At 34.0% G+C, this 72,089-nt stretch overlaps 1 pseudogene; it reads left to right on the top strand.

Annotated features, from left to right (window-relative positions):
• The first annotated feature begins 51,773 nt into the window (after window positions 1-51,773).
• LOC127557065 (isocitrate dehydrogenase [NAD] subunit alpha, mitochondrial-like) lies at window positions 51,774-55,651 on the top strand (annotated as a pseudogene).
• Window positions 55,652-72,089: the final 16,438 nt, after the last annotated feature.

The following is a 72,089-nucleotide window of genomic DNA, read 5'->3' as shown; positions in this document are numbered from 1 at the left end:
AGATGTGGAATCACCTAATTCCTCCTTCTGTGAAGTATTATACTCAGAATTGTAATTAACTCCATTCTCATCTGATTTGTCCTCCTTTTCACCTAGTAAAGTTGGCACTTCCTCCTGTGCTTTCCTTTTCATCATTCTATCACTTAAATAACTTCTTATAGCCAATTGTATTACATTATATGTATTAATTATTGAGTTAGGCCCATTTTTATCATAGAATTGACAAAGATCCTCTCCAACCAATTTCCATTCATTTAGATCTAATTCCTTATCAAGAGAGAAACAAGGACACATGTCCTTTACAGTTTGTAAAAATTCAGTGATTTGCTGTAAACTTATAATTAAACCTTGGCTTTTCATAATTTTGACAATGCTCTCTAAACATTTTCCTTGAACAGAAACAGGCTGTTTTCTAAATATCTGTCCCATCTTAGATGAAATTCTACTTTAACTCTTTTAACAAAATTTCTTTGTTGTACTCACTCTAATTTCTGGGTTGAAGAGTCTTTTCCACTGGATCAGGATCAGAGGCTTTTCCACTTGAATCAGGATCGTAGCTTTTCCACTGAAATCCACTGAGGGGTCTGTTTGTCCCTGTTCGGGCGCCAAAATGTCGTGATCTTCTTCCCAAATGCAGCCAGGTGATAAAAGTTCAGATCTTTTATTGTTTCCAATATAGCCCGGTTAGCTTAGAGGCCTATCTCTCTGCTTGGTTCCAAGAGCTCTCTCCAAATGTCTTTAAATCCAAAGGTCTGGTCCTTCAGCCTCTGCCTCTGCTTTCTTCAGCCTCCCCAGCTCCAGTCTTCATGTCATTCCGGTGAAATCTCGACTTGTAGCGTCTTCCTCTCTAGAGAGCTCTCCGACTGGCCCATTGGCCTATTTATGCTCCTTCCAGAGAGAGGGATTATGGGTAGCTCTACTTAGTACCTTGTTTCAGGTTCTGCCCAAAACATCTTCTTGTAAGATTAGATCAACTCTAATTACTTAGCAGTTAGTAAGGATTCCAACATGTATGTATATATATACATATATTTATGTATATATGTGTGTAGGTATATATGCTGAAATACAGAACTATTGACTTTTTTCTGATTTTCTACCTATTATATCCATACCCTTTTGATAATTTAGCCTATAAAGTCAATGCCTGAAAATCTTGTTATTACTTTCCTTTTCTTAGACTATATCTAAATGTATATGCATGTATATTTATGTGTATATGTTTAAATATATATATATATATATATATATATATATATATATACATTTATACACAGACATACAAACACAGTCATAGCTAGCTAGGTATATTTATCTATCTATATACATGTGTGTATCTATGACCCATAGTAACACAACAGCTTTCCAGTCATACTGATCATTTAATATTTATTATTTACTTATTATTTTTATTGAATATTATTCTAGTCTTGCCCTTTGAGTAAACATAAATATAGGAATGCTTGTTTTATAATTTTATGTATGCATGTGCAAGTATATAGTATAAATGTGTATTTGTAAGCATTTCTTTCCCCTATATCCTTCTGATATCACATTTCAGTATCTGAATGTCATACTACCAACTTCAAAACATTATTTACCCTGAAACGTTCCCACTTTGGATGTTTTGAATAAGAATTCTATTGTGTGAATATTTCAAAAGCTCTAATTGTCTCTCTCCATTAGAAAATTCTGTGAATAGTTAGAAATATGATTCAAGCATTTTTCCAAAGTGGTCCCTATATCATTCAATAAGCTGAGGGTAGCAGAGATCTAATAGGATCACAGAGTCTGGACAGAGCCTTTTTAGTCTCTGAAAAAAATCTAGGAAATGAAAATACAACCAGTTAAGTGTGAAAAAAGATAAATTGCATATTTCAGAGTTAATCATTTGGCCCAGGTTAGAAGTCTGTAAGCTCAGTCTATGAATGTCCCTTTGATTGTGCTTCCATAAAGAGATGAATAGATTCCCCTTTTCAAATGTTAACATGTACTTGGTATTTAGCAATTGGTCTTAATGCGATATACAATAAAATTGCCATGATTTGCATAATCTGTTTGTTACCATTAATAGTCAATTTTACGTGAAGTGGAAACATTTTATTTCTAATGCTTGTCATATCTATTTAAGAATACTTACTAAGAGGAATAAAATTGATTCCTTACAATTCTAAAGAGGAAGCAAACTAATCCCACTTTTATTCTGTTGAGGCCCACTGCTCACTGGGTACTTCCACGAAGCCAGTGAGAGGGAATACTTTCTTCACAATCACTCATTCACAAAAATGCACCTGTATTGTAAATACTTAGCTTATACAAAACTCTGGTCTAATCTTGGGTGGTCTCTTTACTCAGGTTTGATTAAATATGTCTTTTCACAACAGGTGACTTTTTAATTGTTTTCTTATGGCAACCCATTTATTCCTCAACCTTTGTTTGGCTTGCATTAGTTTTCAAAGTTAATGACCATGTGTGAGAACATGCTGAGTACAGGTGGCCAATGGCAGGGCTAAGAATGTGGGTATTATAGCCCATGCAGGAGGCTATTGATTTAAGTTTGCCAATTAATACATACAGTGGTTGAATCGTTCCATAACCCTGAAGGCCTTTCAAATGAGGGAAAAAGCCAAACAGGCATTTGTAATACGAGTATGAAATTAAAAAGAAAGCAGCTTGTTCTTCACATTCAATGGGTATTCTTTCATTTAGAAGGCTGGGGTTTTTTCCTTTGCACAGCTTGATAGCTACAGAGCATCAAAGTGGACTGGTTTCTTTTCTGTGTAGCAAGATCAGAGATCCACATCCCCTAGCAAAATACCTTCTTCTAACTAATTCAGAAATTGAGTTTTAGAAAAGTTAACTGGCCTTCCCAAAGTCTTTTGAGTATTTCAAAACTTCATATTTTTCCTCATCTATGTTTTAGATGACATGATCAGACTTCAGCAGATGTTTTCAAAGGTGGCTTGTCTGGGTTTCTTTCAAGCAATACACATGGGAAATTATTGTGATGACCAACATTGTGTTCTCTAAAATCCAATAGATATTGAATCACTTCTAATTATCAGACTTTTCTTAAAGTCAAGCCCTTTTATTCTCCACATGATGAATACAAAGATAGAAACTAAGGTACTTATAAGATAATTAAGTCTATGCAGCATTAAGTTAGGTGTGCCAAAGGATTTAAAAGTGTTTGGGCATTAACTAGAACATAAATACCTGGAAGTGAAGCACTTAAGAAAGAAGGAAAAATTAGTTATCCCATTGGGTTTCATTTTGATTTCTTTCCCATTCTGTCAAAGCCACATTTGGTTACAATTAGCTTATGTAAAGGAAATAGCATCTGAAATCCTATTTTCCAATTGGGATAACCCTTCTGACCTAGCATGAAGACACTTGGAAGCATTTTTGCAGTCTTAGTTAAGTATGTATAGGGTGGGGGCAATTTGAACAAGTACAAATTAATTTGCCAAGTATGTTCAAGTTACAAAACTATGTGGTACCAGCATCATGACTAACATAGCCTCTAGCAAAATATGTGGAGAGAATGTGCTGTATTTAGCTGTCTATGTTGTTGTTATGTCAGACATATAAGATCCTAAAATTTAGAGCTACAAGGGACTTATAATCAATCCACTGAATCCAACTCCCTGATTTTTACAAAAGAGGAAATGAAGTTCCAAAGAAATTACGTGATTTACCCAGTATCAAACAGCTAGGAATGTCTAAGTAGGACTTAAATTCAGATCTTCCAGCTCTTAAATTCAGCATTATATCTACTCTACCATCTTGTTGCCTAATAATTTGGATTAATTTTAAACTAGGGCATATGTGAAATAAAATAGATTATCTTGAGTCTCAAAGTAACGACCGGGATGGCAAGTGTTGTTCTGTCATGGCCAATTCTTTCTGACTCCACTTGGAGTTTTCTTGGCAAAGATACTAGTGATTTGCCATTTCCTTTTACAGATGAATAAACTGAGGCAAATAGGATTAAGAGATTTGCCCAGGGTCATAAACATACATAATAAGTGTCTGAGGTCAGATTTGAACTCAGGAAGATAACTCTTCCCAATTCCAGGGCCAGTACTCTAACCAGTACACCACCTAACTTCCTTGTGGTAGTAAGTAGCTAACTCTAAATTTCTGGTAGGTAAGAAAGGTCTTTCTCCCTCTCCTCCCATTCCCACTCCCATTCTACAGTGATCACCACCAGTGCCTTGCACATAATAAACACTTATATTTGATTTGAATTCTATGAGGATAAATTAAATTGGAAATGTGTTAAGTTTGTAAAACCTTTCTTGAAAGTTATTTTTCCCATGGCTTCTGTTCAACACATCCACTAAAGCTGGTATTTGTCATTTATTAAAGAAAAAAGAAAAGGATAAGGGATTTGACTAGACTTATTTTACAAATACATAGAATCTAAATAATCTCAAAATGTACGTGGTCAAATCATGTTCTCCAGTATTGTGATTGGCGATGAAATGAACAATGCATAGTAAGATTTTTTTTTGCTTTTTTAAAAGTTCATTTGCCCTCATCTTATCGTTGAATCACATGTTCACTGAATTTCATGGATTTAGTTAAAAACAAATTGATACCATGGAATGTAAATAAGTAGTCAACAGTCCTACAATTTGGAAGAGAACCAACTCTCAATTCTTCTACCCCTTCACATTTTGTTTTAGTCAATTTTCCCCAAATCCCAGTTTTTCAGTTCAGAGACCATAGAATAATATATGGTGATAATATGTTGAACCCAGGAACTGCAGGTCAGGTGAGGGAAGCTCAGATTATCTCCAGAAGCAACACATACCTAACTACCCTTGGAGATTCATTGAATTGAAATTTCAGACATACTTTAGGAAAAAAAAAAAAAACAATTGCTAAGAAAGGGCTTTCCTTGTGATAAAAAAGAATTTTTAAAAATTCCATCAAAAGGTAGATGATAGGGGGCCCATGGACTATAACACAGAGAGGTAAAATTATTGTAGCTATAATTCCCCTTAGCTTTATCCTTTCTTTTAACTTACTAACATGAAAACTCCATTGCCACCTCTTGAAACATACAAATTGAGAAAGACAAAGTGAAAGAACCATTCTCCTTCCCATTTGGAAAATTGCAAAGGTATCATTCTTGCAACATTTCCACAATCTCTTCTCCCTTCAGGGGTGAAGAGGGACAGGGAAGAATCTAATACAATAAGAAGAATAAGAATAGGGCTTTTTGTTCTCACTGAATGTACCAATACTGAGTACCAATACCTTCCTGTACTTAGAGATGAGAGGTGATAGAGGGAATACAGGAGACTGGAATTCCTTTTTTTTTTTTTTTCCCAGGGTTGGGACTGGGGAGGAAGGTGGAGAAAAAGCACAGATAAAAATGAAGACTAATTATCTAGTATATCATATTTGTAAGCTGCATGACAATCACTTAAACCTCAACTTCCTGAGCTTCATATTTCAGTTGCAGATAAAATCAATGTGTTCACACATTAAGTGGAGTGGAGAATTGAGACAATTGTCTGTTGGCAATTGCAGTCCCGAATCCAAATGGAAGCCAGACATAGAGGCCTGAGGCCTGCCGGGAATAAAACTTCCACTCTCTGGGAACCACCCAGATATTAGCAACACTGAACAAAAGACTATAGAAAAAAAAAGAAAGAGAAGATTCTTTGGTATAAATCATTTTGTTTCTCCTATGTGAACATATGGACATTTCCCTGTTCTAAACTGACCAAATCTATCAGGCTCATATAACACAATCCTTTGTGGCAAGTAATAGCCACAAATAATTGAAAATCTGAGGTCTTTAAGGTAATGAAGGACATATTTTCAGAGGTTATTATATCTTTCAAGTCTAAAAAGAGTCTCTCTTGGGGCTCTTTAGGATCAATAAATGATCCCAAGGCTTCAAAGAAGAATATTATAAGGCTACTACTAAAACAAAAAAGGGACAGATAATCATACCTTTAGAGAAGGTAGGAATCAAGCCAATGAAACTCCTTAGAAGCAAGAAAAACACATTCACAGTACACTCTAGCTTTCCTGAAAGCTATACACTCATTTTTATAAACAAAAATTATTTTAAAATATTTGATAGGATCATAAATTTAAGGATCTTATGATCATGTCAATAAACATTTATTGAGTATTACTCTGTGCAAAACACTGTACAAAGTGCTAGAAATAGAACTTTACCTTCAAAGAACTTGAATTCTAATAGTATAAGACAATACAAAAAAGTGTTGAAAGAGAGTGGGAGAGATGATGGTACCTGCTGGAGGATGAAGGGAGAGTAGAAGAAGAAGACAGAATGATAGAGAAAGTCCAGGAAAAAGTCAGAAGTGTAACCTGAAATAGAATAAAGATATAGCTGGTCTGGGTCTTCTCCTTGGACTGTACATTCTGGGAGGAAGCAGTCAATCAATCTAATCAAATCTAATCTAATGCTCTTTCCATAGTAGCTTTTTGGGTATATATACAAAAGGACACTACGGTTCTCTTTCTTACACACACACACACACACACACACACACACACACACACATACACACACACATTTTAAGTTATAGACAATAATACCATTTTTTTCTTAAAACAAATAATAGCCATATCATTCTATCTAATCTTTACCTGAAATATTGGCAAAATACCACAAAAAAAATAGAAAACAATTGTTTGAGAAACTGTGGGAGGCAGGAAAACTCATACATTATTGATAGAATTCTGAATTGGTCCATCCAATTCTCAAGAGTAATTTGGAATCAGCAGACCATTTGACCCAAAAAAATCTCTACTAGGTTTCTAGCCCAAAGAAGTAAAAAATCAAGAGACAAATTTATACAAAAATATTTATGGCAATACTTTGTATTATAGAAAAGAACTTGAAACAAAGTTGTGGTTATCAATTTGGAAATAAATCACAACAAAGGAAGTTAATGGAATATTATTGAGTCATCTAAAATGAGTAACTGATTCAGAAGGAACAAAGAAAAGATTCAAGTATTTATAAAGCATCTAGTATGGGCCAAAAGCTATGCTAAGGGATGTATATTATATATTATTAAATGAAATATATAACATATTGCAATATGTTACTATATATTATGTGTAATATGACAATACAATATTATATAAGTTTTAGCTTATTTTAGATAGATGTCAAAACTGAAAATCTGCAAAAAACTTATTTGAACTGATGCAGAGTAATGTACTTTGAATCAAGAGGAGTTTCATGGGTACTGTCTGTAAAAAAAAGAAAGATAAATTTTAAAACCTTATGAACATTAAAAATTAGGATGAAGAGAAGGAGGATAGCTAGCATTAATGATGGATTTTAAGTTAGGCTTTAAATTTGAATTACACTTTGCATTTGATCACATTGATTGAGTTAATGCAAAGATCAATCACAATTTAAGAACACTAATGGTAGTAAATCATGTTTGCCACCTCTTGCAAAAGTGGCAATGGACTAGAGGGGTACAGAAAAAGAAATGTTTTCAGACACATGATGAAGGTGTGAGATTATTTTTCTTTCCTAAGTTTATTTGTTAAAAGGGAAGTTTTTCCTATGGAATGGGAAAGTTGTAAGAATGAGAGTGATAAAAAAAAGAGGAGAGTGGAAAAATCAATGATTTTTTAAAAAATACAAACAATAGAATACAAGGAATTTCAGAATAGGACCAGACAAGAACACTTTTGTAACTATCATGTTAAATTTAAGTGCACAGTTTCATACATAATCCTTTTTGTTCATTTGCTGAAATATTCATATTTGTTGATATTTGTGGGATTCATTTTTTACCTTTAAAAGGAATATGGGCAAAATAATACATATGAATGAGGATGAGAGAGTTGAAACAACAATTATTTCCCTCTCTCAGAGCCTACTGATTTTTTCTTAAAAAAAAAAAAATCACTTAGATATATATTTGAATCCTCTAATTTATTTTATATGTGAATATATAGTTTAAGCAATTCCTAAATTCTTAGAATTACTGTTTGAGGTTTTTAAAAAGCCAATTATTAAAAAAAAAATTGATGTTTTCACCATTTATATTTTTCCCCCAAGAATGCACCACTTAGGTTGAGAAAGACTACCATAAATGAGATCACCAGTATATTGCCAAAGTATATAAATAGTACCTTATTTACTTTCTATCTGTTGAAAAAATATCTATATCTACAGTACACTAGAAAAGGGGGCATGGAGGAAAGAATCTAACCAATAGCTTAATTAAAATTATTATTATATATTTTTCTGGAAAATTTTTCTTTGAATTTCATTAAATTTAATAGCCATTTACTAAAATGGTGCTTGCCTTAATTAGATGGGGAACTTTTTAAGGATTAACTTTCACTTTTTTTTTAATCCTCATCATTTAGCACAATGTCTGGCACATAATAAGTGCTCAATAATTCCTTTATAAATGGCCTGCTTTATAGCAGACACTGTGCTAGGTCCTAGGGATAAAAATATAACAATGAAAGACCCAAAATAGATTTCCCTCATTTCAGTTCTGTTCCATAATTGTCTATAAAATGGTAGCACAAGTTAGTTTATCAACATAGGGTCAAAACTTCCTATGACCTTAAAAAGTGATAATAACCCTGACATATGATTGGCATTCATAATGAATTACCATCAGATTCATAACAATCAACTTCTCTATCTTAGAAACCAGTAGACTTGATAAACTTAGATCAACTTTTAAAAATAACTTTATTTTGGAAGGACATCAAAAGTAGAAATTGAAATCTCAATTATCAAAGGGGAATGAAGCTAGGGCAGCTAGGTGTTGTAGTGGATAGAACTCTTGACCTAGAAGACTTACCTTTCTGAGTTCAAATATGGCCTGAGACACTTGTCTATGTAACGGTGACTGGGCAAGTCACTTAATTATGTTTGCCTCAGTTCCTTCATCTATAAAATGAGCTGGAGCAGGAAATGGAAGACCATTCCAGTATGTTAGCCTAGAAAGTCCCATATGAGATCATGAAGAATTGAATATGGCTGAAACAGCTAAACAATTAAATAACAATGTTTGGAAGGAGATACCTTATGGTAGCTTCCAATTAGTTATTCCTGATAATTAATATAGATATAATAATTAGAATTAAGGACTCAGATACTGAAGGGACTGCAAAAACTGTCAGCACCATCAGAACTTCAACATCTTGAAACCAAGCCCCAAATGCCAGATACTAGTTATGACTGACTATCACCTTCTGAGATTCTCAAAACCTTTCCAGTTAGATACTTATAGCTAAGCTCTAAAAATTCTAACAATTCCTGTACTGATAGAATTTTCTCTTTCTAGCAATGTCTCTGATTTAGTTATATAGAAATGGTATAAATGTGTTCATCTCTTTGAAATTAATTTGAGTTAGTCTAAGAACATTATTTTTATTCATCAATAATTCTTTCATCTCTTAGTACTAGAATTAGTATTTTTTCCCTGATTGTTTCTTTCAAGACAGAATATAACAAGATTTACATATCCCTAAAATGATATGTTTCAAATTTTCATTTATTGTTATTTAATCTTCCCAAACTAAAGACTAATGGAGAATGGTTTTGTTTTTTGGTGGAGTGTTTGCTTTTTTGGAACCTTTTTAAGATTGGCTAGATGCCAGATGTTGATAGGCATTGGTCCTTGAGGGACTGTTGTAACTATGCAGCTGTATTGTTGGCTAAAGTTTGTAGTCCCTGAGATATTTTCTGGGTCTGTTATTGTTTTTGAGCTCAGGGAGGAGGGGAATCTTTAAGGGGAAAAAATCCAAAGTTTCTGTGTTTCCTTTTCCATCTTTCACAGTCACTGTAATGTCAACACCACTTAGGTCAAATTTCAGGCATTCAAAATGTGCAGACCAGTCCAGCTGCAAGAACTACAACTTGTTAAAGGACGATAGCCTGAGTAATAAAACATGTCGAAGGGTGTTAGCTAACAATTTACAGGTGTGTGCCATCCTAGAAAAGCTTTTAAATAACATGAAATTTATAAAATATATGATAAACTGAGAAAAAAACTACATATATGTATACATGTTTTTCACTTGTTTTTTGTTTCTTTTGTTTTTACTAACTCAGTAAAGAGTTTGAAAACTAAATTAGAGAACTATGAACTATCCAATTCTAAAAATTAAACTTAGAGATACATTTTTGTTAGTATTCATGTGGAGATTGGTGTGTTTATTACTTTTTATTACTTATTCTATTGCTTAGTATTTCAGTAGGAGTGTTAAATTCTTGGAAATATAGTACTGACAAAGATGTTTCATCTTTTTCATCTAATGGAATCCCTTTGGCATTTTGGCAAAAACTATGGACACCTTCTTGAAATGATGTCTTTAAGTGAATAAAACAAAACACAAATACTTGCAAAGGAAATTTGCATATTTAATATATTATATATGATATGATATTTATATTTATATTATGTATTATATCATTATATTGTATAATATGTTGTATATCATAAATATGATAAATAATAATATATTATGTTAATATTAATATATTGTATTATTATTATATTATATATTAACAATATCAAAACATTAGGAAAAAAGTACACAGAACCCAGGTTAAGAACCCATAGGTAGATGGAGAATCAGTATCTCCTTTTGACAAGCTCAGCATCCTGCAAACACTCATCTTAAACAGGTAAGAAAAGAGTCCTATTGACTGACAGAGCAAGTTGGTTCCACAAATGAACTGCCTCTGCCATACAACTCAAAACAGAGGTAGTTAAATCTATTGTAAAGTTAATGTGAAGGGAATTTCCTCCCAATTAAAGTTGTCAGGAATAGTTGAATTAGTCTTCAGAAAAGGGGGGGAAAAAGAGTTTTGAAAGCTGAAACTGTAACCAAAGACATGAATGAGGTGATTCTCATTCTCTACACAGCTAGTTCCTTCTCCCAGGCCACAATGTTTGTTCCTTTCCCTTCCAATGTACAGTACTGTGATACTGTAACCACTTACCCACCTTACCCCCAATACATAAATTCAAACCAGGGAGACAAATACACACACACAAAAAAAAAAAAAAAAAAAAAAAAAAAAACCAAAACTATTTTCTGCAATACTAAGGACAAAAACAAATAACAAAAACAACAAAAATCTCATTTTTATCTACACCAAAGAACTATACTGGCAAATATTTAATAATCAGTTCTCCAAAAAATATCTATACATTTTTTAAGTTTAATCTTCATTACTAATATTTTCCCATGACATTCCTAAACCTAGACAATCAACAGACCAATAATTGAAGTCCTGGTTTGTAGAATTTGATAATTTCCCAGTGATCAGTGCTCACACTGAAAATTTAATAGGGCCTTCAAAGCCTATTAGAACTGCTTGGAGCATATATAACCAATATATCCAGACTAGCTACCCCATCCTAATTTTCACTGTTTTAGACATTTAGTTGAGATCAGATCCCTTAGATATCAAAGAGATTGAAAATTATAAAGGCAAAAAAACTAAAAAGCATCCATTTTAATTTAACTATGGGTGGTTAATCATAGCTACATTAGCCTTTGAAATTAGCCGATGTAATGGGCTGAGGCTTGAGTTGATGCACTGAGGTCCCAAGCACATGAGGCTAAATAGTAATTGGACCATACTCTATTAATATATAAGCTTGGAGAAAGAATGGCCCCCACCCACTCTTTGTGGAAGTCCTGATGTGTTGTATAGGAAATGACGATTTTGGTGGGTGGAGGCAGGGGAGTGGAAAAGGAAGGGGAGGAGAGACTTTTGGGATTTGCCATTGCCACGGTTGGCTCAGCTCACGTCTCTCTCTGTTAGCTGGCTTCCTGTCGCAACTGCCTATATTTGCTATCGCAATCTTTCTTGCCTATATTTGCTATCGCAATCTTTATTCACCTCTTCACTTCAATAAATATTGAAGATTTTCCCCTTAACCTGAATTCCTGACTCCGGCTGATTTTAAATATGCGGTCATTACAGCCATAGTTGTAGTTAGTTGTAGTGGTACTAGTAGTAGTAGTAGTAGTGGTGGTGGTGGTGATGGTGGTGGTGGTTATTTTATGTGAATCCATATATTTCCTTGGTATAAAAAATGCTCAGGGAGGAAATTCATACTACTATTGAAGATCTATCACCACTTATTATGTAACTTACACAGTTTCAAAGTTGCCTGGGTCACTAAGATTTCTCTTAAAATTTGAGCAGCTAGGTGATAATAGATAGTGTGTTGACATAACTCCAATAATACATAGTAAATAAGCAATTATTAAGTAATTACTATGTGCCAAGGATGACATGGACCTCAACTTGTTCCCAAATGATTTTGATTTTTTTTTTCTGTTAGGTATATATATTTTGAAAGCTTTTTATTCTATGTAATTTAGAAATTGTGTAAGATTTCTCACAGGCATTCTTAAATTGTTATATATGAGAAATTATATGTGATAATAAGCTATTTCTAGTTATTAGCTTTACTTGATGGTTAAATATAACCTCCAAATAGAATTTTAATGATATTAGTCTATTTTATATTATTTTTTATTTATAGTTTTAAAATGACAGTTTTTATATCATTGGAGAAAGACTCTTGGAGAATCAGGCCTTCATGAAAAGTCCCCTACATCCAGCCAAAAACTGAGGATTAGGGAGAATTACTATAACTGTATGTTATCCATCTGCATAAAATACTAAGAAGTTTTGGTTCGACCGCTTTTTTAATTATAGGTAATATTGTGAGGGGAGAGCAAAAATAAGATGACAAAGAAAAGACAGCAATTTGCCTGGGCTCTTCCCAACATCTTGAAATAATGCCATAATACAATTCCTGGAATGGCAAAACCCATAAAAGAATTAAGTGAAATAATTTTCTAGACAGAGACAACTTAGAAGGTCAGAAGAAAACTTCTGTTACAGTAGAAGTGAGGGTAGAGCACAGTCTAGCACACCAGGGCCAACAAATGAAGAGTAAGCTCTGGAACCACTGAATCAACTATGTTAGCAGCTGCTTCTAAAACTCTCAGATCACAAATGGTAAAAAGATTGAACAACTTATCACAAGAAAATTACAGGGATCTCTTGGTTGGCATTGATGGCAGGACTCTGTTGCTTTGCCCATACTCAGATCCAGGTGGTAGTTCTTTGTGGCAATCCCAGTGTGAAGAGGAGTATTAGCACACAAGAGCTTCAGGCTATGGAAGAATAATAACTCTGGTCATAGTTCCAGGACAGAAAGCAATGTTTGTAGTTGCTTACAGATTAGAGCAAAAGTTAAGAAAGCAATAAAGTCCTTAGAACCTGTCATATGGGAAGAACTGAAAACTTATAGATCCCTAGAAGCATCTCTGACAACAGTGGCACAGAACCCTTGAAGTTAACAGGATGCCCTCCACCTTGGAAGCAAAGCCTCATTTCAACAAAGAGTTAAAAAGTGAAGAAATGGACTTAAAAAATGAACAAACAACAGAAAAAAATGTGACCATAGAAAATTACTATGATGACAAGAAAGATCAAAATGCAGATTAAGAACATGTTTTAAAATAATATAAAGTAAAAGCTTAAATATTCAAAGCCTCCCCCAAAAAACATGAATTGGTCCCAGATCAGGAAAGAGCTAAAAAAAATTTGAAAATCAAGTAAAAGAGGTAAAAGACAAAATTGGAAGAGAAATGAGAGTGATAAAAGAAAATCACGAAAAAAGGTAAAGGAGACCCACCAAAAATATTGAAAAGAAAACCCACTATTTGAAACAAACAAACAACACATAACAGGCTCAATAATAAACAAGGTACAGAAACTTTGATTCTCAAATACAAGACTCAATAGAAGTTTGAAAAGGAAAAGGGAAATCATCATGGTCTTAATAAAGCTAAAATATTTATATTCCTACATATGAAGATGATATTTGTAACTCAAGAACTTTTTCATTATTAGGGCAGTAAGAAGACAGAGAGAAGATGTGTAAGTTGAATATGAAGGGTATATCTAAAAAATAAATAAAATTAAGAAGAAAGAGGAATTCAGTGCAAGAAAGGGAAAGGAAGACTTAGAAATAAAAAGGCAAGGGAAAAACTTTACAGTGGAAGAGAAAATGGGAGAGCTATGGTGGTAGTGAGTAAATGAACCTTACCCTCATCAAATTAGCTGAGAGAGAAAATATCATACACATTAAATTAAGTATAAAAATATCTTCTACTCTACAGAAAAAAATATGAGGGAAAGGAGGAAAGAGAGGACAGGAAGTGATAGTCAGGAGGAAAACAATTTTTAAGTTCCAAACAATATTGTCTCATCTCTTTGTGACAGCTGCCTGCAATACTGTCTCTAATCTTTGAATTTGAATGACAAAACACGATAGATTTTTTTCTTCTTCTTCTTCCTCCTCCTCTTTTTCCTCCTCCTCCTCATCCTCCATTTTGTCCTCCTCCTCCTTTCTCTGTGTCTCTGTCTCTGTCTCTCCTTCTATCTCTGTCTCTCTCTCTCCTCCTTCTCTTTGCCTTTCAAATATCCCTTTCCTTATTTTATTTATGGAAATTAAAACCAAACTTGTCCTTATCTCCACTGATCTTACAAACCCCACAAGTCCATGAAATCGGGTCTCAGAGTCATTTCCTTCCTTGATGTTTGAGATTATATACATAATTATTTGTACTTCAAGAAGGCAAATAAACATTTATTAATCATCAATATTATAATCATATTATGTGTCAAGCAATGAGGTAAGTGCTTTACAAATATGATATTTGACCTACACAACAATCCTGGAAGTTAAGTGGTATTGTTATCTCTATTTTACAATTCAAGATATTGAAACAAATACAGGATAAATGCCTTACCCAGAGTCAGTGTCTGAGTCTGAATTTGAAATCAATATTCCTGATTCTAAGATCCACTGTATTCCTTAGATGTCTCTTGAATAAACAAATGAATGACTATCATTGCAATTTAAATGTAAACTTCAGAAAGTCCTGTGTGCCCAAGAAGAATATGGATTGTGGCCAAGATATTTAAAGCACCCTCATGTCATAATGGCCGAAGTTAGAATCACATATATGCACATAAAGTATATTGTAAGTATATAATGAATGTATAACACTGTTTCATTCTGACCCCACATAAAACACCTTTCTGGAAAGCAAGAATATCCAAAGACATGCTAGAGTTAGAGCACAGAGAACTGATTTGCAGAAGTCCTAGTTTTCATCATTTTTTTTTTGGTCAATATCCCATTCACATGGTTGTTACTATACCTCCATTCCAAAATTGTATTAACAAAGATTTAATTTTGAATTCTGAAATTCTTTGGTGTAACCTTGGGCTATCTGGTCCTTAACTTCCTCATGTGTAGATGAAGGAGTTAAAATAGATGAAGTATTAAATTTCTTTTCAATTTCATATCATTTTAACCTATGATTATGTACAACACAAACAGTCACCAATGGGAGAATTGATGTAAGAAAGTATGTCCTGAATGTTGGAGGGAGTGAGGGAAAACTGGGACACTTATACATTATTGGTGGAGTTGTGAATGGATCCAACCATTCTGGAGAGCAATTTGAAACTATACTTAAAGGACTAGCAAACTGTGCATACCCTTTGACCCAGTAGTGTTTCTATTAGGTCTATATCCCAAAGAGATCTTAAAAGAAGGAAAGGAAGCAACATATGCAAAAATGTTTGTGGCAGCCCTTTTTGTAGTGGCAAGAAACTGGAAACTGAATGGATGTCCATCACTTGGAGAATGGCTGGATAAGTTAGGATATGTAAATGCTATGGAATACTATTGCTCTGTAAGAATGAGCAGAACCAGGAGATCATTATGCACAGCAACAAGAAGATTATATGATGATCAATTCTGATGAATGTGATTCTTTCCAACAATGAGATGATTGATGCCAGTTCCAATGATCTTGTGATGAAGAGAGCCATTTACACTCAGAAAGAGAACTGGGGGAACTGAATGTGGATCACAACATAACATTCTCCCTCTTTTTGATGTTATTCTCTTGCATTTTGTTTTCTTACTCATTTTTTTATCTGAATTGTATAAATATGTTTATACACATTGGATTTAACATATATTTTAACACATATTGAATTGCTTGCCATCTAGGGCAGGAAGTGGGAGGAAAGAGGAGAAAATCTGAAACACAAGGCTATGCAAGGGTCAGTGTTGTCAAATTATCTGTGCATATGTTTTGAAAATAAAAATCTTTATTAAAAAAAAAACAGTTTATAAACTACTGAAAAAAAAGAAAGTATGTCCTATCTGGTACAAAAAAAGACATGGGAACCCAGTTAACCTTCTGATGTTTTCTAGGTTCTTTATTAAAAAAAAAAAACAAAAAAAAATGTTTACTCTCCTTTTCTTTATTTAAGAAAGAGTGAAAAGTATGGAATCAGTAAAGTGTTATTGACCTCTTCCAAATAATAGAGAAAAAATTATTAAGCATAAAACCATAAGCAAAAAGGGTTGGATGAGATTCAGATAAGTGTTCAAATATGTAGAAACTTTTCTTGATCAAACTGAACACACTTGGAGTGATCTCTAACACATCAAGTTTAAAAGTGTGAGTCAGAGGAAAGTGGGGGAAGAGCAGAGGAGAACATGACTACTGAATTACATAGTTATGGATGAAAATAGCCAAACAAGGTTAAAAAAAATCAGGAAAAACAAAACCATCGCCTGTCCTTATGCTGTGCATATGCTGATACAACATTGGAATGTTTAGTGAGATGACTATCTGGGATTTCATGACCATATTATTTTAAATGTGCTCATTAAGAATAAAAATAGATGTTAGTACATCTTTTTTAAAAATTACCAGATAAAATTTATGAAAGTGAGATTCTCTTTCTGGCCCAGTTCATAAATGATCAAAAGATATGATCTGTGCTCAAAAGGCTATAAATTCATGCATATCCTTTGACCTAACAACACCACTACTAGGCATGAATATCAAAAGAGTTTTTTTTTTGGGGGGGGAAGAGAGAAAAGGAACATAACCTATATGTACAAAAATATTCATAGCAGTTCCTTTCTTAGAACAAAAAAATTGAAAATGAAGTGATGTCCTTCAATTGGGGTATAGCTCATTAAACTGTGGTATGTGTTTGTGATAGAATATTATTGTTCTCTGGGAAATGAGGAGCAGCATACTCTCTGAAAAAAAAATAAAGAAAAGAAACCTGGAAAGTCCTCCATGAACAAAGTGAAATGTACTATATAGAAAGTAATAGCAATGTTCTGGGATGACCAGCTACTTTGGTATTCTCAATAATAGTACCATCATCCACAACTATTCTGAAGCACTTATGATGAAAAATCCCACTCCATACCCAGAAAAGAAACAGAGTGTATCTGATTGAAGAACTCTCTATTTCTTTCTCCATCTTTCTTTTTAACTAAATCTTTCTTGAGGATTTTTATTTTCATTAAGGTAGAAAATCTATGTTTTTTTCCATAACTAGATTTTTATGGAAATGTTTCACATAATTTCATATGTATTTTCTTAATTGTAGATGGGGATAAGGGAGAGAACCTAGAATTCAAAAATCTTAAAAACAAATGTAAACAAAAAACTGTTTTGAATATTACTGTGTAAACAAATTAAATAAATAAATTTGAATAAAAACTAAAGCATTTGGCAAATTTAAAAAAAATAAAAATATGACTTTCTTGTGCATTTGTCCTTTACTGATACCTCCAGTCACTAAGATTTTACCTGCCCCCCAAAAAAATTATATAACCGCGATACAATAATTATATATACTTTGTATTTGTGTAATTTTTTCCCTCAGATATAACACAAATTTCTAGAAGGCAAATACATAGTAGGAACTTAAAAATGCTTTTTAAATGATAAAAAAGAATAAAATTAGGCCAAAATATTTCCGTGTATGTATGTGGGTATAAATACCCACACACATACATACACACACACACACACACACACACACACCACATACTCATATAAAGTTGTAACTTGGTAACACATACACATGCACATAATACACATACCCACACATACATACCCACAGTGGTACCTTGGTATTTATCATTAATTGGTTCCAGAAGACACAAGTGGCAAAAATGACAAATATCCAGATAATTTTTCCCATAAGGAGTACATCTCCAGTTTACAGCCTAATCATTCCTTCCCACCCAATTCCCCAAAGTAGGAAATGGGGTTTTTAGAGAAACAAGCCAGTCTAGCACAGCTCAGCAGCTTTCAGCATTCTTAATCCAACTCACATTCTGAGAGAAACTAAATCCTTTATATTCTCTACCTATCCTATACTGAGCAAGGTTCCTAAGGGACTGGAAATGAGGTGCAAGCTACCATCCAGTGCCCTCAACTGCCCAGGGCTCTGGCAATTCCAGGAGTCCTGGGTCTCCCTGTACCACCACTACTTTAGCCATCACCCTGCTCCAGCTTCTGCTCCTGCTGCTTCTAACCCAAGCCACTCTGTGTCCTTTAGAGAATTACTGCTTTGGGAGCCAGGAGATCATATGCCGCAACCACATTATCCTGCAGGAATTTCCTCACAACCTGCAGCTCATGAGCTCCAACCAGACCCTGTGCCCCACATTGTTTGCTGGGGAGTTGCTGCCCATAACCAAGGGCAATAGGAGCTAGTGATGGACAGGTCTCACATCCTAGACTCATATCCCTCTTCATCTTCATCCCTCGCACCACAATGAGCAAAATATATTTTAATAGGGACCACATTTAGCCAAAACTTAAGTGTATTGCTTTCCAGAAAATCTTCAGTGAGAAAACCATGTTGCTGTAGCTATTATGCTACACATAAACAGGCCACCCCAATTCCAACTTCCTGAAGCTTTGCACAATTCTTTAGGACTGTCTCCAGGGGGGTAAAATGAAGATGTGGTAACAGGACTGACCAGATCAGCTGTTTCTGGGTACCCAGCTTTCCAATATGCACAGTCCCTCACACTGGCTCTTCTTACTCTCTACAGGAGTAGATTAAGTGAGGAGAGCTGACTATGGGATGTGGGCATATGTTAACACTACTATTGCATATTACACCACCCAGATAGCCATTTGAGGGAGAGCTTGGCTGCTGTTCCAGAAATAGGGCCAAAATGAAGATGAACTGCTTTTTGCCAATGGTGTGTTCATTTCTGCAAGCACTTCTCAGTCTTCACTTAAGGCTCTCACACAAGGTTCTTCTCTATTAGGCATGTGATTGATCGTGTGGTAAACCATTACGGGTGAAAATGAGTCATACTGAGTGGATTATACACTTTGGCCCACTTTGTTTATGTGCCTGTCAAGCTCAATAAAATATGTATTTTGTGCCCCAGAAAAAACAAATAAAATGGTATGAAAATGGCTTCAGCAAAGATTGATTTTTGATTTTACTATCTTAGCTCATCAGGGAAAGCCTCATACATTCAGGCTTTGTGAAATATTTTTCATACAACAACCCAAAGAAATTCTGTTATTCAAAATGTATACGCCAGGTACAGATATATTAACTGTTAAAATGTGTGTTTATGCATACTGATCTACACAATTTCTCATAGAAACAGTTGGCCATCAGTTGCTTCTCTCTCATCAAAGAAGGATATCAAGTAGATAATACTGATAATATCAACTTGCTATCAAAACTAATTTGCTGTCACTGGTGCCTTACTACACAAGTCCTGAAAATATAGACATACAGATATGTATACAAAAAAGTGGAAAAAATCATTTTGTCATCATATGTTTATTGGTCCAATGGCAAGGGATATTTACAGTGAAAAATAGAATATGTCCCCTAGGAAGGTTTCATTCCCCCCAAAAAAAATTCTTTTTTAGTTTTCAGTATATTCACTCATGTATATGCATGATATGTATAGCTCTTATTCAGCAAATACTTAATAATTTGTTTCATTCTATTATTTTAATTATTTTATCCCTACATTTTCTTCCAGGCTACAATCCAGATTTCTTCATTTTTCTGAGTACCTCTCCCCTTCAGTTCCCTTTTATGTGTTCTCTTCCCCCTGTAGAATATAAACTCCTTGAAGACAAAAACTATCTTTTTACTTATATTTATATTCCTAGCACCTAATATTAGTGTCTAGCATATGTAAGCTCTTAATAAATACTGTTTAACTGCTAGATTCAAATACTGCTTATACTTAAATGTAACAACTTATATATATATATTAACATTGTAAAATGTATTTTACTGTTTACAAAGTGTTTTATGGGCACCACCTTATTTCATTTTCATCATTACACTATAGGATAGATAGTACATGTTTTCTTCTCTCCATTTTCCAAAGATGAAATCTGAAGGTTTTAGAGGATAAGTGACTAAATCAAATGCTTGATAAGCAGCAGTGTCAGTACTGAAACCTAGGATCTTTGATTTTGAATTGCATTCTATCCATCATACTTTACTCCTCTTCTGATAATAATCCGTATATGTGTGTCTTGTATGTAGGTTAGGTAAGTAGGTATGGTTTACATATCTAATGTATATTTAATATCTAATATATGTAATCTAGATGTTATATATCTATTTGGGTTGGGTTATTTAGGTTGCATGAAAGAAAGAAAAATACTGCATTATTTTGTCACAAATAAGAAATGGTTAATTCATGATACTAGAAAACAGAATGATTCGATTCAAGGCAATTTTTAAGTAGAATTAAGAAATGTTTCTTAGCTGTCAAAGAAGTTTAAGCCTTTCTGAAAATTATTGAAATATGGCTGCTTTCAAATCTCAGATTCCTTCTGCTATTATAGAGAACCCTAGATATAGGGAAGGAAGGGAAAGAAAATAATCAAAGAAGTCTTATTAACATTGTATGAAGAAAAAGAGAAAAATAAGTGTCATGTTTAAAGAAGACAGGAAAAAACAAGAGTTAAAAAATGAGGAAAGAGGGAAACAGAAAAGCCAGACAGCACCACCACCACCCTTTTTTTTTTTTTCTGGACAAGACTCCTTATCAAGGGACAAGATTCTCAGCCACACCTCTTCTGTCCCTTTGATTCCTGGAACAAACCCCCACCCTTTAAGGCCCACCCATCCTCCCTAAACAATCCTTGTTACCAGATGCACTTGCCTCCCACACCTAAAACAGCATTGCCATATCTTTGGAATTTGTTATATTTGTTCTATTTTGCACATCTCTAAAACATTTGCCTCTCAGACATGAGGACAATAACTATTCTTCCTGCCAAGTTAGGCTCCTCTAATTCTCATTTTGAAGGAAATAGAATCCAAGATAAGGGTCTTGAGAGCACTTGCATTATTTTCAGGCTATACTGTCAGAATCTATCTGAAAAATCGTGAGGAAGGACAATAAGACTGAAGATCTTTTTTAAAATAAGTCAAAAAATACAAAGTTGAACTTGAGTCAATTTACTTTTCAATGATTCAATAACCAATCCTATTCTGAACAAAAATATCTAATGTCCTAAAGAGGCAATGTTTGGAATAAAAGATATTCTTAATAGTAAACAGATTACTTTGTCTATGCAAGTTAAAGAAATGTGATTGTGCCTAGTAATTGTTTCTAACTTTGAAAGAAAATGATAATGAAATATTTTTAACTTTCATTGGTTTATATTAAAATATCTTTAAAATAATATAGGTCATCATCTTTCAGAAGCTTAAGGACACAGATGTTAATGTTAAGAAGTTCAAGAAGGATCTAAATGTCAATTCAAAACATTAATTGTATGAATAAGACCCTAAAATCTATAAAATGTGATAATTAGACCAGAAAATGAATCAAGATGAATGTGTACTCACTTTTCTAATAATGCAGTAAGTATATGACATTCCAGATAATTACTGGTTTGTTTCTGTATAAAGAGTTTTGGAAATGAAGTATGTTTTGTGTGTCCAAAGCCCTAATCTTTGTTCCTTATTTCATGACTATATGACCTTTGGTAAAACAATCTTTGTGCTTGATTTTTTTCCATTATCCAAATGAGTAGTAGTAATATTTTTAAACTCCTGATCTATTTCCCAGGTTTTTTCATTCATTCATTGTATTCTGAAAATGAATGGAATGGAGAGCCTAGTTTCTCCCATTCCTCCATAATGGAGATCAGCTTCTTATAAAAACACAGTTAGCTAGAAATAGTAATCATTACTCAGTTGCCTATAAAAATGGGAAGGGAGGGGAATGTTTAAAAAAAAAGAATAAAAGAGAGGAAAGTGGAGGGAGAGGGAGTCTTAAAGACCTGGAAGTAATTTTTTTTTCCCTCAAAGGTTTTTAAAAGCAGTTTGTGATTATTTGATGTGAATTTCATTGAGAACATAATGACCAGAAGAAGACCCAGAGTCTCACATAAAAAATTTCCAAGTATATGTAGGGAATTTCTCTAAGTATAAGGTCTTTTGTGAGTATCTTACATGTGAAATTAAATGAAATATCCATTTTTTCTTATTGTCAACTTTAAAAAGTCAGCCAATCAGATCACCAGCACCAGACTATTCTCAGAAGTTGATTGAAATAAATCTGTGGCAGTTCTTAACCATTTTTTTCATGAACCCCTTTGGCAATTTGGGGAACCTAGAGACCCCTTCTGAGAATAATGTTTTAAAATAATTAAAATACATTTCAGTAAAAAGTTAGCAAAAATAAAGCTGAAACTTTGTTGTCCTATCCAAGTTCTTGGATCTTTTGAAACCTATACACAGCCCCAAAAAGAGTCTGTGAATCTGAGTTTAAGAATTCCTTTAGGCATAATAGACAGTACAGGGCCAACTATATCAATGTGCAAGGTTGTTATGGAGCATCTGTTCTTTCCTGATTTGCCTCACAAGACAAGGTCCTGTGTCATATGGACAAATTTTATCTTTGGTGGTTTGTCATTCTCTTTCCCCCAACTTTTTCTCACCTTTTAGAACCTCTTCTCTTCCATCTTCTCTCAGATTTAGATTCTATTACTCCATTTAATTAGTTGTTTAAATAATATTATCATTCTGATAACTAAAATTATCCAGTTTGAGCTTTAAGACTACTCAGCCTCTTCTTTGCCTCAATCCTCCCAACCTCAGCCTCAAGTAAGGATTAATCCTATTTAAACTCCTTAGATTCCAACTATGATTTCCCTAATTACTGGCATGTGCCAAAATTGCCTTGGGTGGGTCATGACATAATCTTTCCTGGGGTTATTTGTATTTTTTAAAAGTATTATGTTCAATGTATGGGGATATATTTTATTTGAAGGGGGAGGCATATATTGTAATAGTAACTGATGCTAATGCAGTGCTTTATGGCTTATAAAGGTTATATAGTACATACACAACCATATTTGATCAATCAGCCAGTATATGATAAATATTTACTATGTATTGGATACTATAGTATATGTTAGGGATAATATGATAATTATAGTTAACATTTATATAACACCTTTTGGTAAATAATATTTAATTTTTTTCTAATTACATGCAAAGATAGCTTTTCATTTTTTATAAGATACTACATTTCAAATTTTTCTCCCTCCCTAACTTCTATCCTCCTTCCCCAAGATGACAAGAAATCTAATATAAGTTACACATGTACAATCATGTAAACTATTTCCATATCAGTCATGTTGTGAAAGAAGAAACAGAACAGAAAGGAAAACACACACGCATACATACAAAGTAAAAATAATATGCTTCAATCTCTCCAGAGTTCTTCTCTGGGTGTGGATATTTTCCTTCATGCATCTTTTGGAATTGTCTTGGATCACTGAATTACAGAGAAGTGCTAATCAATTGCTGAGAAGAACTAATCTCACAATTTGATTGGTATTGTATACAATGGTATGTTCACAACAATGGTTAGGTTCACTTCACTGAGCATTATTTCATGGAAGTCTTTCCAACTTTTTCTAAAATTTGTCTACTCACCATTTTTTATAAGACAATTATATTCCATTACATTTATATACAACTTGTTCAATCATTCTCCAGTTGATGGATATTCCCTTAATTTCCTTTTTTTTTAATTTAATTTTTATTTAATAATTACTTTATATTGACGCTCGTTTCTGTTCTGATTTTTTTTTCCCTCCCTCCCTTCCTCCGCCCCCTCCCCTAGATGGCAAGCAGTCCTTTATATGTTGGATATGTTGCAGTATATCCTAGATACAATATATGTTTGCAGAACTGAACAGTTCTCTTGTTGCATAGGGAGAATTGGATTCAGAAGGTATAAATAACCCGGGAAGAAAAACAAAAATGCAGATAGTTCACATTCGTTTCCCAGTGTTCTTTCTTTGGGTGTAGCTGCTTTTGTCCGTCATTTATCAATTGAAACTCAGGTCTCTTTGTCAAAGAAATCCACTTCCATCAAAATATGTCCTCATACAATATCGTTGTCGAAGTGTATAATGATCTCCTGGTTCTGCTCATTTCACTTAGCATCAGTTCATGTAAGTCTCGCCAGTCCTCTCTGTATTCATCCTGCTGGTCATTTCTTACAGAACAATAATATTCCATAACATTCATATACCACAATTTACCCAGCCATTCTCCAATTGATGGGCATCCATTCATTTTCCAGTTTCTAGCCACTACAAACAGGGCTGCTACAAACATTTTGGCACATACAGGTCCCTTTCCCTTCTTTAGTATCTCTTTGGGATATAAGCCCAATAGAAACACTTCTGGATCAAAGGGTATGCACAATTTGATAATTTTTTGGGCATAATTCCAGATTGCTCTCCAGAATGGTTGGATTCGTTCACAACTCCACCAACAATGCATTAGTGTCCCAGTTTTCCCGCATCCCCTCCAACATTCATCATTATTTTTTCCTGTCATCTTAGCCAATCTGACAGGTGTGTAGTGGTATCTCAGAGTTGTCTTAATTTGCATTTCTCTGATCAATAATGATTTGGAACACTCTTTCATATGAGTGGTAATAGTTTCAATTTCATCCTCTGAAAATTGTCTGTTCATATCCTTTGACCATTTATCAATTGGAGAATGGCTTGATTTCTTATAAATTTGAGTCAGTTCTCTATATATTTTGGAAATGAGGCCTTTATCAGAACCTTTAACTGTGAAAATGTTTTCCCAGTTTGTTGCTTCCCTTCTAATCTTGTTTGCATTTGTTTTGTTTGTACAAAGGCTTTTTAATTTGATGTAACCAAAATTTGCTATTTTGTGATCAGTAATGGTCTCTAGTTCATCTTTGGTCACAAATTTCTTTCTCCTCCACAAGTCTGAGAGATAAACTATTCTATGTTCCTCTAATTTATTTATAATCTCGTTCTTTATGCCTAGGTCATAGACCCATTTTGATCTTATCTTGGTATATGGTGTTAAGTGTGGGTCCATGCCTAATTTCTGCCATACTAATTTCCAATTATCCCAGCAGTTTTTATCAAATAATGAATTCTTTTCCCAGAAGTTAGGGCCTTTGGGTTTGTCAAACACTAGATTGCTATAGTTGACTATTCTGTCTTGTGAACCTAGCCTTTTCCACTGATCCACTAATCTATTTCTTAGCCAATACCAAATGTTTTGGTGACTGCTGCTTTATAATATAATTTTAGATCAGGTACAGCTAGGCCACCTTCATTTGATTTTTTTTTCATTAATTCCCTTGAGATTCTCGACTTTTTATTGTTCCATATGAATTTTGTTGTTATTTTTTCTAGATCAATAAAATATTTTCTTGGAAGTCTGATTGGTATAGCACTAAATAAATAGATTAGTTTAGGGAGTATTGTCATCTTTATTATGTTCGCTCGGCCGATCCAAGAGCACTTAATATTTTTCCAATTATTTAAGTCTGACTTTATTTGTGTGGAGACTTTTTTATAATTTTGCTCATATAATTCCTGACTTTCCTTTGGTAGATAGATTCCCAAATATTTTATGGTATCAACTGTTATTCTGAATGGAATTTCTCTTTGTATCTCTTGCTGTTGGGTTTTGTTGGTGATGTATAAAAATGCTGAGGATTTATGGGGATTTATTTTGTAGCCAGCTACTTTGCTAAAATTATGAATTATTTCCAATAGCTTTTTGGTAGAATCTCTGGGGTTCTCTAGGTAAACCATCATATCATCTGCAAAGAGTGATAGTTTGGTTTCCTCGTTGCCTACTCTAATTCCTTTAATATCTTTCTCGACTCTTATTGCCGAGGCTAGTGTTTCTAATACGATATTAAATAATAATGGTGATAGTGGGCAACCTTGCTTCACTCCAGATCTCACTGGGAAAGGTTCCAGTTTTTCCCCATTGCATATGATGCTTACTGATGGTTTTAAATATATGCTCCTGACTATTTTAAGGAAAAGTCCATTTATTCCTATGCTCTCAAGTGTTTTTATTAGGAATGGATGTTGGATTTTATCAAATGCTTTTTCTGCATCTATTGAGATGATCATGTGGTTTTTTGTTTGTTTGGTTATTGATATAGTCAATTATGCTAATAGTTTTCCTAATATTGAACCAGCCCTGCATTCCTGGTATAAATCCTACTTGGTCATAATGTATTATCCTAGTGACGATTTTCTGTAATCTTTTTGCTAATATTTTATTTAAGATTTTAGCATCAATATTCATTAGGGAGATTGGTCTATAATTTTCTTTCTCTGTTTTCAGCCTACCTGGTTTAGGTATCAGTACCATGTCTGTGTCATAAAAGGAGTTTGGTAGGACTCCTTCAATCCCTATTTTTTCAAATAGTTTATATAACATTGGAGTTAATTGTTCTTTAAATGTTTGGTAGAATTCACATGTAAATCCATCTGGTCCTGGGGATTTTTTCTTAGGGAGTTGATTGATAGTTTGTTCTATTTCTTTTTCTGAGATGGGACTGTTTAGGATATTTACTTCTTCCTCTGTTAGTTTGGGCAAGCTGTATTTTTGGAGGTATTTTTCTATTTCATTTAAGTTGTCGAATTTATTGGCATAAAGTTGGGCAAAGTAACTCCTAATTATTGCTCTAATTTCCTCTTCGTTAGTGGTGAGTTCTCCCTTTTCATTTTTAAGACTAACAATTTGATTTTCCTCTTTCCTTTTTTTAATCAGATTTACTAAGGGTTTGTCTATTTTGTTGGTTTTTTCATAGAACCAACTCTTAGTTTTATTAATCAATTCAATAGTTTTTTTTACTTTCAATTTTATTGATCTCACCTTTTATTTTTAGAATTTCAAGTTTAGTGTTTGACTGGGGGTTTTTAATTTGTTCCTTTTCTAGCATTTTTAATTGCAAACCCAATTCATTGACCTTCTCTTTCTCTATTTTATACAAATAGGCCTCTAGAGATATGAAATTTCCCCTTATTACCGCTTTGGCTGCATCCCATACATTTTGGTATGATGTCTCATTATTATCGTTTTCTTGGGTGAAGTTATTAATTATGTCTATGATTTGCTGTTTCACCCAATCATTCTTTAGTATGAGATTATTTATTTTCCAATTATTTTTTGGTTTACTTCCCCCTGGTTTTTTGTTGAATGTAATTTTCATTGCATCGTGGTCTGAAAAGGATGCATTTACTATTTCTGCCTTACTACATTTGAGTTTGAGGTTTTTATGTCCTAATATATGGTCAATTTTTGTATAGGTTCCATGAACTGCTGAAAAGAAAGTGTATTCCTTTCTGTCTCCATTACATTTTCTCCAGAGATCTATCATATCTAACTTTTCTAGTAATCTATTTACCTCTTTGACTTCTTTCTTATTTATTTTGTGGTTTGATTTATCTAATTCTGAGAGTGCAAGGTTAAGATTTCCCACTATTATAGTTTTATTGTCTATTTCTTCTTGCAGCTCTCTTAGTTTCTCTTTTAAGAATTTAGATGCTACCCCACTTGGTGCATATATGTTTAATATAGATAGTGCTTCATTATCCATGCTACCCTTTAGCAAGATATAGTGTCCTTCCTTATCTCTTTTAATTAGATCAATTTTTGCTTTAGCTTGATCTGAGATCAGGATGGCTACCCCTGCTTTTTTGACTTCACCTGAAGCATAGTAGATTTTGCTCCAACCTTTTACCTTTAACCTGCATGTATCTCCCCGCTTCAGGTGTGTTTCCTGTAAACAACATATTGTAGGATTCTGGGTTTTAATCCATTCTGCTAACCGCTTCCTCTTTATGGGGGAGTTTACCCCGTTCACGTTTATGGTTAGAATGACCAATTCTGTATTACTTGCCATCTTGTTAACCCCGGTTTATGCTTTTCTCCCTTCTTTCCCCTTTCCCCCCCTTCCCAGTATTAAGCTTGTGAGCACCCCTTGCTTCTCACAGCCCTCCCTTTTTAGTATCCCTCCCCCTGCCTTAGAGTTCCTCCCCCTATCTTACCCCTTTCCCTCCCAGTTCCCGTATTCCTTTCCGCTTAGCTTATTCCTTCCCTTTTCACTTTTCCCTTCTCACTTTTCAATGAGATGGGAGAAGTTTCACCATAGATTGAATATGTCTTAAGATTTTTCACTTAAAGCCAATTCTGAAGGCAGTAAGATACCCACTATATTCATCCCCCTCCCTTCTTTCTCTCAGATATAATAGGTTTCCTATGCCTCTTCATGAGATGTACTATCCCCACTTTACCCTTTTTCTGGTACAATGTCCTTTCCACATCAATTTCTAGAACAAGGCATACATGTATTCTTTATACATTTATATAGTCAAAATATAGTTCCCAAGATTAATCTTTACCTTTTTAGATTTCTCTTGAGTTCTATATTTGTAGGTCAAACTTTTTGTTAAGTTCTGGCTTTTTCATCAGAAATAGATGAAATTCGCTTACTTCGTTGAATGTCCATCTTCTTCCCTGGAAAAAGATGCTCATTCTCGCTGGGTAAGTTATTTTTGGTTGCATACCAAGTTCCTTAGCCTTTCGGAATATCATATTCCAGGCCCTTCGATCTTTTAATGTGGATGCTGCCAGATCCTGGGTGATCCTTATTGTGGCTCCTTGATACTTGAATTGGGTTTTTCTAGCCGCTTGCAATATTTTTTCTTTCATCTGAGGGTTCTGGCATTTGGCCACTATATTCCTTGGTGTTTTGATTTTAGGATCCCTTTCAGTGGGTGATCGATGAATCCTTTCAATGTTTATTTTTTCCTCTGTTCCTATGACTTCTGGGCAGTTCTCTTTGATAATTTCCTGGAAGACAGTGTCCAGGCTCTTTTTTTCATCATGTTTTTCTGGGAGTCCAATGATTCTCAGATTGTCTCTCCTGGATCTGTTTTCCAGGTCTGTTGTCTTCCCCAGAAGGTATTTCACATTTTTCTCCATTGTTTGATTTTTTTGGATTTGCTTGACTGATTCTTCTTGTCTCCTCGAGTCATTCAATTCCACTTGTTCAATTCTGATTTTCAGTGAAGTATTCTCTTCACTCACTTTTTAAAAATCTTTCTCTAATTGTCCAATTGAGTTCTTTTGTTCTGTGGAATTTTTTTCCATTTCGCCAATTTTGTTTTTTAGAGAGCTATTTTCTGTTTCCAGTTCACCAATCCTAGTTTTCAAGGATTTTACTTCTTTATCCACTCTCTCTTTAACTGACTTCTCCAGGCTCTTTTGCCAAGCCTCCCTCTCCTTTTCCCATTTTTCTTCTAGCTCCCTTGTGAGAGCCTTTTTAATCACTTCTATGAGGTTCATCTGTGCTGAGGAACAGATGATCTCCTCCTTTGGGGATTCACCTGGGGACTGTCTGTTTTTAGTCTCCTCAGGATTTAGAGTCTGCTCTCTATCTGTATAGAAGCTGTCAAGGGTTAAAGTCCTCTTCAGCTTCTTGCTCATTCTGTCTAATAATCAGAGACAAACTACCAAAGAAAAACAGAAAAAACTGGAGTCTTTCTTTGTGGGAGGGGCTGGGTATGTTATCGAGCTTCCTCTACAGACTGCAGGAGGCAGCAGTGAGGCACCAGCAGGACTGTGTGCGCGTGGGCTCTGAGATCCCAGAGCGTGCTGAGTCACTGTTGGGGGGAAAGGGGGGGGGGGGGGCGGCCAGGTCCCGAGAGACTCCAGCTGTTTGGGGTTGTATTCTTCACCCCCGGTGTTTTTAGCTTCTCTGCTGGGCTGCTGACTTGCTACTGGAGCAAAGTATCCAAACCTGTAGCGAAGCTCTCCCCGCAGAGACGGCTGCGATCACTCCCCACCCCCTCTCCAGTCTGCTCCCGTGCTCTCACTGCCGCTGCCCTCAGCCTGCGCCTGATCTAAAACCATCCCAGCCCTCCAGTAAAGACAAACCTTTCTTGGCGGATCTCAAGGATGGCTTCTCTTGGTAACTATATGTGGGTTTTTTTCAGTCAAGCATTAATTCAGAGGCTTGTAATGAAGTGGATAGTGAGAGAAAGCGTGGAGCTTATGCAGCAGTGAGCCTCCTCTCCGCCATCTTAACCGGAAGATATTCCCTTAATTTCCAATTCTTCGCCACCACAAAAAGAACTGATATCAATATTTTTGTACATGTAGGTCTCTCCCTTTTTTAGGTTCTCTTTGGAATACAGAAATTGTAGTGGTATTTCTGGTTCAAAGGGCTATTTTAGGCAAAGAACAAATTGCACTTCAGAATGGTGGGATCAGTTCACAACTTCACCAGGAATTAGTGTGCCAATATTCCCACATCTTTTTCATCATCTATCATTTTCCTTTTCTGTCAAACTAGTCAATCTGATACCTATGAAGTGGTGCTTTAGAGTTGTTTTAATTTGCATTTCTCTAATAAATGCAGATTTAATACATTTTTATATGGCTATACATAGCTTTGATTTCTTCTTCTGAAAACTTCCTGGTTAAAGAAAAATACTTTAACTTTTATCATTTATCAACTTTATCAACTGAAAAAATTATCAACTGAAAAATGATTTGTATTCTTATCTCTATATGTTTGAAAAGTGAAGCCTTTTTCAAAAACATTGACTGTAAAACTTTCATTCCCATTTTTTGCTTTACTTCAAATCTTAGTTGTTCTAGTTTTGCTTATACAATTTTTTAATTTGATGTAATTTAAATTTTTTATTTGTTTTTCCCCAATTATTTAGATCTGATTTTATCTATGTGAGAAGTGTTTTATAATTGTGTTAAATAGTTCCTGGGTTTCTTCTTGGCAAGTAGACTCTCAAATATTTTCTATTGCTAACAGTTATTTAATGCACTTTTTCTTTGTTTTTCTTGCTGCTGAGCTTTGTAGGTAATATATAGAAATGCTGGTAATTTATGAGTTGTTTTATATATGGTGACTTTGCTGAAGTTGTTATTTCCATTAGGTTCTTTTAGCTGATGCATAGGATAACCTAAATATACCATGATATCATCTACACAAAGTGATAGTTTTGTTTCCTCATTGACTAGTCTAAATCTTTCCATTTCCTTTTCTTCTCTTATTACTAAAGCTATTGTACTGGAGTATAATATTCAATAATAGAGATGATAATGTACATCCTTGTTTTACCCCTCATCTCATTGGGAAGTTTTCTAATTGATTCCCATGAAAGATTATGCTAGGTGATGATTTTAGATAGTTACTACTGATCATTTTATTCCTATGTTCCTAGTGTTTTTTTTTTTTTAATATAAATGGAAACTGTGTTTTGTCAAAAGCTTTCTCAGCATCTATTGAGACAATCATTTGATTTTTGATGCGTTTTTTTTATTGATATCATCAATTTTACTAATTTTTTCCCCTAATATTGAACAAGCCCTGCATTCTTGGTGTGAGACCCACCTGGTCATAATGCATTATACTGGTCATAAATTATTATAATATCTTTGCCAATATTTTATTTAAAATGTGTGCAACAATATCCACTAAGAAAATTGATCAGCAATTTTGTTTTGACTCTTCCTTGCTTAGGTATCAGCAGCACATTTGTGTCATAAAAGAAGTTTGGGACAACTTTTTTACTATGTCTATTTTCCTATCTATTTTATATAGTATCAGAATAAATTGTTCTTTAAATGTTTGGTAGAATTCATTTATAAATTCAAATGGATCTGGATTTTTTTCTTAGGAAGTTTATTATTAGCTTGTTCAATTTCTTTTTCTAAAATGGGGTTGAATTTTAGAGTTTTATTTCATTTTATTTTAATATGATCAATTTGTATTTTTAAAATTAATTTAAATTATATTGTTCGATTTATTGGCATGCAGTTGGGCAAAATAGCTTCTAATTGTTGCTGTAACTTTCTCTTCATTGGAGATGTTTACCCTTTTTATTTTTGATACTGGTAATTTGATTATAGTAATAGTTTTCTTTATATTGAACCAACCCTACATTCCTGGCATAAATTCCACTTGGTTGTAGTGTATTATTCTGCTAATAAATTGCTGTAATCTCTTTGCTAATATTTTATTTAAATTTTGCATCAGTATTCATTAAGGACAATGATCGGTAATTTTCTTTCTCTGTTTTGGCTCTTCTTGGTTTAGGTATCAATACCATATCCAGGTCACAGAAGGTATTTGGCTGGACTCCTTCTTAATTTATTTTTCCAAATAGTTTACATAATACTGGAATTAATTATTCCAGTTTGATAGAATAGTTTAATCTTTGATAGAATAGTCTAGTAATTTAGTAATTCTTAAACTATCTCTCCTACATATATTTTTCAGGTTAATTGTTTGTACAAAGGAGTACATCTCATTTTCTTTCATTTTTTTCATTCTATTGATTTTATTAATCAAAAATTTTATTTAAGCTTTTTATATTTCAAAACATATGCATAGATAATTCTGCAACATTAGCCCTTGCAAAATATTGTTTTCTAGTTTTTCTCCTCTTCTCTTCCTCTCCCCAAATGGCTAGTAGTTCAGTATATGTTAAACATAGTAGAAATACATGTTAAATCAAATATATCCATATATTTATATAATTATCTTGCTATATAAGAAAAATCAAATCAAACCAGAAAAGAAGCTTTGATCTATGCAGTGGATTAAAGTCTCCTGATAGTCAGCTATGATTCCCCTTTTACCCAAGTGAGGCAGACCTTTCCTTAAGTCCTCCTATATTCTCTTGCACTGGGAAATTATATCATTCCATCTTTTTGCGAGGTATTATTAGCACCATTTTTATGGAAAGTGGATAATAAAAAATGTCTGATATATGTAACTATATATTTTATTTATATACATGCATTGTCACAACAATACTCTAAGCGTGATGTTAGACTCCTAGTGATAACTCACTGGAATTGGTAGAAACAATGCTTGAGTTTGCACCTTTGAGAATTCACACATTGGCTCACACATTGGAGTTCACAAGTATGGGAGATAAACAAAACTTTGTAACTTTGTGAATTCATACCTCCCATAATCCCACTCTCAGAGGAGGAGTCAATCTTTGGCTTCACACCTTTAAGAGATCATATATAAGAAGCTTTTAGAGCTTCAGTCAGTCAGTCAGTTGAAAAAATTAAGAAGGGAGCGTCAGTTGGAGAAGAGGAGAACCAAGATTCAGATAGAGTTGGAGGTGACAAAAAACAAGCTGCAAGAGTTCTTGGAACCAAGGACAGAGAGAGACCATTGATAAAACTAATCAGGCCCAAGGAAAGAGACAAGACTTGGAAGGAGAAAATAAACATTTGGATTTTATCAGCTGTCTGTATTTGAGGTGATTAATACACGGAACCAAAACTAAAGCTGCCTCCAGAAAACCTCCCCAAGAAACCTGCTCACAGAGAGAACCATCATATATTGTACAAAAGAAGAGAATACCACAGAATTATTTTCATTTTATTGACCAAATTGTTGACACTTAAAGAGTTTAACATGAGAAGCAACTCACTGACAAGCAAAGTACTGAAATAAATGCAGATTTTTTTTAGATTGAAAAGACAAGAGTTCAGAAACTTGTTTTTTTGTTTTTTGTTTTTTGTTTTTGGTCTCTTAGTTATGTTTTGTGGACAGATCATTTATCTTTTCTGTAATATAAGTAACTAAAGCACAGTTTTGGAAACCAATACAATAAAATGAAAAGAGTCAAGCTCTCTCACATTTGAATCATATACATCAGATACTATCGAACCATATCACAAATTCAGTGTCAATCAAGAAATGCTCTATTGATCTATGATCTGCATTGGTAATATAGTTCCCATATAGAGAGGAGTTCCTAAATGGAAAAACAAAAGAAAACAACAAACAACAACAACAAAATGGACGTTATCACTATGTGTGATAAGTGCCACTTATTAGATTACAAAAATGACAGTCTTTAAGCGCAGGACCTTTGTGTTTTCCCTCTTCTTAGGACATTCCTTGCACATAATAAACTTTTAATACATTTGATCATTTGATTAAAGCCACAAAATTATATGTGGCTCCTTTTTAATTTCTTAAGTTTGTTTCTCAAAAAGTCCCACATTCTAGTTTTTACTGTTTTTTCTAAAATGGAAAATTTTATATTTTAACATTTGGAATAATAATCTTCTTGGGTATTTATGAACTTTAGCCTGATGTCCTTTTTCTCTCCACCTAGTTTGTTGTATTTTATATGGTTCATAATAATTTTAATAATTTAATTTATTTAATAATTTAATAATGTAGCCAGCAATTATTTTATTTTTAATTTTATAGAGGATTGTTGAACTTCTAGTTCCATGATTAGTCTATTTTCTCATTAAAGAGACTAATTATTTGCCTAAATAAATGCCTAAATTATTGGTTTTATTTATACATAGTATAAAAACAGAGCATTTTCCTCATTTTTTAAATAAATCATTGAGAAATATCATTATGAGAGAAACATTAGACTTAAGTTGCATATAAAAATATTCACTTTTTTCCTTGGAATTTATTCCTGTAAATAGCAATAAATTTAAAGATGTCACTAATAACACTAATAATCTTGGTTCCTTTTTATGTCATTTATTAAAAACAAATTAAAAAAAAAATATCCAAGTTAAGTCATATTTCCTGGAACAAAAATGTAATTGAATTTCACATTTCTAGTTGTGAGTCTATCCTCAGTTATGAAGTTATCTTTTCAATAGTTACACTACTAGAGATGATAATCTTCTGCAAGTCTGTCTTCCCTGTTTAGTTACCTCATTGAATCAACCCTTCTCTTTCTAGGAAATTAATATCAGTTTAATGGTATGAAACCATGATTGAAAGAGACCTGGAGGTGAAGTATGTTTTCTTTAATTTCCTCTGCAATGGCCATGGTTTTGATTGTAGAACAGAAGGTATGGATTTATAACATGATGTGTGATTGAGCAACAGCTGTCAGCAATAGAATTCTACAAAATTTTCATAATGAAAACTCAAACCATGCAAAATGTACCTGGCTTTGGGTTTCACTACAAAGCTCTAAACTAAGTCTTGATTTTTAAAAGATCTGGTCTGAGTTATATATTTTTGCCAACCTCTTACAACCATACCCCCACACCCCAACTCTCCCTCTTCTTTCCCATTTATAATCAGTTTTGAATAAGTGGAATCCACTACAATCTATCATTTGTACATTTGTAGCTCTTGGCTTTCTTAGTTGTGATGAGATGTTGTCTTGAGATGTGGAATATTGACATTTTTTTTCACTTCCCCCAATCTAAATCCAAAGGAAAAAGGATTTGATTCTTTTATCTATCAAACATAATAGGCCCTGTGAGAGTTCATTTCAAAATTCTTTTTTTTTAATCAACTTTTAAAAGAGACTGGACCTAAAAATGGGGCAAAATATGAAAGACTATAATATTTTACTAATCATTACTTTAGTGAATAGGCCACCATATCAGAAGTCAAGAAGCATGAGCTTTGTCACTCAGCTGGTAAACAGTTATTTTGACTCCTCTATGTTACTATAATAAATGGAGTAAAAATAACCACAACTTATTTGGAAGTTGAGAGAATAAATGAGCTGATATTTACAATTCATCTCATATACCAAATTAACCCCATATTCTTTTTTTTTTTGTAGTTCTACCTTTTATTTTTAGTTTGTCAGGGATAATCCCTCCCTCCCCCCCCAAAAAAAAACCAACCCCAGAAAATAAATTGTTGAAGGAGATGTAGGAAAATGGTCATAATGTACTATCTGTGGAGCTGTGAATTGGCCTAACCATTCCGGAGTGATTTAGATAAAACTAACTGTCCCACCTCCCCCACCCCATTTGATAAATTGTTTATATTCTACAACCCAGTGATACAACCAGTAGTCACAAATCCCAAGGAAATTTTTTAAGGCAAGAATCTATATCTACAAATATATTCATATCAACACATAATGGGTTTTTGTCATTTTGTTTTTCAGCAAAGAACAGGAAACTCAAGGGGTGACAATCACTTAGGGAATGGCTAAACACATTATTGTGTATGAATGAAATTCTATATTATAACTTCACAATAACAGAAAATATAGATCTATAGAAATGGAGTAAAATTGATACATAGTGAACAAAACAAAACAAAACTATATATATACAAAACTTATACAATGACTACACTGTTGTGAAGAAAAACTGCTTTGAAAGACCTAAAAATTTTCATCAAAACAATGAATTTAGAAGATCATTGATTAAAAAAAGCTTCTCAGCTCTTTTTTTTTTTAATAATTTTTTATTGATAGAACGCATGCCAGGGTAATTTTTTACAGCATTATCCCTTGCATTCATTTCTGTTCCGATTTTTCCCCTCCCTCCCTCCACCCCTTTCCCCCAGATGGCAAGAGTCCTTTACATGTTGAATGGGTTGCAGTATATCCTAGATACAATATATGTGTGCAGAACCAAACAGTTTTCTTGTTGCACAGGGAGAATTGAATTCAGAAGGTATAAATAATCCAGGGAGAAAAACAAAAATGCAAGCAGTTTATATTCATTTCCAGTGTTCTTTCTCTGGGTGTAGCTGCTTCTGTCCATCTTTGATCAATTAAGGCTCTCTTTATCAAAGAGGTCCACTTCCATCAGAATACATCCTCAAACAGTATCATTGTTGAGGTATATAATGATCTCCTGGTTCTGCTCATTTCACTCAGCATCAGTTCATGTAAGTCTCGCCAGTCCTCTCTGTATTCATCCTGCTGGTCGTTCCTTACAGAACAATAATATTCCATAATATTCATATACCACAATTTACTCAACCATTCTCCAATTGATGGGCATCCTTTCATTTTCCAGCTTCTAGCCACTACAAACAGGGCTGCCACAAACATTTTGGCACATACAGGTCCCTTTCCTTTCTTTAGTATCTCTTTGGGGTATAAGCCCAGTAGAAACACTGCTGGATCAAAGGGTATGCACAGCTTGATAACTTTTTGAGCATAGTTCCAAATTGCTCTCCAGAATGGCTGGATGTGTTCACATTTCCACCAACAATGTATCAGTGTCCCTGTTTTCCCACATCCCCTCCAACATTCCCCATTATCTTTCCCTGTCATTCTAGCCAATCTGACAAGTGTGTAGTGGTATCTCAGAGTTGTCTTAATTTGCATTTCTCTGATTAATAATGATTTGGAGCATATTTTCATATGTCTATAAATAGTTTCAATTTCTTCGTTTGAGAATTGTCTGTTCATATCCTTTGACCATTTATCAATTGGAGAATGGTTTGATTTCTTATAGATTAGGGTCAGTTCTCTATATATTTTGGAAATGAGGCCTTTATCAGAACCTTTGATTGTAAAAATGTTTTCCCAGTTTATTGTTTCCCTTCTAATCTTGTTTGCATTTGTTTTGTTTGTGCAAAAACTTTTCAATTTGATATAATCAAAATTTTCTATGTTGTGGTCAATAGTGATCTCTAGTTCTTCTTTGGTCATAAATTCCTCCCTCTTCCACAGGTCTGACAGGTAAACTATCCTATGCTCTTCCAATTTATTTATAATCTCATTCTTTATGCCTAGGTCATGAACCCATTTTGACCTTATCTTGGTGTACGGTGTTAAGTGTGGGTCAATGCCTAGTTTCTGCCATACTGATTTCCAATTTTCCCAGCAATTTTTGTCAAATAGTGCATTCTTATCCCAGAAACTGGTGTCTTTGGGTTTGTCAAACACTATATTGTTAAAGTTATTGGCTGTTTTGTCCTTTGAACCTAACTTATTCCATTGATCAACTAGTCTATTTCTTAGCCAATACCAGATGGTTTTAGTAACTGCTGCTTTATAATATAATTTTAGATCTGGTACAGCTAGGCCACCTTCATTTGATTTTTTTTTTCATTAATTCCCTTGAAATTCTTGACCTTTTGTTTTTCCATATGAACTTTGTTGTTATTTTTTCTAATTCATCAAAGTAGTTTTTTGGGAGTCTGATTGGTATAGCGCTAAATAAGTAGATTACTTTAGATAGTATTGTCATCTTTATTATATTTGCTCGCCCAATCCAAGAGCATTTAATATTTTTCCAGTTGGTTAGATCAGACTTAATTTGTGTGGAAAGTGTTTTGTAGTTTTGCTCATAAAGTTTCTGATTTTCCCTTGGCAGATAGATTCCTAAATATTTTATACAATCAGTAGTTACTTTGAATGGAATTTCTTTTTGTATCTCTAACTGTTGGATTTTGTTAGTGATATATAAGAATGCTGATGACTTATGTGGGTTTATTTTATATCCTGCAACTTTGCTAAAGGTATAGATTGTTTCTAATAACTTTTTGGTAGAATCTCTGGGGTTTTCTAAGTATACCATCATATCATCAGCAAAGAGTAATAATTTGGTTTCCTCATTGCCTATTCTTATTCCTTTAATCTCTTTCTCAACTCTTATTGCCAAAGCTAGCATTTCTAATACAATATTAAATAGTAACGGTGATAGTGGGCAACCTTGTTTTACTCCTGATCTTATTGGGAATGGTTGCAGTTTGTCCCTGTTACATATAATGCTTACTGTTGGTTTTAAATAGATGCTACTGATTATTTTAAGGAAAAGTCCATTTATTCCTATACTCTCAAGAGTTTTTAATAGGAATGGATGTTGGATTTTATCAAATGCTTTTTCTGCATCTATTGAGATGATCATATGGTTTTTGTTAATTTGATTATTGATATGGCCAATTATATTGACAGTTTTCCTAATATTGAACCAGCCCTGCATTCCTGGTATAAATCCTACTTGAGCATGATGTATTATCCTGGGGATGATTTTCTGTAGTCTTTTTGCTAATACCTTATTTAAGATTTTAGCATCAATATTCATTAGGGAGATTGGTCTATAATTTTCTTTCTCTGTTTTCAACTTACCTGGTTTAGGTATCAGTACCATGTCTGTGTCATAAAAGGAGTTTGGTAGGACTCCTTCATTCCCTATTTTTTCAAATAGTTTATAAAGCATTGGGGCTAATTGTTCTTTGAATGTTTGGTAGAATTCACATGTAAATCCATCTCGTCCCCGGGGATTTTTTTTTAGGGAGTTGATTAATAGCTTGTTCTATTTCTTTTTCTGAAATGGGACTATTTAAGCAATTTACTTCCTCCTCTGATAATCTGGGAGGCCTATATTTTTGGAAGTAGTCATCCATTTCGCTTAGGTTATCAAATTTATTGGCATAAAGTTGGGCAAAGTAACCCCTTATTATTTCTTTAATTTCCTCTTCATCAGTGGTAAGTTCTCCTTTTTCATTTTTAAGACTGCCAATTTGATTTCCCTCTCTTCTTTTTCTAATCAGATTTACCAAAGGTTTATCAATTTTATTGGTTTTTTCATAAAACCAACTCTTAGTTTTATTTATTAGTTCAATAGATTTTTTTTTACTTTCTATATTATTAATTTCTCCTTTTAATTTTAGAATTTCAAGTTTAGTAATTGATTGGGGGTTTTTAATTTGGTCTTTTTCTAACTTTTTAAGTTCCAGGCCCAATTCATTGATCTTCTCTTTTTCTATTTTATTCAAGTAAGCCTCTAAGGATATAAAATTTCCCCTTATTACTGCTTTGGCTGCATCCCATAAATTTTGATATGATGTCTCATTGTTGTCATTATCTTGAGTGAAATTATTAATTGTGTCTAAATTTGCTGTTTCACCCAATCATTCTTTAAGATGAGATTATTTAGTTTCCAATTACTTTTTGGTCTATTTACACCTAACTTTTTGTTAAATGTAGTTTTTATTGCGTTGTGATCTGAAAAAAAAGCATTTACTATTTCTGCCTTCCTGCATTTAATTTTGAGGTCTTTATATCCTAATATATGGTCAATTTTTGTGTAGATTCCATGAACTGCTGAGAAGAAAGTATACTCCTTTCTGTCACCATTCAGTTTTCTCCAGAGATCTATCATACCTAATTTTTCTAATATTCTATTTACCTCTTTAATTTCTTTCTTATTTGTTTTGTGATTTGATTTATCTAAATCTGAGAGTGCAAGATTGAGATCTCCCACTATTATAGTTTTGCTGTCTATTTCTTCTCGCAACTCTCTTAGCTTCTCTTTAAGGAAGTTAGATGCAATACCACTTGGTGCATATATGTTTAATACTGATATTGCTTCATTCTCTATAGTACCCTTAAGCAAGATATAGTTTCCTTCCTTATCTCTTTTAATTAGTTCAATCTTTGCTTTTGCTTGATCTGAGATAAGGATGGCTACCCCTGCTTTTTTGACTTCACCTGAAGCATAATAGATTCTGCTCCAGCCTTTTACCTTTAGTCTATATGTATCTCCCTGTTTTAAATGTGTTTCCTGTAAACAACAGATTGTAGGGTTCTGACTTTTGATCCAGTCTGCTATCTGCCTCCTCTTTATGGGATAGTTCATCCCATTCACATTTGCGGTTAAAATAAGCAATTCTGCATTTCCTGCCATCTTAATATCCCCAGATTATACTTTTCTTTTTCTTGCCCTCCTTCCCTTCTTCCCTATTGATCCCACTAACAGCGCACAGCTCTCCCTCTTTAGTATCCCTCCCTCCTCCCTTGGAATCCCTTCCCCTTTCTTGTACCCTTCCCTTATTACTCTTTTTCCTTCTCCCTTTTCCTCTCCCACTTTTTAATGAAGTGAGAGAAGAATCTGTGTAAAACAAATATGTCAATTGTTTCCTCTTTGAGCCATCTCTGATGAGAGTAGGATTCACACAATGTTCCTCCCCCTCTCTAAGTTCCCTCATATATGATAGGTTTCCTCTGCCTCCCTGTCACATGTAGTTTCCCTCTTTTTATCTCCCTTCTTCCCTTTTTCTGGCACTATCCCCTTTCCATTTCTACTTCCCTTTTTTATGTTATATTGGTAAAATCAAATTATACATATGATTTTTATATATATTCACAACAGAAATACAGTTCTCAAGAGTTCCTTTTACCTTTTTCTACTTCTCTTGATTCCTGTTGTTGAAGATCAAATTTTTTGTTTAAGTCTGGTTTTTTCTTTAGAAACAGATGGAATTCCTCTATTTCATTAAATATTCATCTTCTTCCGTGGAAAAAAATACTCAGCTTAGCTGGATAGTTTATTCTTGGCTGCATTCCAAGTTCTTTTGCCTTTCGGAATATCTGATTCCAGGCCCTTCGATCCTTAAATGTTGAGGCAGCCAGATCTTGCGTGACCCTTATTGTGGCATCTCAGTATTTGAACTGTTTTTTCCTGGCTGCTTGTAAAATTTTTTCTTTAGTCTGGAAATTCTGAAGTTTGGCCACAATATTCCTTGGAGTCTTTATTTTAGGGTCTTTTTCAGAAGGTGTTCGATGAATTCTTTCAACGCCTATTTTCCCTTCTGGTTCTATTACTTCTGGGCAGTTCTCTTTGATGATTTCCTGTAAAATAGTATCTAGGCTCTTTTTTTCATCATAATTTTTGGGTAGTCCGATGATCCTCAGGTTATCTCTCCTAGATCTATTTTCCAGATCTGTTGTTTTTCCCAGTAAATATTTGACATTTTTTCCCAATCTTTCATTTTTTTGGTTTTGCTTGACTGATTCTTGATGTCTCAATGAATCAGTCATTTCTATTTGTTCAGTTCTAATTTTTAGTGAGTTATTTTCTTCATTAGCTTTTTTTACTTCTTTTTGTATATGTCCAATTGAGTTGTTTTGCTCTATGGAATTTTTTTCCATTTCACTATTTTTTTTTTTTTTTAGTGATTCATTTTCTTTTTCCAATTTGCAAACTGTTTTTTACCTTTTCCAATTCACATTTCAGGAAGTTGTTTTCTTTTTCCACTTTATCAAATTTTTCTTTTAATGAGTTATGTGCCTTTTCTGTACTCTTTTGCATAGCTTCTCTTTCCTTTCCCCATTTTTCTTCTAGCTCTCTTTTAAGGTTTTGAATAGTCTCTTCTAGGAGAGCCTTTTATATTGGAGACCAACAATCGTCTGGAGACTGTCTGCTATTAGTCTCTTCAGGGTTGAAAAGCTGTTCTCTTTCTGGGTAGAAACTATCAATCTTTCTTTTGATTTTTTTACTCATTTTGTTAAAGCCTGTAAGGTCTGCCTTCAGAGCCAGGAGGTTACCAGCTTCCTCTGCAGAGCAGTGAAAGGTATATGGATGGGGTAGCTGTCCTGTTGACCGGCTACAAAAAGCAGCGAGGTACTGGAGTGCTCTGGGAAAGAGTTCCCCACCAGAAAGTAACTCAGGCCTGTAGGGCTGGGCTGGAAAAGTGCCTTTCAAAGAACCTCAGCTGTGTGAGATAATGACTGCCCTGGGCCTAGACACTTAGCAGTGAGAGTTTCACTTCCCAAGCCAAACCCTGCCCTGGGGCTGTGGGTATTAGCAGCTGAGCAGTGAATGGATTTGCAGGGACAGGAAGTGTCTGCCTGGGGAAGCACAGTCTGCTGGGGAAGTTCTATTGCCCCAGGCTGAGCCCCCCACTCTACCGATTAGAGACTGCCCAGGCTGTGCCCCACTGTCGTGCAGATTAGTAACTGCCCCTGCAAAAGCCCCGAACTGCCGGATGTGGCCACAGGGCTGTGTGAAAGTCTGCCTGAGTCACTTCTGGGTTTGAGGGGTTACCACCAGATCTCGTTAGGTTCTGGTGTTTTTTAGAGGACCCTCTGTTTTAGGCTTTAACTTCTCTGCCAGTTTACTGCTTTGTAATCAAGGAAGAGCAGTTAGCCTATAGCAGAGTGGTCCCTATAACTTCTCTAGCCACAGAGATCACCCCCAGCCCTGGTCTGCTCAGGACGCTGGCCTCTCACTGCCTGTGCTAGTCTGTTCCTGGCCCCTCAGGACAAACCTTTCCTGGTGAGCTTCCGGATCGGCTGGTAAGTTGTACTGCTTCTTATCTTCATGAATTTAAGCAGTGAAGAGTTATTTTTGAGGCTGGATTAAATATTTGGTTATGAGGGTAATGAGAGGAGCTTAGAGAGTCGTGTGTGCCTGCTCCGCCATCTAACCCTATATTCTAACCTTAATTTTTGATAAATTGAATAATGAAATCTCATTGCTTTTCATAAGGCTTTCTACATGGATTCTTCTTCTCATTTTATGTGGTGAATTCTCCATTCTTTTGATAGTCATAATAATGTTGGAAGGAACCTTACAATAGAAAATATATTCTCCCATGTTTATGTAATAATAATTAAATGACTATAAGAAAGCAATATAGAGGAATTTCCTCATTTATAAAATGAAGTAGAGAAGGAAATGGCAAATCACTCCAGTATCTTTGCCAAGAAAAATACAAATGGGATCACAAATTTGGACACAATTGAAACATGACTAAATTAGCCAAGTTGCCTCTGATTTAAAGTGAGTTCCTGAGGGCAACTGATTGTCAAACACCCATTGCTTACATTTCTACATTAAAATCTTAGCATACAAACAGATTCACAGAGTTGAATTGTTTATTTTTTAGGACTAGATTATTGTTGTTGTTATTTTTCAATTTGAGGGACAGGAGGCATGTTTGACTAGAATTTTAGAAGTATGTGAAACTCCCCATGTGCAGATTTTATCTACCAATAACTTTCTGTAACTTATAGATTTATAGAGTTGACTGGGACAACATAATTTGCCCTAAGCAACAAAACCAAAGGTGTTGTGGTCAGGTTTACACCCAGGTGTTTCTAGCTCCAGATAGGTACTCTATCTACTATTCTAGTTCTGATAAGTACATTTAATAAATCACATTTTATTGGAACTCCTTTATATATTGGAATTATATATATCAAGAACTTGCCCAACCTCTCCCCGAAACTGTTCCAAATTCCTTTAAATAATGACTCTAAACAATGTTGGAGAACATCCGAAAAGATGTATTAGAACATTTTTCAGTCAAAGGCAACTTAAAAGCACAGCAAAAAAGGTGGGAATGGGAGTCCAGTGGGAGTCCAGCATGCAGTTCTGGTACAGGGTATGCCAGTGCAGCCCTGCACTAAGCTCTAGTCCCAGTGTAAGCCCCACTTCTGAATCAGTGGCTTCCAGACCTCTCAGCCCAGAGACACCAAAGATGACCAAGGAGATCAGCAGAAAAAGTCTGTAGAATCAGAGTGGAGTCCAGATCATAATCCCTTCTGGAACACAGAATCAGCAAGGCAGGACCTCTGAATCAGCAGTGGTACTGGAGGATTCTGGACCTCTCAGCCTGGGGACACCAGGGAGGACTCAGAAGATAAACTGAGAGAGTTTGTGATAAAGAGATGGGAGTCTTTTGTGCAGTCCCGACTTTGACCAGCACACTAGATCTTACAGCCCCAGTGGGGTGGGGATATACTTAATAGCTCCAGGGCAGAAAAGCTTGCTTATGGTCAAGTTCCTAGAAGGGTCTCTGAAAACAACTGCACAACACCACTAAATTTTGGGACAGTATACCCTCCATCCTGGAAACAGAGTCCAATTTATCAGACTCGAAATCAAGTAATGACCAAACCAAAAAAAAAGAAATGTTTTTGACTATTGAAAGTTATTATAGTGACAAAGAAATGCAAAACACAAACTCAGAACATGATAACAAAATCAAAGCTCATACTTCCAAAGCCTCCAAGAAAAATAAGAATTAGACTTAGGTTATAGAAGAGCTTCAAAGGGATTTTGAAAATCAAATAAGAGAGAGGAAAAATCAGGGAAAGATTGAGAAAAGTACAACAGGAAATACAACAAGCTAATGAAGAGAAAAATGCCTTAAAAACCAAAATTGACCAGTTGGGAAAGGAGGTACAAAAGCTCACTGAGGAAAATGATTCCTTAAAAATCGAATTGAGCAAATGGAAGCTTGGAAACTAATGACTTTATGAAAAATAAAGATGTAATAAAGCAAAACAAAAAAAATTAAAGAATGTGAAATATCTCATTGGAAAAACAAGTGATCTGGAAAATAGATCCAGAATAGATTATTTAAAAATTATTGGCCTACATGAAAGTCATGATCAATAAAAGAGCCTGGACATCATCTTCCAAGAAATCATCAAGGACAACTGTCCTGATACTCTAGAACCAGAGGGAAAAGATAAATTGAATGAATCCATCAATTACCTCCTGAAAGAGATCCCAAAATGAGAACTCCCAACTTGTATTATCCTGACTGTGGCTCCACTATACTTGAAGTATTTCTTTCTGGATGCTGACAATATATTCTCCTTGACCTGGGAATTCCAGAATTTGGCTATAACAAGATTTAACAACTTCAACATTAAAGAATATAAGAGCTTGTAATATAATATTCTAAAGAGCAATGGAATAAAGAATCACCTCCCCAAAAAAACTGAGTATAATCCTTCAGAGGAAAAGGTGGTCATTTGACAAAACAGAGGATTTTCAAGCATTTGTGATGAAAAGACCACAACTGAATGGAAAATTTGCTTTTCAAATATAGGACTCTGGAGAAGCATAAGGAAGTAATTAGGAAAAATGCTATCATAAGGGACTTAATAAGGTTTATTTGTTTACCTTCCTACATGGGAGGATGTTACTTGAAATTCATTAAAACTTTCTCATTATTATGACAGTTAGAAGGAGTACATATATAGACAGAGGGCACAGATATGAGTTGAAAATAAAAGGATAATTTTTTTTTTAAATGATGAAGTTAAGAAATGAGAGAGGAATGTACTGGGAGAAAGAGAAAAAGGAGAAATGGAATGGTGCAAATTATCTGCTATAAAAAAGAAGCAAGAAAAAGCTTTTATAGTGGAGGGGAAAAGGGGGATGAAAGGGGAAGTGAACAAACCTTATTCATCAGAATTGGCTCAAATAGAAAATAACAAATACTCAATATGGATATATTAATCTATCTTAGCCTGCAGAAAAACAGGAGAGGAATGATATATGGGAAGGGAGGAGAGGGTGATAAAAGAGAAGTAAATTGGGGGAAAGAGTAGTCAGTAGAAAAATACTTTCGAAGAAGGACAGGAGGAAAGGAAAGAGAGAATAAATGGGGGAAATACAATTAGTAATAGTAAGTGTAAAAAAATTTCAAAGCAAGTTTCTCTGATAAGGCTTCATTTCTCAAACATAGAGGAAACTGAATCATATTTATAAAACATAAGAGCCATGCTCCAAATGATAATGATCAAAAGATATGATCTGTGCCCAAAGGGCTACAAATTCATTCATATCCTTTGATCCAACAATACTAATACTAGGCATAAATACCAAAATAAATTTGAAGGGAAAAAAACAGGAAAAAAATGACCTATATGTACAAAAAAATATTTATAGCAGCTCTCTTCTCGGGCAAAAAAAAAAAAAAATGGAAATTAAGGGAATGTCCATCAATTGGGCAATGGGGAATGGCTCAATAAACTGTGGTATGTGTTGTAATGGAATATCTCTAGGAAATGCTGATCAGCAAAAGTCTTCCAAGAACAAAGTGAAATTTACTATACAAAATAATAGCAATGTTCTGAAATGATCAGTTGTGAATGACTTTGCTACTCTCAGGCATACAGTCATCCACAACTACTCTGAAGTACTTATGATGAAAACCCCTATCTATATCCAGAGAAGGAACTGATTGTGTCTGAATTGAAGCACTCTCTATTTCTCTTTCTATCTCTTTCTTTTTAATTTAATTTTTCTTGAAGATTTTTGTTTTCCTTAGGATAGGGTATCTATATTTTCTTTCACAACTTGACTTTTATGGAAATGTTTTGCATATGTTTTTTTAATTGTGGGTGAGCATAAGAGAGAGCATCTAAAACTCAAAAATCTTAAAAACAAATATGAAAAATTGTTTTGAATGTAAATAAAAGAAAATATTAAATAAACAAGTACATTTTAAAAATACAAATAAAAATAACATCTATTATTCTTATTCCTTTTCATCTGATTTTTTTTGCAGAGTTTGACAAATAGGGAAATATGTTTAGAAGAATTGCACATGTATAATCTATATCAGATTCCTTGATGGCTTAGGAAAGATAGGGAGAGGGGGAGGAAATTTGGAACACAAGGTTTTACAAAGGTGAAGTTTGAAAACTACCTTTGCATGTATTTGGAAAAATGAAATACTATTTTTAAAAGAAATATTGGTACAGTAGCTACATTAGTGAGAAAGATTTAGTCTTATTTCATGGGAAAATTTCCCAAGAATTAGAGCTACCCCAAAGTGGAATGGACTGCATAGATCCTGGAGAGGTACTGGGTCCCCTAAAGTTCTTCAAGTAAAGGATTTGTGTTCACTCTTTGGGTATGATGTTTATGAATGAATTTTTTCATGAATGGACTAGGTTAGAAGATCTTGAGAGATTCCTTCCATTGAATGATCATGGGATACTTCATTTTGAATTTTCAAGAAAGAAATGTAGACAGTCCATGCATGAGATCCCCATTTTCTACCTTTCATTTCAAGTTTAACCTTGACTAAACAAAGCAATTAAGTTTTAAGGGGAGGTTACCTAATCTGACTCTGAACTGTTAATGACATACCTGGTTTGTACATTATTTTAAAATGTTCCCTTTCCTTCTTTTTATAGTGATATAGTTTTAGATTGTTATGATTCAATATGAAAGTCATGAGAAGATAAAGCACCTAAATACTGTTTTCTAATATTATTAATATTTCCAACTCATTTCCTATTTTCCTGCTGATATTACAAAACCCTTGTCAAAAGTATTCAGGCAAGTAGTAAAGTTTTAAATAATGGACGACTCAAACAAACTTTTTTGGATCATTACAAGATTAACTTGAAGGATAAGGTAATTTTTTAAAAATTACTCATAAATAGTTGACTTCTATGGATGTTTTACTAACTAGTTAGGGAGGGGATACACTGTAATAAGAGTATTCAATTCATATTTTGGACAGCCAAAACCAGCATAAAATAACCCATTTTCATTATCTATGCCTAGAATGTGTTTGTGTCTCTTTTCCTAAGAAAAAGAGAGGAGGGAAGCCAGCTGTAGAAACAGATGTTACTAAAATATCTAGCCATCACATAGCTAGCCAAATGGAACTAGATATTGCTGGTTCCTTAGAGGAAGAATTTTAAATTCTGTAGCCATTGCAGCAAAATTGACAAATGGATTAAAAATGATTTATTCAGCAGGATGAATATATCACTTCCTGCAGCTTTGAACGTAAGTAACCCACGATGTACTTGGCCTTTTCATTCAGCCCTACTGTCCTACCTCCCTGCAAAAATGCTCAGTCTGGTGCACTTGGGAAAAGGATTATCTTTCCACACCCACAAAATCAATTTCTGAAAATTGGCAGTCATTCCAGTCTAATGTTTGATTCCTTTTTTTTAGTTCGATTGAATTGCCTTCCTACTTGAGATATACTAACATTCATCAGGTGCTTGTTTTTAACCATAAGAAGAAAGCAGAAGTTATATAAAAGAAAAAAATGCTTAAGATTCATCAAAGTAAAACAAATTACATGTATCATCATTCCTAGTATCATAGATTTAGAGGTATCTGAAAGGTATCTGAGCAATCACTTTGTCCAAATCATATATTTCATTGAAATACCTAAGCCAAGACAGGTAACAAGTTAAAAATACAAGGTTTGAACCCATGTTCACTTATTTAAAGGACAATAGATCCAGAGCTGGAAGGGATCTCAAAGGTCATCTTGTCCATCATCCTCATTTTTATGGAAAAAGAAACTGAGGCCTGAATAGGTCAACTGATTTGCTCCAGATCACAAAAGTCACAAACATTAGAGCTGGGGTGTTAAGTCAGTGTCTTTGATTCCCAAGATAGATTTCTTTCTCCTACGTGACCCTCCAGAAATCAAGTTCAAAGAAGTATGTTTCAGAGGAAACATTACAGATTTTGGAGGCAAAGAATTAGTTTCAAATCTTTATTCTGCTGCTTACTACCCATATGATATTGGTCAACTAACTTGACCTCTATGAGTCTCAGTTTCCTCATTTGTAAAATGGAGCAAATGGCCTCTTATATTCCTCCCATTTCTAAGTCTGTGATTCTATAGTTCTTTAATCTTTTTTCTTCCTTGATATAAATTAAAAATTGTAACTCAGTAAGTTCAAATAACATTAAGAAATTGTTGGAAAATACTTCTATGAAATAACATAGTAGCTTAATGGGATTTTCTAGCATTCTCACTATGCTTGATATATCTTACATTTTACAGTACATGAATAAGTAATAAGAATAGAATAGTCAAAGGCTCATAATCAATAATTATGGTATTATTATCATAGTGATGCTGATTGTAGAAACAAGGGTAGTCATAGACAAAACTATAAAGTAGTCAGATTGTGGTTTCCTCCCCTAGCTTTCTATTCTGTCCCCTTTTGTCCATTCCATAGTGCCTTACATGTCCAATATATTCTTTTTCTTCAGTCTGATTTCCTATTAAAAGCTCTTATTAGGAAAGAATCTGATAAATTCTTTCACATTAAGATTGATAAGCTACAGTATCTTATTTCTCTCAAAACATTCTTTTAATTTTCTTAGAGGAGAAAGAAATAATACTTCAGTTAGAGAAACAAATGGGCAAGGGATGTTTTAAAGCTATTCTCCCCCTTCCAAAAAATCCTTCACTTGAGCTTACCTTCCATTACACAATAATATTATACATCTTGTCCTTTTCATAGACAAATTCTAGAAAAGATATATATATATATTATATATATATATATATATATATATATATATATATATATATGATTTGTTGCTTAGATTTATTCACTTCTTACTTCTAAGTTCATTGCTTTCTGGCTTTCTATTCCATAAATATACTGAAAATGCTTGCAAGGTTTTTTTTTTTGGGGGGGGAAAGGGACAAAATAGCAGAGTAAAGGCAGAGGCACTCACCTAAACTGTCATCCAAACTGTTTCAAATATCTTCAAATAATGACTCTAAATAAATACTGAAACAATTTTCCAACTGAAGATAACTTTTTTTTGGTATTCTTTTTGCCTCATGGTTTTCCCCTTTTGTTCTGTTTTTTTCTTTTGTAACATGATTACATGGAAATATTTTAAAATGATTGTACATATATAATCTACATCAGATTATTTGCTGTCTTGGGGAGGAGAGAATAGGAGTTAAGAGGAGAAAAAATTTGGAGCTCAAAATCTTACAAAAATGAATGTTGAAAATTATCTTTACATACAATTGGAAAAAATAAAATGCTATTAAGTGAAAAAAAGTTTGGTTATTTCCTAGCACTGTTAAGCCAAAATAAAAATGTCGACATGATAGTCTATCTCCCATCTTGCTTTTCCAATTTATTTCAAAATAATCTGTTTCATTAACCCTACATTTTAGCCACTGTTTCATTAGTTTTGCCCCAGGGTTGGCATTTCCATCTTCAATTTCTATATCTTTTCACAGAATGTTTCCCATATATAAAATGTATGCTTTTAAAAAAAAAAATAACTCTCACAAAATCCCTAGCATCTATCCAGGTTCTGACCAGATACTACCTCCTGTTTGAATATTTTTAAGTCTCCCCAGCTGTTGTATTCTCGTTCTTCAAACTATCTTTTCCTTTTTTGGGCACATGTTACATATCTTATTGAATGCAAAATCTTTCAGGGAAGGGACTTTGTTTCTTTCTTATATCGTTGTATTTGTCAGCACAATGCTTTACAATAAAGATTCAATACATGTTTTTAAATGAATTTAACAAAAGATTTTTCTTGTTAACGAAGAGCTTACTTCATATAGGTAACTGGTCAAAAGTGCAGCTCTAGATGAAAAAGATGAAAGATGTTGGCAGCTGAATCTAGTTAGTATCTCTAAAAGTTGAAAATAATAGCACTCACTTCTAAGAGCCATTATGAAGATAAGACAAAATATTTGTAAAGCATTTATCTGGCTCACAGGAAATATTATATAAATAAGATACAATAATGTGTGTCTTTCTCTCTATCCCTGGAATGAGGGTAGCTCAGAATGAACAGGGAGAAATGAATGGATATGTGATTTGTGGTGGAGGTAGAATTAATTAAATGAAGCAAGTGATTGGATAAATTAAATGAGGAAGAATGAGGAGTTAAGGATAATTCCAACATTACAGTCCTGGGTGAATAGAAGAATAGTGTTAGCCCTGACAGAAGCTAGAAAATGTATGAAGTTGAGGGAAGGAGAATGCTATCTCTTTAAGATATATTAATTTGAAATGCATATAGAAATCTAGTCCATCAAAAAGATTAAGGCTGTATGGAGAGATCAGAAAATTATCTGAACAAGGATGCTAATTGAATCTATGGGATCTTCTGAGCTCCCTGAGATAGAGCATGTAGAAAACAGAATTAACATTTATAAATATTTATTAAACACATAGTATGTGCTAAGTATTGTGCTTAACAAATAATATAGTGTAATAAGAAAAAGTAGAAAAAAGGTCTAGGACAAATTCTTAGGTTGTATTCACAAGTATGGGTACACTATATGAATGATGATATAGAAAAAAAATTTTAGAAAGGGGTAGAATATCAGGTAGGAGGAAATCCAAGAGAAACCATAGTTATAAAAACCTTTAATGGAGAGACCATCCAAGGGGGAGAAGGTGACCAAGTATCAAATGCTGCAAAGAAGTCCAAAATGATGAATGTAATGATAGATTCACGATTGCCATTAGCAGGTAGGTTAAAAAAGCATTTATTAAGAATTTACTATGTGGGGATAAAATACAAACAAAAAGGACAGTCCCTGGCCTCAAAGAGCTTAAATTCTAATGGGAGAAGATCATACATAAAAAGGAAGTTGGAAGGGGACATTATTGTTCACACTAATATTTTGCCAAAGTACTGAAAACCAGATTTCAAGAGTATACTCTCCTTACAAATGAGTTAGAAAAGAATTGGTAATAATGATTAATTAATAATAATCACAGTGTCTATCTACACCAGGAACCTCAGCTTTTGCATATATTTTAGTATGTACTTTTACATGAACACCTTATTTCTTTGATAGGATGTAATTGGCATGAGGGCAAGGACGGTTTAATTTTTGACTTTGTATTCTCATATATGGTACCACAAAATAAGCACTTAGATGATCATTGAATTAGATTGAGTTTAATTCAGTTAGTATATTATGCTAGACATAAGTTCTCTACTCGTCACGTGGCTTATAGGCTATTTGTTCTTATAATACATTTATTTAAACGTAATGAAATGTTCAGTGATATCTCTGTTTTGTTTTTTCCCCAAGCTCTTTATGAACAAAACAAAACAAAACAAAAACCCTAAAATGAGTTCTTTCCCCCTTTCCTGGAAAGATTCATTATCCTTCCCATAAGGATTGTCCTTGCCTAAAGTTCCCATTCAGAGGTATATTTAACAATAAAACAAATTAACACAATGAGCTACACAAATGAGTGAATATGTGAGATTTTTCACAGCTAAGGCTTGTTACTACCTATTCCAAATAGAGAGAGAAAGAGACAGACAGAGACAGAGAGACAAAGAGAGACATAGATGATAGGTAGATGGATAGATGCATGAATGCATGGATGGATGGATGGATGGATAGATGGATGGATAGATAGACAGATAGTAGGTAGATAGGTAGATAGGTAGATAGCCAGACAGACAGACAAATAGGACGTTGCTGGGTACTGTGCTAAGTGATTTTTGTAAATTTTATCTCATTTGATTCTCATAATAACCCTGGAAGTGCTATCATTATCTTTGTTTTACAGTTGAAGAAACTAAGAGAAATAGAGTTTAAGTGACTTACCTAGCTAGATCACATAGGTATTAAATTTCTGAGACAGGATTTGAACTCATGTCTTCTTACTCTAAGACTAAAAATATTTATTATTATTATTATTATTATTACATATTAATATTTATATAAAACTTACAATATTTGATTAATGTTTTATCTATATTATCTCAGCTGATCCTAACAACTAGAGGTAAATGCTATTATTATCTGAATTTCATAAATAAGAAAATGAAATTAAATCACTTGTCTGTGGTCACACAATTATTAAATATTTGAGGGCAGATTTGAACCAGTATTTCACCTATTGTGCCTTCTAGCTACTTGGTAACATAAATAAATATGTGAAAGTCTACCCAAAATAAACTTTGTTAGCTTAGAACAACTCATTTTTCTACAAAACATTTTTCTTACAATGATTGAATATTCCTCCCATATTGTTCTTGTTCTACATGTACTTATTTTGAATATTGACTGTATTAAATCTATTGAACCAAAGTCATGAAAGTATATCCCAACATATATTTATAATTATACCATGTGTAGACATTGTTATACATTTAAGCTATGAGGAAACTGAGATGTTAAGGGTTTAGAGATCCCTAAGGTAATAGATTTTAAATTGTAGGGGAATTTAGTGAGCATTCAATTCAACCCCTTCACTTTACAAATGAAGAAACAGAATAAAAGAATTTTAATGAGTTGCCCAAGGTCACACAAATAGAAAGTGACAGATTCACCTGCAATTGCAAAAAATTGGCAACATAACTATTATGGAAGCCTTATTGTTTTCCTCCCACTTCACTAAATGGCCTCCTTAACCTAAAAGGAAGAAGACACTTCAGGTACCTGTAGATAATAGCAGCAATTCTCTGCAAGACTGCTTTTGTGACTTTCATGTTTCAACTCTGTTTGAGGGCAGGATGGAGGCAAAATCATCTGACCTCACTACTAGATGTATCTGATACTCTGCCCAGTCATATATAAACTGTGCCAGGTCTCTCAGCTTCTGACTTCTCTATGCCATTTTTTTCTTTCCTCAAAGGAGTAACTGACCACAAAAGGCCACTAATTAGAGAAAAGTGATTCTCCATTCAAATCCAAGGATGCAAATGGTTTGAGCAGGAAGGCCCCAAATGTTACAAAATAAGGGATTTCTGTTCTTATAGCTCTGGAGGGCATGTTGTTATGCTCTCTGCAGTTGGTAGGGAAGAGTAGAGGTGATTAAGTGCTATATACATTGTAAATGCTCAGTAATAATAGGCTATGTTCCATAGTTGTTAGTCACACACAAGGTATGCCTTAGGAAAAATCTGTGCATGAATGATTGTAGAGCAGAGAACTGTAATAATCATCAAATGGACCATATGGAGCAAGAAGACATACAGATGATGGTACTTAACTGAATGCATTTTTTCCCTCCTGTTCTCTAGAGTACTGATTTGGAAGGACTGAGGATGCACAGTGGATCTTTGGGATTACCAGAGCATAAAACACAGAAAAACTTGCAGTTAAAGCCAGTGACTGGAATTTGACCCAAATGAGAATAGGAAAACAAATGAGGACCTCAGAATGTCTCTATTATAAGATTTGTCTTTTATTGAAAATTAATTAGCAGGAATACCTTGGCCTCCTGCCTTCCCTCCTGCAGGGCTTGAGGAGCAGATGTAATGATCCAATCCCAATATGAAGATATCTCAGCTCCTGGGGCCTTCAACAACCCAAAACAGGTGATCTGAAGTGTTGCACACACAGTGATCTTAATCCTAAAAGAACAGAAATTATTGGACCATAAATCTCAATTTCTCCTATGAAGATTTGGTTTTTTGTTTGTTTGTTTGTTTTAATCTTGCTAAAGCACCCATTCAGTGAGAAGAGAAGAATATCACTGCCATTAAAGAGCCTGTAGGAAAGTGGAGGATTCCTCCTGACACCAAAGAATCCATAAACAAAACCAAGAAAAAACTGAAAGATGCCTTAAAGACACCAATAGTAGTTTGACATCCTTCCATAAATCTACTGCTTTGTAAAACTTTTAATCTTTCCATACCTGTATATCCACATCTCCACAAAAAACTCCTCATCTATATGTGTGTGTGTGTGTGTGTGTGTGTGTGTGTGTGTGTCATAATTTGGAGAATACCAAAGGAGATTAAAATACATTGAAAATACAATTGTTGAGGTGTTATACAGAGTATCAAACTCATCACTGAAGAAGTGATGTCAAATGTGCTTTTTGAGTATGCTAGGAACAATCATCAAAGCAATGAGACTGCTGTGCACAAAGCAAATATCAGGCAAATGTCAGATGAGTTTTTTCTCCAAAAGTGCAGGAAAATTACAGAAAACTGTAAAGATAAGAAATTAAATTGATATATCTTGATACTGCATGTTTCAATATGGCACAAGATCACTCCCAGATTATGTTCTTGTGATGTCAAACTTGTATTAGGACATCCTTCATGTCACATTGAGTGGAAACATTGCTGCCAATAAGTCACAGTTTTTTGCATGGTACACAGAACTTTCACAGACATTGATGGGAAGGACACAGCCAATTCCATTGCCCTGCTTCTGAGTGTTGTGACAATGCTGTAGCACATGGAAATGTGTGACCGCATGGCAAAAATGGAGATCGCCAACTGTGCAACAATTAAAGATGGAAAGAGCTTCTCAAAAGATTGGGAGGAAACACCAAATGCTCAGACTTCACAAAGGATATTTGTCAACAAGTAAAAGATTTAGATTAAAAGGAAATTTTTGTTAGGTGCTTTGAAGTCATTAGTACTAAAGGACAGAATAGAAAAAGTTATTGGAGACTATCTACCATCCATATACACTGGGGTTGTATATGTCTTGAAAGAGCAAACATTATAAATTGGGTCTTTTCTTAATATGCTCTATGCCCAGGCTCCCTATTGATCCTCCAGGGCCTACTTTCAATAGATTTTATTTCAAAGGTTTTGTTTTATTCATTAAATGTCTCTCTGTGTTGAACATATCTTATACACTATAAAGTTGCATTTCTGTTCTATCATTTTCCATTGTTAATCACTTTACACCTCAGTTAGAATAGCTTTTTTTCCTCAACTAAAAGACTCATTATAAATATCAAGATACTGAATTGGCAGAAGAAATAGCTAACTTTTTAAAGAAAACTGCAATTTTCCTTGGAGTATATAAAGTAAAATGAAATAAAGCAGGTATTGACATAGTACAAGATGACATTCTTATAAAAATAAATGAGCACAAAAGGAATTTATTGGGAGAGTTACATCAGAAAGAACACAGATGATATGTTTTAATGTTGTGTAGTGAACTAAGAAATAAAGATTTATTCTCCAAAAGATTTATTTTATGTGTGAATGAAGATAGCAAACCCAAAGATATATATTTTTTTTGGTTTTAAACACTAGATAACTCATGAAAAATAGCATTCTAAAAATCCTACATAATATTGTATAGTTATTTTTAAGATGGTTTAATATTTCTTTTCTTCATTTTCAATGAAGAAAAAAGTATGATAGTTCCCTAAATTCAATGTTTATTGTACATTTTGAATAAAAAAGTTTTCTCCATAGTTGTAATGGAAATTCCCACCCCAGGGAATTATCACTGTATTGGATGTGTTGTGTGTCCTGTGCCTGCTGCCCTGCTAATGAAGAAGCTGTCCCAGCTGGAAAAAGTACTGCTCAAGGTCTGTTTGTCATCTAACAGGAAACAGTCAGCTCTTAAGCTGCATTTAGAAACCCATGATATTGACTCATTCCTCATTGCATATTTTAGCATCAATTCATTCTTCTGCAGAGAACACCAAGTTGTTGCCTTTTCTGAACTAATAACAACAATAACACAACTTTCTGTCTAGCTGCATAAACTGGAGTGGCTACAGATGGATTGATAGACTAACTAGCAAAGCCTTCCTTCATGTCCCTTATATTTTTAAAGGTGGTGATTAGGTTTCTTGAGGCCCCAAAATATTGTTTGTCCTCAGGTACTCCATGCTGACATCTGAGGGCTTAGATTGATAGGAGAAGTGAAGGAAGATTTTCAGTCATCCAAAATTAAACCCCCTTGTAAGATAAATTCTCCTCACCATGTCTTGTGATTCTGTTTTGGTTCTGTATGTTAGTATATTTTGAGGACTATTAATTAACATTCCTTGCATAGCTGCATGAAACTATGGGAATAAGATGGTAAATATTTCATATCATATACTTAGAATAATTATGCTTTAGTCACTCCTCAAACCCTCATGAAGAAAAGGAAATCCCTTGGGCTTATGACCAGGACTTTAGTTTGTTCAAAGTTTACTTCATTATATTTATCTTGCTAACTGCATTTTTGGTGATTTGTGCTAAGTATGAGAATACTTGTTGGATTCAAAATAAATAGTCACAGAATTAAGATTTTAGAAACTAAAAAAAATTTATTAGGATAATATCTAAATTTTTACCTTTCTTCAAAGTATAACTGTAGTACTAGCTGTTCTTGGAATAATAATAGTTGTTCAATTAAATGTTGCTTTAAGGTTTGCTATTCACAACTAAGCATATTAGATTTAATTACTGCATGATTTTATAGATAAGGAAACAGAGTTTCCTTATAGTAACTTACCCAATTAGAAATAACTCATAGGGTTTAAACCCAGGTCTTCTTGATGCTGAGTCCAGTTATAACTCACAAAATCATACTGATTATATGTACCAGATCTGTAATCTGTGGCAATGAGCATTAATAATAAAGCAAGAATTGAAGGAAATTATCCTTACTTGGCAAATAGATTGGTGGTTATATCAAGAACATATGGGAAGTATAGCTTCCAATGATTTTCTTAGCTTCAACCCTATTTTGAAGTCACATACCCTTTTGTTCTTTCTACTTACACAGGCCTGGGCAGGGTCTGTGCTGTGTGTGTGTGCTTAGGCCCTAGTGCAGTTTGATTAGATGGCCTATTAGTAGTTACAATTAAGCTGTTCTTCCTGGTTCGCCTTGAGCTTTCAATTTAGGAACAACTCATGACTTTGTACATCTTCTATAACTGCTTCTCATGAAGTCTTCCCTGATTGATCTAGGCAACGTTAATCTGTCTCTCACTTTTCCAAATTCTTCAAGAGCTGAGTTTGCTTGATTAAATGTTAAGTTACAACTAGATTTAGCCTATGCTTTGCACTGCCTTTGAGGGAATTTCTAGTCAAAATATTTAAATAATTATTTATATAACTAATTAATATGATGCTGGTTTGCATTTGGAAACCAATAGAAAATATGCAATTAATGCATATTAATAATAGATTGAAGACAAAAGTTTTGGATTAAATCCTCCTATCCGTAAATTAAGGCAGAATGAAAAAAATTTGATGCTTACAACTTAAGTAAGATATAGAAGGATGGGACAAAATATAAAGCTAGATAATGCTGCAAATATTTCATTTATATGGATGAGATTCTATTTAAGTATTCCAGGAAGAAAGATAATACTTATCAAGATACTACAGTTTAAAAAATAGGTTGACCAATGAATTCACTAGGAACAATCTCTTTATTGTTTCTTTGAATTTTCAATTCAATAGAGAGGAATGTGAACCCAAGTTTTATAGAAATCTGGTTAGAGTGGGTTTACTCTGGGACATACCAACAATGTACAAATAAGTTAATAGCCTCCACAAACAAACAAACAAAAAATTAAAGACAGCAACCAATAAGGCAGGCACTTATGTCCAAGATCACTAAAGCCCATTGCTTGAATCCACCTGCAACAGGGGATTTGGAGCAGGAAGATAGAAAGAACTCTTGTTTTACTTGTTGCATTGAAACACATAGCATATGCTTTTTTAATTGCACAGGAAGGACTCAGTTTACTCTGTTTATGAAAACTTGAAAAAGTCATCCTAAAAAGTGCAGCTACTAAGTGATTTAAAATGTTAAATCAAATATTTTTTATTAAAAAGAAAAAAATATTCAATAATAATCCTTTTTAGAATTTTTTTCATAATACAAACATATTTACAAATGTAGATTGGTTTCATGTGGGAAAGAGAAGATAATTGGCTTTGCAGTAAATAGAGCACCAGCTCTGAAGTCAGGAGAACATGAGTTCAAATTTGGTCTCAGACATTTGATATTTCCTGGTTGTATGACCCAGGGAAAGTCACTTAACCCCATTTACATCAGCAAAAAAAAAAAAAAGGTAATTGGCTTCTTTAATACTTAAAAAGGAACCTCCATAATGTATAAATTAAATTTATTATCAAGTAACACCAATTGATATTATATTTATATACTATGCGCACTTATGTGGGTAGTTTTTGTAGTTTACTTAGAATGATATTCTGCTTTTTACTATCCTCAAAATAAATTAATGTCCCTAACAAATGTCATTTTTTTCTTATCAATCAGTTATAAATAATTCAGTCAGTTACTATATGATTAATGATGAGAAAAAAACTGGTTTAACTATGATTAATATAAATATGTCATCTCATCACTTAGTTTTACTTTAAGCTTCACATGACTATCATTTTTTTTTCTTATTTTGTTACCTCTCACAACTATTCCTGTATCAGAAGGCCTGTAAGGAAAAAATGTACAACTGGAAAGAAATAAGTGTACATGTGTTTATATATATGAATGGATGGATATATGTGTGTGTATGTATATTACTGTGCCTTAAAAGTTCCATATTAATTTTGTTAATGCTATCAAACTATGCATATGTGTGCATATATCTCTATACATATGTGTACTATATGCATGTGCATGTATATGGAAAAAAAACAAGTAAATTTCTTAATCAATGTTTTTGTTTTTTCTCTATTGAGGCCAGTGGAACTTTCAAATTTGGTCTTTTATATCATAATTCTCAATGAGCTATAAGAGGCGATAATAATAGCAATACAAAAATTAGAAATTTGAACACCAGATACACTAGACCAAAGGTACAAGGAGGATGTTTATAAAGCAATGTTGAACTCATTAAGGGGTTGAATATTAAAATATCAGAAAGAGGGAAATATCAAATGCAGATGACCATATGTTGAATGCATGGTCCTAAGAATATTTCAGAGCTTCCTAAATGAGTTACATAATTTCTCAAAATATTTGTCCTACAAACACTGTTAACAGTAAGGACCAATTCTTGTCTCTGGTAGAAGACAGAATGAAATGTGCCTGCTTGCTTTACTTGGGGAGGTAGGTTTATTTTAGGGGTCAGGGAAGACAGGAAAATAGTACAGAACATTCTGTTATATTAAAAGATGTGATAACTGCATATTCCGATTTTGCTCACCTGACTCTCTTTGTCAAAAAAGAAGGTTCACCATTGTATCTCTTACATGTGGCTTCCTCTGCCTAGTTCTTAGTTTCCAGAGTTCTATCTGCCTTTTTGGTATATTGTCAATGTGCTAGTAATCTGCTAAGTTAAATAATGAGTTCCCTATTACTAGAGGTATTAAAGCAAGTGCTGAATGGCCACTTCTCTAGAATATTCAATCAACAATCAACTAATAATCGTTTATTAATTGTCTATTATGTACCAGTGTGTATACAATGTCCTAAGGATACAAAAATACAGTCCCTGCCCTCGAAAAACTCACAGTCTGATATAGAACAGTTATTACAAAGGAATATAAAGATGTTGTAAACAGAATATATGCTTCAGGCTTAGATGGTTTCTGAGGTCCAATTCTAAGTTTGTATGATTCCATTACTTTGTTCTTCCTCCCACATTTTGGCTCATGGCTCATCTTAGTTAATTGTCTTGCTATGGTCATTAAATGTTCATTTAAACACAGGTTGAAAACAGATGATAACATGAAAATTCTCAAGGTCAATTTCTTAAGTGATTTCTGTCTGTCTTCTTAAGGAGAAGGATATATTGGGGGGAGTGATGAGAGTTAAACCTGATTGCCTTGTTATCATTTTCTCTTGTGTGGTTAGTAAATACCCCTAGGCTTCTTAGTTATGAAGCAAAGGGTCTTATTTGGCAAATAGAGATAGAATGGGAAAGCTAATGACTCTCAAATTCAGAGTGGTGAAGTCCAGAATGTAAAGAAATGGATCAACTTTGCCATGGTCTTATTTCATTACATCACTTAACTTTTCTTATTTCTTTTTCCCCATTTATAAAATAAAGAATCCAAACTACATCAGAAATATCTATTTTTTTCTTAAATTGATTTAAATGAAAAATAAAATTTCTTAGTAGAGTGCTGTAATATTGCCCAATATAAGGTTTATATATAATGCAAAATATATATTTTCCATTGTAAATGAAAAATGCCAAAACAAAACATAAAAGATAATTTTCAAGCTTAAAATTTGACAAATCATGATTTCTTTGGCTGAATATAGATTTTGGGCCTTTGGCCAGGAGATCATTCTCATAGATCCAGAAAACACCACTTTGCTGACTTTTGTCTTTAACCCTTTATTCACAGAACTGCCCCTCCTCAATTTATACATCCTTCTTCCATTTACCTATTTACTTCTTATTTGTTCTTTTCAAAATGCTACTTAATCTCTTTCTTCTTCAGCAGGTGTTGGAATCCTTACAAATTGCTAACTAATTAGAGTTGATCTAATCTTACAAGAAGATTTTGGCCAGAACCTGAAACAAGGTACTAAGTAGAACTAATTAGTACAATGCTTGTGTTTACACCTTTGTGTTCACACCCCCCTTAAAGCTCTTTGGGCCAGAGAGCACTATGGGAGAAAACCCATAATCCCATTCTCTCAGAAGATTCACATATAAGGCGAGAGAGCTATTCCAGAATACACTTTTTCCACTCAGAGGAGAGTTCAGCTGGACTGGAGAGGAGCAAGTCTGGTGCAGACAGAGAGCACTTTGCGGAATTAGGCCAGAAGCCCTCTCTCCGAGGCAAGGCAGAATATATTCCACTTAGCTGGCTGGTGGCAGACAAAGAGTTTTCAAAGGATAAAGCTACGAGTGAGAGTTCAGTGGACAACCAGATTCATCTTCATCTCACACCACTGTGGTAGGTGGCTGGGCTCCTGCACGCCCTCCACTGAGACCAAGCTGGTCTGAAAGACTCACCAGAAAGCTAGCCGAGCCCCAAGAGAAGGAAACAAGAGATTCATTCCATCTCTGTGCTGGTTGGAGGCTGAAGAAAGCAGAGGCAGAGGCTAATGGACAGGACCTTTGGATTTGGAGATATTCGGAGGGCCCTAAGCTAAACCGGCTGTGTTTTTGAGAAGAACAAGAACTCCAACATTTGAACTCATAACAAGCAGGTCTCCTCAGATCACTCTAGATGTCTTTTTTTTTTTTTTTTTGCTCCAAAGAACCATTTCAGCACTTTTTCTCATAGTGGCAGGGAAGAGAACTAAACAATGAGTCACAGAACCTCAGTACAAATCCAGCTCTGTTAATTACTTCTATTACCTTAGAAAAATCATTTTATATACATGGGCTTCATTTTTTTCATAAGCAAGAGAATTGGACAAGATGAACAAGGTTTCTTTCCAGCTCTAGCTCTATGATCTACGATGTTTCATTCTATAATCTCTTGAATTATCTTAAATTGTTGTTTTTTTTATTTTTACTGACTCAGGTTGCTGTTATGTTAAATTCCCTTTTCAGTAGCATGTTAAAGTTTAGTGTACTTATCCACAATAGTGCTAACATAGATAGGATACATATTATTAGCACATTTTTTTCAGATGCAAAAACTTAGGCTTACAGTAGCAAAGAAATCTCCAAGTTCATGTCATTAGAGAGCATCAAATTCAATATTGATAAATATTTCTATATAAGTATTTCCTTATAGAAAATAAGGAAAGTAAGTGGAACAAAGATCTTGTGAACTGATGGAATATTCAGAAAAGTCAGGTATAGTAGAGTAAATTCTAATAAACTGAGGAAGAAAGCAATATGTGATAAGCTTAAAGTCCATACCATACCTTCTTCTTCCTTAGAAGATATAATATAGAAGCCTTCTTTACCTATCCAACTTCTCCCTCTGGCCTAGTGGGGAGAAAGTAAATGTTTGTGGGATAGGAGGGTTAAGAGGTTCAACACCCACCCATACTTCTTACCACTGCATTCATATCAAAGCCTGACGTATTTTGTTTAAAATTCTACTTATACTCTTTGCCATCTGAAAATACTTTCAAAGTATGACACTATTTACCATTAATTTGGTCCAATTCATTAAGTGTACAGTTTTAGATTGAGAAAGGGGATGCTAATCTAAAAAGAATCAGGTCTTTTCCTAAGGTTGGGATAAGGCGAGATTTTGATGATTAAGGAGAGAATTTTTGTAATTTTAGTAATAGTTCAGAACCTATTAATATGCTGTTTGCTTTTCACTCCAAAATGAGACAGTATAGAAATAAGTTAGTAGTAATGATCAACATAAGTTGGTATATTTGTTCAACTTTGAACACAGAAAATTACTGTCTGGATGCTTGAAAATATAATGAATTAAGTGATCAGCTATGACCAAAGTTGAATTATTATGGTAAGAAAAAAATGGCATAAGGATTTCTGCAAGTCTGCTTTCATAATTTTGATGTCTTTTACCAAATGATTTTAATGTTTAAAGTAGTTTCTGGGGCAAGGGTCAAGAGGTGAGGTAACATGTTGGATGGCTTTTTTTACACTTAATTCACTTATCTTACTGAATTTTATATATATATATATATATATATATATATATATTCACATGCATTTTTAGAAGTATCTTTAGAAGTATTGAATTCTGATCAGAACTAGTCTTCATTAATCAAATAGCAAAAATGTATGGCTAGATTTAAAAAGTAGTTTCAAGGATGTCAATAGAAACCATATTTTTTAAAAATGTATTACTAAAGAAATAAGCTGTGGGTAGGATAAGATTGGAATGTCTCCTTGGTTCAAAGGCTGCAGACTGCTTTGTTCTTCAGCTATTCATCATAATCTTAATGGATTCTTTTAAGCTCTCAGAGATGGGAGTTGTATTGGTAACCAGAGAGCATGGTTCAATGGATTTAGCAAACAAACCCTTACTCACTAACTTCTAGCAAACAATTGGTGGAAGCTCTGACTTCAAGAATTAAAATGGCCAAATATCCAGAATAGGAAAAGATGCTTCAGAGTCATTTTAATCATCAAAATTACAAAAAGAGTTCGAGTATTAAAGTATCATTCATTTTAGTAATTGTAGGAAGGTGGTAAGAGAGACTGATATTGAATTTTATTTTCTGCAAATGTTGTTTACTTGTGTGTGAATAATGATGTACATGTATTTCATCCGCAGGTAGAGAAACATTATCTGGAGTCTCTGTGATGGAATATTTAGTGAGTTTCAGTGACTGATATTTTCTACAAGTTGGAATATAATTTTTCAGACACATAAAATTCAGTATGCAATAGGGAGATAAAGGACTAAACTAATAATCAAGAAGAAAAGCTGATTTTATATTGTACTTCTGACACTAATTATGTGATCATGGGCAAACTACATTATCTCTGGGAGCCTCAATTGAGTAAATTAATAGCTGCAATTTTACCTGAGTTTTTAGTGAGGTTCAAATGAAATAATGTATGTGAAATAAATTGCAATTGTTAAAGTACTATGGAGATATCAGAGAACTATAGTTGATAAAACTGACTTGGCATCAGGAAGACATGTTCAAAATCCTCCTTTAACACCTACTAGTAGTGAATTGCTAGGAAAGTCAATTAACATAGTTTATTCTCACTTTCTTCATCTGTAATTTAGGCATAATATTTACCATATCTACCCCATTTTGGGGGGGGGAGTGGGAGCAATTTGAAGCTCAAGAGATATGTTTCTAAAGCATAGTAAAAAAAATTGATCTATGACTTTATTCTTGCTTTTATTGATTCTTAAAGGTAATAATTCCAGTGACCACCAATAAAGCCTTTTTGTGGAAAGGCATAATTTGGATCAGACCTTCTATTCCCACTTTCCAAAGTATTTGAAATGTGTTAAGTGTTTTAATACTTTATTTTGCACCTATAACTTACAGAGTTATAACACCCTTCATAGAAACTCATTGCTTAGCAATGCTGTTTTAGCTGTCTTCCCAACCCTTTGCCTTAGAGAAATGACCCCAGGGAGAAGTGCATAAACTGTTTCATAAACAAGAGAAGTTTCCAAATTTGGGTATGTGACATTTGCAGTGAGTCCAGAATTTGCCTGAACTTGTGTTGAACCATTTTTCCTCTCCTTGTCTTTGAAGGGCTTTGGAGAGGCTGGTGGAATAGTCAAAACTTCCTCACCACTGCATAATGAAGGCAGGCTGTTCCCTTGCTCCTGTAAACACTAGAAAGAAAGAAAACAGCTGGTGCATGAAAATGAAGCTTGCTCACACTTTTCAAGATAACTTCCCTTAAGATACATCTTCAGATTACTCTAACCCACAATCCCTTGGACATAAATATGAAACATATTGAACAGTGAAGGGAAGGAGATTTGTTTTTGTATGTCAAGCAGTGTGTTCGGCCTAGCAGAAAGGTTCCTTATCCCTGTAGGCTCTCACAGGCTTGTGGGATAAAAGTGAGTTGTGCATCACTGGTCTGCTGTGGTCTCCCAAACCATATCAAACAGCCTATGACATGCTCTTCATTCAACAGATGGAAAATATAGCTTTGCTGACTGGTGCCAGAAAGGGAGGCTAGTTGGGAGAAGAGAATAGGGGGCCCAGAGATACAGACAGTCAATGTACATTCCAGTGAGTGGTTAATGGTCAAGAAAAGCAGGAGTTCACTGAGGCAAGACACCAAGGAATGTCCGAGTTGTTTTTGTGATTGATGGCTAGTGGAATGCCAAGGATCAAGAGAAAATAAGCACTAAAAGACATTTCACAAGAGAACACAAAGCATTAATAGTGAATATTATGCCTAACACTGATGATGATTTATCTTTTGGCTGGGAGACAAAACCACCAATCTGGTGCCGCTAATAATATGCAAACCATAGAAAACTCTATTTTAAAATGACAAGGGTATACAGCAGCCGCAAAATTTCTCTTGGAAGTTTGCTTCCTCTTTCAAGATTTCATGTAATCATTCAATTTCCAAGGTCATCCATCTAGATAGAAATCTATGGTGCCAGTGTGGGATTGCAATTACAGATATTTCTCAACCAGCAGTCCAGGCCAGACATCAAGGACTCACTTTAACATTTAACCAAAGCACTCCCTCTTACTTAAGCTATCTTTGAGTATGGGTATTTGTGTACTTTCTGATTTCAGTTTCTTTTCTTGAGGCTCATATGGTGTCAGTCTTTACCTAAACATTAATTAGAACAAGAGACTTATTAGAACATTTAGTATGATATCATAATATATAAACTACTCATTTGACTAAAGCTTCTTTCTTCCACTTTCATCATTCCCCCTGCTCTTAGAGGGGGCAACAGGATGTCTACAGGGTGAGAGAATGTCCCCATCCTACTCACTACATGGAGATAAATTCAATTTCTGTATGGCTTATCCCAGGAACTGTACAGTCTCATTTTGAGGGGATGGCCCAAGGCAAGGAAAGTTGTAATCAGGAAACATGAAACTTGGATCCTGTCATTATACCTCACTACTTACTTCCTTATAACCCCCAGGAGCTCATATTTTGAGGCACCATTTGGAATAATTTCTTCTCAGCCACCATATAAACTTGTGCAGAGCTAGGGGAAGTAGTGGGGGGGGGGGGCAATCATTGCAAGCCTTAGAATGGGCATAGTCCCAGTCACTTTTAAGTAATCCAGAATGGAAACAGAAAGAGTTTTTCCCAATTCTATACCTAAGATGGCATAGTACTCAAGAGCTTATCATCCTTAGTAATGGAAAGATTTTTTTTTTCTAAAAATCATTTTTGTACCTCTCAGTAGACTAGAGGGAATCTGAAATATATTTATTGAAATTATCTATATCGAAATCTTTTTACTCTGCTCAAATTCCCTCAACTTATGCACACTAATAACTTATTTTCCTATGATTTATATATATTCTACTTTTTTTAGGAGGGAGAGGGTTCATTTTATAGAAAGTCAGCCATTGCATAGATACTGGTGTGGCACAGCATATTTTTCAATAGCACATTTTACGATGTTATTGAAAAAGTAATGAATATGCAAACACCCCAGAGAGTATGAAAATGTGCAACCTTAGAACTATTAAAATTTATATTTTATGATTTTGGGAAAGATTCAAAATATTCCCTATAACTAGATGGGCAAAAGAAGGGGTACAGGCACAGTACTATATTTTATAATGGCAAATAAGGGGATTATCTGTGGATTACAGGTCAAGTATCCTAGCTTCCATAACTGTAAAGTTTTTGGAATAGGTCATTAAAAATAAATTTGCAAACACCTGAAGAATTATACAATGTTAAAATGGTACTGAATACAGATTTGTCCAAAAATTTATTCTAAACTTAATTTCCTTCTTTGACAAAATTCCTGATCTTGCATGAGAGATATGTTATCCTTTGTCCTAAATAATCTTATTTAAAAATAATTTCTTACTCTTTTCTTTGACAAACTGAATCCTACATTCCATAAGATAAATGAAAATGTTAAGAGAATAAGAGAGAAATGGGAACCAGACTTGGGAATTCACTCTTGAAATGAACTCCCAGTTGAAAAATAAGCAAAGGCAATACTAAATTCTAGAATATAACTGGAAAGATTAGATAAAAACTCTTATACTTCATAGATTTATAGTTTTGTTAGTATAAGTACATCCTCCCCCTTCACTAATCATAACTGCTCAAGATCTTGAGATTTGACTTTAAGAAATTCTATGTCCAAAAACTTCCCTATTAACATTCCTATGAACAACCTGGTTAAAGTTTGCTCCATACTTAACTGAGCTGGTTCTCTCACAAAAGACATTTTCTATTCAAAAGGTTCATATTCAAAAACTTTTCAGAATAGCTGAATCTGTGATTATAATTTTAAAGTTAGAAGGAATCTAAGAAATTAATTAATTCACCCTTCTTCTTTGACAAATGAGGAAAGCAAGATCTAGAAAGTCAATCAATAAGCATTTTTAAAGTGCTCATTATATGGCAGGAACTGTGGTAAGTGCTGGGAATACAGAAAAAAAAAAGGCAAAAAACAATCATTGATCTTGAGCATCTCATGACTAAATGAAAGTTTCATGATTTGTTTAAAGTCTTCAAACTTTAACAACCTTTTATCATGCCTGTTGCACTGAAGCATCAGAAAAATAGTAAATTACAAAACTGTTCTACTATACAGAAAATGTGTTAGTTATTTTTCTCCATTCTCAGAAAGGACCAAAATGACATCAATATGTCTAGGTACCATGTATCTGACTTTTAACTGTTAAGACAATTATGAGCTCAGAAATCTGAACCACAGGTTGGGCACAAATAGTCCACATAAACATTTGGAGTAGAGATATCTCTAAATTTGAGCATATTAAGTTTCTTTTGAGCTATTGCAATTCTGCTTCATTCATAGAGCACAGTGACTTCTTTGATGTGATCACACCATGCTGGATAGTCCTTTACAAGTGTCTTCCAGGTCACACAATTCAGAGATTTTTTTTTCATTTTCTCAGAGATTTATTGAGAATGTTTTTCAATTACTTCTTCTAACATCTATGTGAGTATCTGTCTTGTCTAAGTTCTCCATAGAATAGTGTTTTAGACAAATATATGTTTGATATTTAAACATGGCCAGCCCATCAGAATTGTGCCTCTATAGTAGAGTTTGAATGTTTGATAGTTTAGCTTGAAAATGGATATCAGTGATTGGTATTTATTTTGTTAGGTGATCTTCAGAATCTTCCTAAGACAATCCAAATGGAACAGATCCCGTTTCCTGGTATGTCACTATTATACTGTCCAGGTTTCACAAGGTGACTGAAATAATCCAGATTCTTTTAAAGTTTGGTAAGATTAATATGAATATTTTCCTTAGCCTCTATTTTGAGTAGATAGAAGGGAAACTAGAAAATTCTTTCCTGAATCACACATTTCCTCAATATATGCTCTTGTGACATTTGTTGACCTTCCACAGTGATGTTGACTGTTGGGGACTCATTAATGTGTCTCAGAGTTTCCTTCCATCTAAAATATTGTACCAGTATAACTCTGAAAGCAAATATCAACCCTGCTCTCACTTCGCCTTTAATTATGTCTTTGTGGAAATTCATTACCTAATTTGAGACCCTGAATTTGTTAACCAAAGAAATACAAAATGAACTTCAGTAAAAATGCAGTCAACAGCTTCTGCTGGACTTCTTTCTGTTCTGATTTATACACAAGGTGTTGTGCAGTGTTCACAAAAAAAAGCAAAGGACATGGATTATAATTAGGATTCTTAATATGAATCTGCCTTCAAATGAGGCTTGTGCATTAGTTAAATCACTGAGAACAGCCAATATCTTCAACGTGGGAAATCTCATTAACCAAGGTAAATCATAATCTACTTATATCTTTTAACATAAGAGAAATTTGCCTAAGGTTTAGGATAATCAGTAACTTTTCCTTGATCACACAGATAGAAAGTGTCAAAGGGAAAATTTTAATCTACCTTTTCCTGACTTTATCTACTACATTAGTTAAATCATATAAATAGGTTAGTAATTAGAGCAAAGGGCATTATATCCACTTAAGGTCTTACACTTTCCACCATTTCTAGATATAACAACATCCTCAAAAGCACCATCCTGGTAAGTACTCTGTTTATAATCTGAAAAAGAGAGGGAATGTGTCAAACATGAATGAAATGTATTAAAGCATAAACAACAGAAACATTTAAATTAACAGTGATAAGGATAGATCTCATTCACAGACTAAATTAGGCCATGTGAAAGATCCAAAATATATTGTATCAACCTGTTCCATGATGTTTCTATCTTTTTTTAAAAGTAGAGGTCAAAATCTTTGTTCCTGATTGGAGGTAAAGTTTGAAATACAAATGCCATTAAGTTAAAACTCATCACCAATAAGGTATAAATACTTGATATTGAATTTTTTCTCAACTAGCTTTTCAAGTGGAGACAGCACTAGGAATGCAAGAGAATAATCAAAAGGAAAAGAAATAGACTTAAAGAAGAGAGAGGATAGAAACTTGGTGAATAGTAACAACTTTAAAAATCTTCTTGTGGATATTACCTCTGCCCAAACAGATGAAATCTTGTCAAACCAGTATAAAGAAAATGAAGGGGGAAAGGAAGATCAGAATGAGTAGACAACCCATGTATCTTTAAAAAAAAAAACCTATACTGTTATTCAATATCTCCATTTGCTCCCTCATTTCCCTCCCCAAAGACAGGACCCAAGCTAAAAAAATAAAATCAATTTTTAAACTTAAAAACAGATGTTAGGTTTAAGTTTCCAATAGGGTTATTTTAAAAAAATTAAACTCAATGTGATTTTAACATATGCTTTTGTGTTAAGTACATTTCCTGTATTCATCTGTGACTGCCCTTTCCAAAAATGATCTATTTCTTTTGTTTGTTGCAGTTACAAAACATGAAATTCCTGTGTGTGCATGCATATACACTGTGTATACATGTGTATGTGTTATTGGAATATATTGGAAAGAATATCACAAATCAGGGTTTATATTTTCATTGCTATCAGAAAGTTTCCTGTTTAAACCAAAAAAATTAAAATATACTCAATTTAGTTACATTCAATTATATTTTAATACTCTAAAGAATTGCAGGGAAATACCTGTGATATAATATCAATTTCAATTATTTCTATATTTTTAAGTCAGTGTAGCATTTAAAGGAAGTGTGACATAATGAAGAGAGATTCACCTTCCATAAGGAAGATCTGTGTTCAAATTCTAATCCATGATACATCTTGATTGCATATCCTTGTGGACATTACCTGAACTCTCTCTGTTTCAGACAGATATCAGCCTGATGCTAAGTAGCAAACCATTTATTCATCTGCAATTTTGATAGAGGAAGTTTCATTAGTGAATCAATTGCTCAATTAACTCAATTAATAATCTTTTTATAAGTACTTACTAGGTGCCAGGCTAGATACTGGGATTGCAAAGACAAAAATGAAAGAAAAAAATTCCAGCACTCAAGGAGCTTGCATTCTACCAAGGGAGAAAAAGACACATATAGAGATATACACAAAATAAATATGAGGTGGTTTGATGTGAAGGAAGAAGTGATAGCAGCCAGGGGGATCTGAAAAAAATTTTCATAAGGAAAATGATGCTTAATCTATATAGAATTCCAAGAGATAATGAGAGAGCATAAAGGCACAGGGATAGAAAATAGGGAACAAGCCAAAAATTAATTCATACACACACACACACACACACACACACACACACACACACACACACACAAACACACACACACACACACTTTATTATACCATGGAAATTACAGGTGTGGTCTGGGAAATACATTAATATATACATATACACATTGCATCCCTAAAGGCACACATATACATGTGTGTCTACATCCTGAAATATAGGCACATGTTGGTTGGTTGGTGGTGATTGTCCTTATTTCTCAGAGGACCAAAATGACATCAACATATTAGAGTTAAGTTACAATGTGGCTGATCGGACCAAGACAAGCTTGGAATGCTCTGCCACTGGTCAGACAGAAGTAATCCCCAGAGACATTAGGATGCCTTCTCTAACTTTGAGCATCTCACATTTCTGCTGAGTTACTTCAGTTCCACTTTGCTCATAGAGTTATATGTATCTATGTGCTTATATGTATCTATGTGTACAGTGTATCTCTATCCAACTAATGTGACTACTGTGAAAGATAAACAATCTTGCTAATAGGCTTCCTATTGGAAATACTATGTTTCAAAATTAGAAAGTGTCAGTTTGTTCAAATCCTAGGTCTGGTACTTTATGTGTAACTTTGAAATCACTTAACTTCACAATTAACTGAAATCACAAAGGATGTTTCCTCATCCATAAAATGAGAATAAAACTTAAATCATTGACCTCACAGGCTTTTGTGAAGATCAAATGACCTGATGCATGGAAGACTGAAAAAAAAATGAAATTTCTATTTGTATGTCAAATCATGAGGTGATAAAACAGAATTTCTAAGAGGAAAGAGTAGAAGCAAAGTTCTACTGCCTTGGACATATCAAAAAGAAGAAACTTTTTTTAAAGCAATCTTGAAACAGAAGGCACAGCCACCAAGCTAATACACAAAGCATGCTCGTTATTTAGAAAATATTTC

The sequence above is a fragment of the Antechinus flavipes genome, chromosome 3, assembly GCF_016432865.1.
Source record: "Antechinus flavipes isolate AdamAnt ecotype Samford, QLD, Australia chromosome 3, AdamAnt_v2, whole genome shotgun sequence".
Lineage (NCBI taxonomy): Eukaryota > Metazoa > Chordata > Mammalia > Dasyuromorphia > Dasyuridae > Antechinus > Antechinus flavipes.
This window is presented reverse-complemented; position numbering and strand designations above follow the sequence as displayed.